Genomic DNA, 72,089 nt, shown 5'->3' with positions numbered 1-72,089 from the left:
GGATAGGTATTATCTCTGCTTTAAAAGTCTGGTAGAACTCCCCTGGGAAGCCATCTGGTCCTGGACTCTTATTTGTTGGGAGATTTTTGATAACCGATTCAATTTCTTTGCTGGTTATAGGTCTCTTCAAGCTTTCTATTTCATCCTGATTGAGTTTTGGAAGAGTGTGGGTGTTCAGGAATTTGTCCATTTCTTCCAGGTTGTCCAATTTGTTGGCATATAATTTTTCATAGTATTCCCTGATAATTGTTTGTATCTCTGAGGGATTGGTTGTAATAATTCCATTTTCATTCATGATTTTATCTATTTGGGTCATCTCCCTTTTCTTTTTGAGAAGCCTGGCTAGAGGTTTGTCAATTTTGTTTATTTTTTCAAAAAACCAACTCTTGGTTTCGTTGATCTGCTCTACAGTTTTTTTTAGATTCTATATTGTTTATTTCTGCTCTGATCTTTATTATTTCTCTTCTTCTGCTGGGTTTAGGCTGCCTTTGCTGTTCTGCTTCTAGTTCCTTTAGGTGTGCTGTTAGATTTTGTATTTGGGATTTTTCTTGTTTCTTGAGATAGGCCTGGCCTGCAATGTATTTTCCTCTCAGGACTGCCTTCGCTGCCTCCCAAAGCGTTTGGATTATTGTATTTTCATTTTCGTTTGTTTCCATATATTTTTTAATTTCTTCTCTAATTGCCTGGTTGACCCACTCATTCGTTAGTAGGGTGTTCTTTAACCTCCATGCTTTTGGAGGTTTTCCACACTTTTTCCTGTGGTTGATTTCAAGCTTCATAGCATTGTGGTCTGAAAGTATGCATGGTATAATTTCAATTCTTGTAAACTTATGAAGGGCTGTTTTGTGACCCAGTATATGATCTATCTTGGAGAATGTTCCATGTGCACTCGAGAAGAAAGTATATTCAACTGAGAAATTTTTCAATATGTGAATGGGTAAACAAAATACAGTGCATACATACAATGAAACAGTAGAAGATATATAAAGGAATGGGCCATCAATGCATTTTGGCAATGCGAGTACCTGAATGAGTCTTAAAATGCATAGTATTTTTAATTTTTTTTCCAACGTTTATTTTTGGGACAGAGAGAGACAGAGCATGAGCGGGGGAGGGGCAGAGAGAGAGGGAGACACAGAATGGGAAACAGGCTCCAGGCTCTGAGCCATCAGCCCAGAGCCCGACGCGGGGCTCGAACTCATGGACAAAATGCATAGTATTAAGTCCGTCTGAAAGGCTGAGATTCCATTCCTGTGACATTGTAGAAAAGGCAAAAGTATAGATTTTAAACAAATTTTAAACAAATTTGAATAGGTGAAGTTCACAGAATTTTTTAGGGCACTGAAACTATTCTGTATGATACTGTAATGGTAGATACATGACAATTTTTTTAAAAACTCAATAGAACTTTATGGCACAAGTGAACCTTAATATATGCATTCTTTAAAGAAATTAGTTGACCAGGATACTCAAGGTGGAATTCAGACTGTGACAAAAGGCTTTACCTTTATTACAAATATGTGAAATTTGGGGTGGGGGTAAAGGGGGCTTTACCTTTATTACAAATTTGTGAAATTTGGGTGGGGGTAAAGGTGCTGATTTATGTGATTTTGAAAGTGAGACTAGAAGACTAAAGGCAAGAGAAATTTTACTTAATCATTGTTCTAAACTTGGTAAAGTTTTTCCCCACAAGATGCAGGTTAACAATTCTAAAACCATTATTTGCATATACAGAAATAGAATGATGGAGTAAATGGATACTGAATGCTGGGAGCTGGGTTAATCACTATTGGTGTGGAAGGCTATAGTCAGGGGAGGATGCTAGAATAAACATGCGATAATGGGTTAGGGTTTTATTAATATAAACTCATATTTAGCTTAATATATATACAGATGTAGAGCCATTTATATTTATAAATATGTGTACATTCATAGGTTAGTATGCACACATGTGCATCCTTGTTCTTCCAGCTGAGAGAGCCTAGAAGCAAAGATATCAGTAGCAAGGAGTACACTTAGTGACCAATCTTAATTTCAAATACCATTCTTCAATAAAAGCAAGCAGAAATCCTCAGAGAAATGGCTGACATTAGGACTTGAACATAGAATACACAGAATGAACCTGGAGCATCTTAGCATTTTGTAGTGCTATGATTTAAAGGCATTGAAAATAAGAATACAAACCCAACAAGTATGTTGGAGTGCACAAATGTCAACGGAAACAGCTCCTAATTGCCCACACCAGTAAGGTTTGGGGAACAAATATGATTGGATTATAACCCAAAGTATAGCATAAATATCTGAGTTCATTCAGATATGAATTATTAAATATGTAACTGGAAAAGAATAGGCAGTCCTCCCAGAGAACTTTACAAATAGTTTACGCAGATACTGCCTCTCCCACAGTAGAGCATACCTCCTCATCATTTCAATTTGAGTTATACAGAGTAACTTCTTTCCAAATAACATTGCACTCCAGTGGGATTGGGGAAAATTACAGTGGAGGAACCTGACAAACCCTCCTCTAGGTAGGGGATCAAGGTAAGCATTAATGATGATATTATGTTAAAAACACGTACCCTTGATATGATGTGATGAAAATGGAACTTAATCTCTGTTGTCTTTTCCTCAAAAAAAAAAATCCCTGTGCAACCCCAAGAAATACAACAAACTAAAGTCGATAAACATTTTATAAAATACCTAATCAGTACTCCTCAAAACTCTCAAGTCATCCAAAACAAATTCTGAGAAACTATCACAGTCTAGAAGAGCCTTAGGAGACATGACAACTAAACGTAATGCACTATACTGGATGGGATCCTTGAATGGGAAAATGACATCCAATTAAAGATTAGACTTTAGTTAATAACGATGTATTGGTGTTTATTAATTGTGAAATGTACCATACTAATAAAAATGTTAATAGAGGAAAAGGTGTGGGATATATGGCAATACTGTATTATTATCATAATTGTTTTGTAAATCTAAAACTATTCTAAAGTCAGACTATGTTTTCCTACCCTGATCATTTATATATAATACACATATACACACACACGATATAGATATATAATTTAGTTAAAAGACACTGAAAGATAATGTACAAGCATTCTTCATTGTATTGTGTCTCATTTTAGTGTACTTAACAGATTTTTTAAAACTAATTTAAGGTCTGTGGCCAATGTTCCTTGAGCAAGTCTATCAGCACCATTTTTCCAACAGCATTTGTTCACTTTGTGTCTGTGTCACATTTTGGTAATTTTCACAATATTTCAATTGTTTTATTATTAATATGTTATGGTGATCTGTGATCTTTGATGTTACTATTACAATTAATTTCAGGGTTACAAACCACACTCGTAAATAATGGTGAACTTAACTGATAAATGATGGTGATTGATAAATGATGGTGAACTAAATTGATAAGTGCTCTGACTACTCCACCATCCATTCCTCTCTCTCTCCCTCTCCTCAGCACCCCCCCATTCCCCAAGATACAACAATATTAAAATTAGGCCAATTATGAACTCTACAATGGTTTCTAAGCAAGTGCTGATGTAAAAGCCCTAACAAGTTATCCAGAAGATCTAGGTAAAATAATTAATGAAGGTGGCTACAAAAACAACAGATTTTCATTGTAAACAAAATACCCACATGATGGAAGAAGATGTCACGTAGGACTTTCATAGAGGGGAGACGTCCATGCATGGCTTCTAAGAATAGCCTCTCTTGTTAGAGGATAAAATGGTGGGTGACTTTAACTTGAAGTCAATGCTCATTTTCATTCTGAAAACCCTTAAGAATTATCCTAAATTTACTCTGCCTGTTCTCTATAAATGGAACAAAGCCTGGATGACAGCACATCTATTTACAACATAGCTTAATGAATATTTTAAGTCCACTATTGAGACCTACTGCTTAGAAAAAAAAATTCCTTTCAAAATAACACCATTCATTGACAATGCACCTGTTCACCCAAAAGCTCTGATGGAGGTGTCCAATGAGATTAAAACATAATGTTTTATTCATGCCCGCTGACACAACATATATTCCTTAGCCCATGGATCAAGGAGTCATTTTGAATTCCAAGTCTTATTATTTCAGAAACATATTTTGTAAGACTACAGCTGCCATAGACAGTGCCTCCTCTGATGGATCTGGGCAAAGTTAATTGAAAACCTTCTGGAAAGGGTTCACCATTCTCGATGCCACTAAAGATATTCATGATTCATGAGATAAGGTCAAAATACTAACATATACAAAAGTGTGGAAGAAACTGATTCCAACCCTCATGGATGACTTTGAGGGGCTCAAGACTTGATGGGAGGAATTAACTGCAAATGCAGTGGAAATAGCAAAATAACTAGATGTGGAGCCTGAAGAGAACACTGAATCACTGCAATCCTATCACAACATTTTAACAGATGAGGACTCGCTTCTTATGGATGGAGGAGCAAAAAAATGGTGTCGTAAGATGGCATGTACTCCTGGTGAAGATGCTGTGAAAATTGTGGATATGTCGACAAAAAAAAAAAAGGATTTAGAATGTAACATGAACTCAGTTGATAAAGCAATGACAGTTTTTGAGAGGAACGGCTCCAACTTTGAAAGTTCTACTATGGGTCAAATGTTATCAAACAGCACTGCATGCTACAGAGAAATTGTTCATGAAAGGAAGAGTCAATAAATGTCTTAATTTTAAAATGTGTCACAGCCACCCCAACCTTCCACAACCACTATCCTGCTCAGCAGCCATCAACATGGAAGGGAGACCCTCCACCAGAAAAGAGATTATGACTCACTGAAAGCTCAGATGATGGTTAGCATTTTTTTAGCAATGAAGTATTTTAAATGTATGTACATTTTTTTGGACATAATGCTGCATACCTACTGCATACACTATAATATAGTGTAAATATAACTTTTGTAAACCCTGGGAAACACAAAAATATTCATTTGATTCACTTTGTTGAAGTGGTCTGAAACCAAACCCACATATCTCTGAGGTATGAGGTATGACCATATATTCTATCATATAATGACATATAGGTCAAAACATGCAATACTGATATCATTCCAGGAAAATGACTACCTATATCTTGTTTTTGGATTCTTAGAATTATTTATTCACTTAGGAATATGGTTTTAAATTGTATAATCTTAAATACTGGAACTTATTTTAAGATGGTTTAGTCTTAATTTTCTATATTTTGTTCCTTGAAATTTTATAAGAAAATTACAATTTATAATATTTTTTTTGCCCAATGAGTCAAACTGTATGATTTTTTCAATTATATTTGGGCTTTATACACTTTATGTTGTACACTTTTTAAACTTTATGTTTATACATTTTATACACTTTATGTTTTATACACTTTTTTAAAAAAAATTTAACGTTTATTTATTTTTTGAGAGACAGAGACAGAGCATGAGCGAGGGAGGGGACAGAGACAGAGGGAGTCACAGATTCCAAAGCAGGCTCCGTGGGGCTCAAACTCACCAACCATGAGCTCATGCATGACCAGAGCCAAAGTCAGACGCCCAACCAACTGAGCCACCCAGGTGCCCCTATGTTTTATACACTTTTTATGTTGATGGCATGTTGGTTAATTTTATGTGTCCACTTGAGGGAGCCACTAGGGGCCAGAATTAAATATTGTTTCTAGGTGAACCTCTGAGGGTGTTTCTGAATGAAATTGGCATTTAATTGGTGGGCCCATTGTCCCCTTTTCAATCCACTGAGGGCCTGAGTAGAATAATGGCAGAAGAAATTTGCCTTTTTTTTTCTTTTTTCTGTCATATTGCTTGAACTAGAACACCTCATCTTATCTACGGCCCTTGGTCTAGAATTTACATCATTGGTTCTCCTATGTCTTATACCTTTGGACTAAGGCTGAATTATATCACTGACTTCCCTATATTTCTAACTTGCAGATGGCAGGTCACGGAACTTAGTTTCCACAATAGCATAATCCAATTCTAAGCACATCTGAATGGTTTTGTTTTTCTGGAGAATCCTGGCTACCAATATACGAGCATTTAAAATCTCTTGTATTGTAATTTTAGTGTCCATACTTAGGGTTGTTTAGTTCTATAAAGCCAATAAAAAGTGAAAGATGTGTCTACAAATTTTACTATGTTTACATCATATACATGTAAAAATTTAAAGACTTCTAATAACTGGCTGAACCTACAAATAAAAGCATTAAAAGTTCAGTAATGAAAATATATAAGAATATTTAAGATTTAAATTAATCCACTTTATATATCCATTTTTTTATAAAGCCTATATTGAACGATAATAAGATGGTACAATTATACATATCACATTACTAGAATATGTTAACTACTCTAAAATCAGTGGAAAATAATTTAAAAATAATAAAACCATATGATATTCCATTTTCATCATTATATATCAACTGAACCAAAACAGGAACCAACTTAAATTAGATGCATAGAATTTATTGTCACTAAAGAATTTTATTTTTATTATTATATTTATGTAATATAACTGGTATAGACAACCATTAATACTTTTCTTTTCTCACTATGAAATGACAAGGGGACCTAGCAATATGTGTGTGGACAAGAGTCTAAGTATCTGCATAAAATCAAAAGTGGGGCATGTTCAATGATACTGCCTTTTTCTTCAGTATTCTATCCTGATTCCATAATGTTTTATTCTTACGCATTTATAGACTATTTCATAAAGCAGGGAGAATAGACATGGTATCAGTTATTCTTTTGTAAGGTTGCATAAGCTGTCAAAGGACATGTATCATGTAGTAGGTAAAAAATTTATCACAATTTCCTTGCATTATGAATTGCAATAACTATAGAACTAGATGCATCTGTATGCAGATGATGTGTCTACATGTATTCTGCATATGTCTCAAAACCTTTAGCCTCAGTTTCCTATTTTTTAATATAAGGGAAATATTGCATCATGAATTCCTGGGAGAATAAGGGAAATAATATATATTAGCAACACCAAGTGCATTATGTATGGAATATGCCTACTGTTTCATAGGTGTTCAATAAACGATAATTATATTATCATTAAAAAATGTATATCACTGGGGCACCTGGGTGGCTCAGTCGGTTGAGCATCTGACTCAGTTTCAGCTCAGGTCATGATCTCATAGTTTGTGAGTTCGAGCCCTGCATCAGGCTCTGCATTGATGAGATTCTCTCTATCTCTCCCTTTCTCTCTGGCCCTTCCCTGCTTATACTGTCTCTCCCTCAAATTTGATAAATAAACTTTAAAAAAAATTTTAATCCAAATTCTTAAAAAAATCTATATAGTTTACATAATTACAAGCTTCTGTAGAGCCATAATTGTGATTCATTTTAGAATCTACCACAGAAGTTAGCAGTGTAGTCTATTTTTATTTTAAATTTTTGAATGTTATGGAATTGAAAGTCATTTTATATTCTAATAATTTTCTTTCTATAATTCAATCCTGAGGACTATCCAATATTTATAGCTTTATTTAAATGAAAATCTACCTTAGTATGCATTGCCACTCACAATTTTGAGGATCATATTTTTGTATCACAAACATAAGAGCTCCTATGTATATTTTATTTATACTTTGAAAATTACCATTTTGATACTCCCAAATAAAAGTCAACTTTGAAAACTGGATTTCTTCACAGTGCATTCCACTGCAAAGATCTCAAATTATAGTTAAACAAGAGAGGAATAATTGCATTATTAAAATTGCATACAATTTAAATATTGGAAATCTCTAGAATATCAGTCAGAAGGTTACTTAATTAAATAATTCTTAATCAGAAAAAGTTAACTTTCTCTGTCAGGCTGATATTTCTTGCAATCCTTTTACTAAAAATGTTTATAATCAGTAATTGTTTATACCATTATCTGAGGAATGCTGATATTTATATTCCTGTTACTTAGTACTGTTTAGTACATAATTTTAAATAACACAGAGGTTTATTGAAAAAAATTTTAGTTCTTTTTACCTATATAATATCTGCATCAGCATTTCATATATTTAAGACATTGATCGAACAAAAGTATAATTAAATGTATCTCTCTGCCTTGCTATTTTATTGACTATAGTTATTTTAGCTATGACTCTCTAGTCTCATTTTTCCATATGTCACTCGAAAACTTAGCTGTTTAATAAGTCCTGGCCATCATATTTTTTTCATATTTTTCTTTTCTTTTCCGTTGTAATTTCAAGTCGACGCTTTATTTGGAAGGAAAATATTTAAGGAGGATAACAAGGTTACTCGTTTATAGTACATATAGTTGACCTGAGAAAACATTCTGATGATATAGGTAACGTTTCAAATGTCATAAAATGTGTTCTAGTTTTTGTTTGTTTTTTGTTTGTTTTTGTTTTGTTTTGTTTTAGCTTTGAGAACTCTATAAATATTGGTGCTATATAACAGCTAGCAAAATGCTGTTTTATAATTCTCCGGGAAACAAAATCTTCATGCTACATACGATGTTAATTAATATCGATATGATTAAGGTTATAGGCTTCTCAGCAATCGGAAAACCAGAGTTTTTCCTTCTCTCTTTTCTAATAGTTATATCAACATATCATGCCTGTGAAATTAGTAGAGACTAAAGATTTAAAAAGTTAATGTTATGGCAATAAATATCGATTCACTTTTTCGTAAATAGCAGAGTGAATCAGCCGTTTTATAGAATAATCTTAAACCTTATACAGGGCAGACATCAACTGATTGGAATCTAATTTTTAAAAATTCTCCTGTGGAGTTGCTGTGCAAAGTGGGATGATGGAATTAGGTATGTGTTTCACCATCACCTCCCAAGTGAAAAGCACAGAATCCTATTGCTCAGGACTATTTTTCTACAGCCGAAAATACCAAAGGAATTTCGTTCAAGGAAGTGCTGATACTTTCAAGTTGGAAGAGAAGAGGATTAAATAAAAACAGTCCTCGTCAACCCCACTTGAGTGTCCAAGGTTTCATTGATTCTAAAGAGGCTTGATTTCACAAGATATGGATCCTAGTAGAGTTCCAACAGGTCTCTAGATCTACATTCTCTGCACCTATAGCCATACTCAAGATATGTTCTGTTGTTTTTAAAGATTGTGTGGCTTTATAGTTATTAACTGTCTATTCTAGCATTTATCATTCTCTAGCTTTATTTAACAGAATAAAGAGATCATCTATATATGTATATATATATATTACATCTATATATGTAATATATATAATAAAAGACATTAAAATGGCATTTGATTGGAAAAGACAATATACTAGTCCCAATCCCCAGTTACAGCCTATGCCACCACCCACATGGCTCATAACAATCTTATGAATTCAGCATCTTCTGCCTCTTAGAGCTTCCCCAACAGCTTTACCACCTGAGCTGATCGAGCATACAAACACCTGCTTTATACCACATGACTGCCTGAAATCTAGACTTAAATTTTCCCAATAGAAAGGTATGAATAAATAAGAATAATTATTCTTTTGTAATGTGTGGACTGGGGAATTTTAAAATATTTTCCCTAAAATATGAAATTCTGCATAAAACAGAGCAAAACATTATTTTTCTAGTCAAGTGCCCAAAATAGAAAAAAGAGTCCTAGATCCTCAACACGAAAACAATATTGCAAAAGAAAAATCTCACGGGGGTAAAATCATGAGTGGTTGTTGTCTCGTATGGATGTGAGTGAGGTAGGGTTTGGATAAGAGATGTGACCTAGTGGCAAGAGTCTTCTTAGCCCCCACAGACATAGAAGTCAAGGCCTTGGGTCTTTATACAGTAAAGGATTGGAACTAACATATCTGCAAAAACTTGGAATTCTCAGGGTCGTGAAGGAGTAGAGTTTTAAAGACACCTAGCAACAAATGAAGATGATAGGAAAATGTGTCTGATTATGAGCCCTGAAAGAAAGAAAATATATATATATATATATATATATATATATATATATATATATATCTCCCATGAGAATTTGAAGCTATAGGTTTAGAATTCATACAAATTTGGGATTCAAATTTATACTACTCAAGTATTCAGGAAACTTCCAAATTTGAAACTGTATTAAAAATTGGTCCAAGACCTAGAGTATATGTTAAGTGTCAAGAAGAAACTGATGCAAAATTGGTTTGGAAATGCAGTTCTATAGCCAAAGCTCAAGGTTTTCTTAAAGATAAAAAAGACCTACAGAATATAAATCCATGATTTAAAAATATAAACAACAAATTACAAAAAAAAACAAGAAATAGATCAAAACAGAAGAAAATAGAATTACAATGTAAAAAATATAAGTCTGCTTAATCCAAACGTTAAGAAAAAAATAACTTTTCACAGAAGGAAGCAAAACTTGTAAAAATAAGAGACCATCAATGAAATGAATTCAACTGACAGATAATACAACAGGATAAAGTAAGTGAAACAAAGTCAAAATACTGGTCTTCAAAACTACATGCAATGAAGAGTTGATTCAATTGAAATGCCCTAATTTTCTGTCTTTGTTTAAGGAGTTTGTAGAAGTATTGATTCAGTTAAGGCTTTGTTAAAACTACCACATGTGTGAAAAACATAAAATTGTTCATTCAAAGAGTAAAATGTAAACCTTAACTGTTAAAGGATTAAAAGATGAAAATTTGATCAAAAGTGACAGGAGAAAATATGCAAGTTTTAAGAGCATGGCAAATATAAAGATAGATCATTTTAGTACATAACACATTATGAATGTTCACAGGTAGGAGAACCATGAAACTATCCATAGTAAAATACAATCTTAATATTCAGTGTGAAGAATAATTCTGGAAAGACAGAACAAAGTGTCGGAATGCAAATTGGTGCCGGAACTGTGGAAAACAGTATGGAGGCTCTTCAACAATTAAAAACAGAATTACCATATGATCTAGGAATTCCACTACTGGGTATTTATCCAAAGAAAAGGCAAACATTAATTTGAAAAGATATGTCCACCTGATGTTTATTGCAACATTATTTAAAATAGCCAAGATTGGAACCAACACAGTGTCCATCCACAAATAAATGGATAAAGAAGATGTGTTGTGTATGCACACACACACACACACACACACACACGCATATTGATCATTCACAAAGAGGAATGAAATATTGCCATTTGCAACATGATGAACGTAGAGCATATAATCCTAAATGAAACAAGTCAGAGAAAGATAAATGCCATATGATTTCACTCCTTATGTGGAATTTAAGAAAACAAATGAAAAAGAAACAAACTAATAGACAAACAAAAGACTCTTAAATATAGAAAATAAACTGTCGGTTGCCAGAAGGGAGTTAGGTGGCCATTTGGATGAAATAGATAAAGGGAATTAAGAGTATACTTACCTTGATGATCAGTAAGAATTGCATAGAATTATTGAATCATTTTGCACACTTGAAACTAATGTAACACTGTAAGTTAATACCTCAAGTAAAAATGCACATATCAAAGAGAGAGAGAGAGAGGAATACCAATGTATAGTAAATAAGATAAAAAGCTAATATTTATTAAAATTTGATAATGAGGGACACCTGGGTGGCTCAGTTGGTTGAGCATCGACTTTGGTTCAGGTCATGATCTCACGGTTTGTGGGTTCAAGTCCTGCATTGGGCTCACTGCTGTCAACACAGAGCTCACTTCAGATCCTCTGTACCATCCTCTTTCTGTCTCTCCCCCACTTATTCTCTTTCTCTCAAAAATAAACAAACATTAAAGATGTGATAATGAATATATAGATCACATTATCTGTTTTTATATATTTAAATAGTTTATAATTTTAGTAAAGTATTATCTATCATAATTCCCAAATATGTTCATTACACAGACACCAAAGCCAGATAAACATATCACTAGTTAAGTAAACTGCATACTAATACCCTTCATAAATATAGGTATAAAACCCCTTCACAATATACTAGCTAATTGCAACAAGTAAAAAATATAGAATATTATGAACCATAACATTGGGATTTGCCTCAGGAAATTAATAAATGTAATACATAATGTTACATGAAATTAACATGAGATTAATAAATGTAATACATAATGTTACTAGAATAAATGATCTAAATCATTAACTCAATTGACACAGAAATAGAATGTGATAAAATTTGATAAAATTTTTACCTCAATTAAAAACAAACAAACCTTCAACTAAGAATGAATAGCAATGTCCTCAAAATAATCCAGGGGGGTTACAAAAACAAACAAACACAACTGATGTCATTGTTAATGGTGAATGATGTAATTCTTGCCTCCTAAATTCAGAAAGGAAACAAGGAAAGACACTTTTGCCACTTATATTCATCATGTACTGGAGATTCTGACCAGGGAAATAAAAAGAAAAAAAAAAAAAAGAAAAAGAAAGAGAGAGAAAGTATTTAGATAATAAATAACTAAATCTATATGATGAACGTAGAGCATATAATCCTAAGTGAAATGACATAATATATACACACATGACATAATATATACACACATATTTCAAATGACATTATACACACATATTTTGAAGAAATAATATAAAAATATCATTTCAGCAAGACTGTGAGATATCACAGCTCAATAATCAAAACTCCACTGAAGACTTCCAGCAGACAACATGATGAGAACCACTTCTCAGTGAAATTGATGAAATTATTAAATAAAAATGAAAAATAATTCAAAAAGTCTAGAACTGGTCCTTTGGGCATATAACAAATGAAGAAATTTCAAGAAAACCTATGAAAATTTAGGAAGAACTCTGAGAGTCTGCTGTCTTAACCAAGATATGAGCCCTCTTTCCTCCCTCCCACCTGTGTGAGGTGAAAGCTCTGTTCAAGGCAGGTACAGTTCTCAGGTACAAGAACATAAGCCTCCTCTCTCCCCAGCTCTTAGGGCAGACCAGCTTCCTAGGAGAGGCAGACCATCAGCATCTGTTATGCCACTCCAGCTATCTGTTAAGTCTAAATTTTGGTGACTCTGGCTAAGAGGTGAGGCTTCCTTATTCCACCATGTTCCCACTGCATATAGGTATAACGCCACTGTGAATTCTTGGTTTTCAGTTGTCTCAGCTTGTGGATGGGGGTTCTACTCCAAGAGAGGAAAGGTAAAGGAATCTAAATCTGCTATCCACCATCCACCAAGCACTTAGCTCCTGAAGTGGGAGTGTCAGTCAGACTGAAGTATGCCATTGACCCACCCAGACAAATAAGCCACAGCCCAAAGATTTTGTCTGGGGTAAAGAAACAGATTTAGAGAGGGGAGGGAGGCGCTCCAAGTCCTATGCAAAGGGCCTTCCTTCATTTGCAATAGAGTGTAGAAAAGGCCAACCCCAAGGAAACTCAAAAAACAATGGAACTTATCATGAAAGAAATTGGATTTATTTGTAGATCTAGGCTAAGCTGTAGGCTACCTATTTTCCCAGTGATAAATGGGAAAATAAATAGGTGGGAACAGTACACCTGGAATCAGAAAAAATAATTTCAAACACTGACTTAGGAAACTATCCATTAAAAAGAGTGCAAATTTCATTAGCCTATGAAGTAATTTATGATTCAAGATATTGTTAAAATGTGTGTGTGTGTGAGAGAGAGAGAGAGAGAGAGAGGGAAATTAGCTGGCAATTAATGGAAGTTAACACATTTTCAGGGAAAGAGAATGCTGAGACCTATCAAAACTACTGTTATCCCAGAGTGACACAGGCCTGCCTTGCCCTGGGGAACAACAGCACAGTTCAAACTGCACTGGGTGCCTAGTAGTCTTCGTTATAAAGAAGCCAGCCAGTCTGGAACAGTAAGCAAAGAGCAGCCATGAGCTCTGGGAGAGGTACCCATATCCAGAGTTGTAATAATCTATTATGTAACATGTCCAGGGGCCAACAGCAACACGAAAAATATGAAAATATGTGTTTCAGAGTAATAGGAAAGGGTGACCCATATAGTGCCCAAAAGCAACCAATAAAAATCAGCTGTGAGTGTGACCAGATGGGGGATTTAAAGAAGACTTGAAAGTAGCCATTACAAATACGTTTGTAGGACTCATGGAAAACATGATTAAAGAAGAAAGGTATGATAACAATATCAAAGTAAATAAAGAATATCAATAAAGAAAAATTACAAAAACGAACCAACTATAAATCTTAGAGTTCAAAAGAATAATAAGTATAATAAAAATTCACAAGAGGTCAACAGGAGATTTGAACTTGTGAAAATTAGCAAACGTGTAGACTGATAATCGATTTGCAATCCAAAAGTCAGAGAGGAGGCAGAAGAAAAACGCACAATGTATCAGAGAAACGTGGGACATTAAATGACCCAAATGTGCATAATAAGAAAGCCAGAAGGAAAAGAGAAAAAGTAGATGGAAACATAGGAAGAAATAACGGCTAAAACATCATACATTTATAGACAAATATGAACATATCTATCCAGGAAGCTCCACACACTCGAATTCACATAAACTAAAAGAGATCCACAAACCTAACAGTAAAAAATGCTGAAATCCAAAGACAAAAAGAAAATCTTGAAAGCAGCAAGAGAAAAAGTTATCATTTACAAAGAAACCCCAGTAACAGCTGACTTTTTCTCAGAAACGGAAGCCAGAAGGCAGTCTTACATAGTAAAGTCAGAAATAAAACAGATGGCATTTCTACTGATCTAACTGGCATTTTCAAAAAGCACATAAGAAGGAATACCATAAACAATTGGATGCAAAAAAATTTAGATAACTTACATGAACTAGACCAATGCCTAGAAAGACACAGACTACCAAAATTGACAAAAGAAGAAATATGACACCTTAATGGACCACTAACAAGTCAAGAGATTGAATTATTAATTAAAATCCCCCTTCACACACAGAAAAGCATAGGTCCAGATGGCTGCAGTCACGTACATTTGGTGCTCTAATGTTTGATAATTTTAAGAGTTATCAAAATTATTACAATAAATTTTACAAAAGTATGGAAATGTATACATTGAAAACTGTAAAATATTGTCAAAATAAATTAAGAAAGATGCAAATTAGGAAGACGATGGAGTAGAAGGATCTGAGGTTCACTTCATCCCAGGGATACACCTAGGTAACACCCACATCAGTAAATAACTCAGAAGACGACCAAAGACTGGCAGAACAGACTCCCCACAGATAAATTTAGAGAGGAGGCCACATCAAAGAGGATAAGAAGAGTGGAGTCATGGTCAGGAACCAAACAAACCTGCTAAATTGTCCAAGGGAGGGAAGGAGGGATCCCACAGGCACAGAGAGTTCAGAGGAATGGACTCTACACAGGGCACCCCAGGCATGGAGGACCCACACTGAGAAGATGAATCATCTTAATAGTTGGCTTTGAAAACCAGGAGGTCGTAACTTCATGAGTTCCTACAACCAGTGGGGCTTAACACTTGGAAATTTAAAAATCAGCAGGCTCTGCCCTAGGAGTCACCCAGAATAGGAGGAAACTAAGTTCTTGCTCTTAAAGAGAAAGCACAACCAATAGCCCTGCTGAGATACAGCATAGGAGCAGCAGTTTGAAAAATATTTAGGTTATATTGGAGGGAGATTTGTCTACTAGTCTCAGAGCATGTGCTGGAGGGCCAGGGATGTTTGGGAAACTTCTCCAAGAACAAATGCGTACTAATTCCCTCCCCCAACCCCCAACCAAGATAAAGGGACACTTGGGGGAACCAGCATAGTGCTAACACTCTTCATCTAGCTTGCTAACAGCCTACCCCACCCCAGTGCTCTTCTTCAGACCCACCCCCTCTAGCCCTGTCGCTGCAGAAGTGTTTACGGTGCTTCAGGTGTCCTCCTGCAGTGGACCAGAGCAGACCTTGCTGGCACAACACACGTGCAGTCCACTTCCCCTGTGGAACCAACCCATCTAACACAACCATGGCAAGAGTCCGTCCAAAGTGGTGCCGCAAGGACAGCAGTGTGTAAGCATCTCCCCACAGGGACCATCACCACCCAAAAGTGACTCCTGTCCTGAGGAGAGGGAAAGAAAACTATACAACCAGTTCAACTCAGACCCACCAGTGAACCGGGGGCAGGTATCTAGTCTGAGTGCAAGCCTTGCCCCCTTCTCAGAGGATAACTACCCTGCAGTTTGGTGCTACCAGAGCTCTGACAAATACCTGATCCAAGTCAACTCAAGCCTGAGGCAGCCCCACACTAGTTCATTACCAACATAGGGACCAAACCCTGCCCATAATAGGCAAAGAGAGCCATTAGAGACAACTGGACTGAAGGAAAATGTGACACAGCCAGAATTCTAGGGTGCATGCGACACACAGAGGAGACATCTCTGAAGTGCCAAATTGTGATGAAGAGGGCACATTACACTATAAGGCACTAACGTGACCTCTTCTTCAGAAGGCCACTGCATTCAAGAGGAGAGGACATAGCTGATTTTACTAACACATAAAAATAAACAGAGAGTTAGACAAAAGGAGGCACCAGAAGAGTGTGTCCCAAATGAAAGAACAGGTGAAAATTACACCAAGAGAGCTAAATGAAATAGAGATAAGTAATATGCCTGACAGAAAATTTAAAGTAATGTTCATAAAGATACTCATTGGACTTAGAGAAGAGAAAAGGACCAGGGTGAGACTCTCAACAAAGAGACAGAAAACATAAAAAGAACCAAAGACGAAGAACCCAGTAACTGAAATTAAATATGTACTAGAGGGAATAAATAGACTAGAGGGAGCAGAAGAATAGATCAGTGACCTGGAGGACAGACTAACAGAAAGCAATCAAGTTAAACAGGAGAAGGGATAAAAAAAATAACAAAAAATAAAAATAGCTAAGGGACCTCAGCAACACCATCAAGCAAACAATATGTATTACAGGCATCCCAGTAGGAGGAAAGGGAGAAAATTTACTTAAAGAAATAAAGCTGAAAACTTATTGAATCTGGAGAAGGAAAACAGAAATCCAGATCCAGGAGGCACACACACACACACACACACACACACACACACACCATAATCAACCCAAGGAGGTCCGCACCAAGACATATAGTAATTAAAATAAAATGTAGTGATAAAAAGAGAATTTTAAAAGCAGCAAGAGGAAAAAAGAAAAAAAATAGTTACATACAAGGGAAATGCCATTAGGCGATCAGCTGAGTTTTAGGAGAAACTTAGGAGGCCAGAAGGGAGTGGCATGATATATTCAAAGTACTGAAAGAAACAACAACAACAACAACAACCCCTGCAATGCAGAATACTCTATCCAGCAAGGCTATCGTTCAGAATAGATCAAAAGATAGTTACCTAGAAAAACAAAAGTTAAAGGAATTCACCACTAAAGTAGCCCTATAAGATATGATTTCTTAACTTTATCTTAAGTTTACTTATTTATTTTAAGAGAGAGAAAAAGCATGAGCGGAGGAGGGGAAGAGAAAGGGAAAGAGAGAGGGAATCCCAAACAGGTTCCACACTGTCATCACAAAGCCCAAAGCAGGGCTCGAACTCATGAACTTGTGAGATCATGACCTGAGCCAAAATCGAGTCAGACATTAAACTAATTGAGTCACACAGGTGCCCCAAGCCCTACAAGAAATATTAAATGAGTTTATTTGAATGGAAAGGAAATATCATAAGCAGAAGTAAGAAAAGTAGGATACACAAAAGCAGTAAAATTAAGTATATCTATAAAACTCACTCGAGATTCACAAAATAAAAGGATTTAAAGTATGACACCATATATTTAAAAGGTGCCAGGAAGGGGACTAAAAATTTAATACTTGTAGAAAGGGCTCAAAACTTAAACAACCATCACTGTACAAGAGACTACTATATTCATAAATTGTTATATATAAAACTAATGGTAAACACAAACCAATAATCGGTATAGATGTGCAAAAATATAAAGGAATCCAAGTACATCACTAAAGAAAGCCAGAAAACTGTGAGAGAAAGAGAAAAAAGGAGAACTACAAAAACAACGATAAAACAAGTAAAAGCAAATGGCAGTAGGTACATGCCTATCAATAAGTACTTGAATGTAAACGGACTAAATGCTCCAGTCAAAAGACATAGGGTGATGGAATGGTCAAAAAAGCAAGACACATTTATATACTGCCAAAAGAGATTTAGTTCAGACCTAAAGACACATGCAAATTGAAAGTAAAGGAATGGAAAAGCGTTTATCATGGAAGTGGAAGTGAAAAGAAATCCAGGGAGCAATATTTATATCAGACAAAATAGTTTTATTTTAATTTTTCAAAAGATTTATTTTTATTTTAGAGAGCATGAGTGGGGGAGGGGCAGGGAGAGAGGGGGACAGAGGATCTGAAGCGGGCTCTGTGCTGACAGCAGGGAGCCCAAAGCAGTGCTCAAACTCACAAACCACGAGATCATGACCTGAGCCAAGGTCAGACGCTCAACTGACTGAGCCACCCAGGAGCCCTTCAGACAAAATAAATATTAAATCAAAGATGGGGTGCCTGGGTGGCTCAGTCAGTTGAGCATCTGTCTGAATTTGGCTCAGGTCATGGTCTGGTGGTTTGTGAGCTCGAGTTCCACATCAGGCTCTGTGCTAACAGCTCAAAGCCTGGAGCCTGCTTCAGGTTCTGTGTCTCCCCCTCTCTCTGCCCCTCTCATGCTTATGCTCTCTTTCTAACTCTCAGTAATAAATAAATGTTAAAAAAGAAATTTAAAGCAAAGGCTGTACGAAGATATAAAGAAGGACACTAGATAATCATAAAGGGAACAATCCAACAAGATACTTACAATTATAATTATTTATGCACCTAATGTGGGGATACCCAAATACACAGAGCAGCTAATACCAAACATAATGGAAGCCCTCAATAGTAACACAATAATAGTAGGAGACTTTTACACCTCACTTTCATCAAGGAGAGTGCATCCAAACAGAAATTCAACAAAGAAGCAGTAGTTTTGAATGACACATTGGATCAGAGGGATCTAACTAATATATTTAGAACATTCCATCGTAAAACAGTGGAATGCACGTTCTTTTCAAGTGCACATGGAACATTTTCCAGAATAGATCACATATTATTCTACAACACAATCTCAATGAATTAAAAAATGCTGAAGTCATACCATGCCTCTTTTTCCAGCCACAATGCCATAAAGCTAGAAATCAACCACAAGAACAAATCTGGAAAGAACACAAATACACTGAGGTTGAATAACAGGCAACTAAACAATGAATGGGTCAACCAAGTAATCAAAGAGGAAATTTAAAAAATGCATGGAGACATACAGAAATTAAAACAAATCCAGAATCTAAATGAAATTAAAACAATCCCAAAATCTATAGGATTCAGCAAAGCTGTTCTAAGAGGGAATATTATAGCAATAGAGGTCTACCTCAAGAAGAAAGAAAAATCTCAAACAATGTAAACTTATACCTAAAAGAGCTAGGAAAAAAAAAAGAACAAAACTGAAAACCACTATAAGGAAAAAAATAAACATTACAACAGAAATAAATGTAGTAGAAACAAACAAACAATATAACAGATGAATGAAACAATGCACTGGTTTGAAAAGATCACCAAAATTGAAAAACTGATAAATCTTTAGCCAGACTAATGAGAGAGAGAGAGAGAGAGAGAGAGAGAGAACTGAAATAAACAAATTCAGAAATGAAAAATGAGATATAACAACTGATATCACAGAAATATAAAGGATTATAAACATATAAAAATATTATATGCCAACAAATTGGATAATCTAGAAGAAATGGATACATTCCCAGAAAATTATTAAAAAATTCAATCAGGAAGAAATAGGAAATTTGAACAGACCAATTACTAGGGAAGAAATTAAATCAGCAATCAAAAAATTCCCAACCAACAAAAGTCCAGTATCAGATGGCTTTGCAGGTAAATTCTACCAAACATTTAAAGAAGACTTAATATCTATTATTCTCAAACTGTTGCAAAAAATAGAAGGGGAAGGAAAGCTTCCAAATTCATTCTATGAGGTCAGTATTACCCTGGTATCAAAACCTGATTAATACACTACACTTTAAGAGAAGTACAGGCAACTATCTCTGATAAACATGCATGCAAAAATTCTCAACAAAATAGTAGCAAGCTGTATCCAATATACATTAAAAAACCATTCACCATGATCAAGTGGAATTTATTCCTGCAATGCAAGTGCATTCAATATTTACAAATCAATCACCATGACACATACATCAACATGAGAAAGGATAAAAAGGATATCATCATTTCAATACATGCAGAAAAAGCATTTGACCAAAGTACAGCATCCATTCATGGTAAAAACTTTTAAGTAGCTTTAGAGGGAACACACCTCAACATAATAAGGCCATATATGAAAAATCCACAGCTCACATCACCCTCACTGGTGAAAAACAGAGAACATTTTCTCTAAGACCAGGAAAAAGACACGCATATCCACTCTCACCAATTTTATTCAACATAGTATTGGAAGTCTTAGCCACAGCAATCAAAAAATAAAAATATATAAAAGGCAGCCAAATTGTTAAAAAAGTAAAACTTCCACTATCTGCAAGTAACATGATACTGTATATAGAAAACCCAAGACTCCACCAAAAATCTAAAACTGATAAATGAATTTGGTAAGGTCACAGGATACAAAATAAGTATCCAAAAATCTGTTGCATTCCTATATACTAATAAAGAACCAGTAAAAAAGAGGAATTAAGAAATCTTTCTTATTTACAACTGTGCAAAAAGAAAAAAAATACTTAGGAATAAACTTAACTAAGGAGGTGAAAGAATTGTTATCTCAAAATTATAAAACATTGATGAAAGAAATTGAAAATAACACAAATAGAATGATATTTCAAGCTCATGGGTTGGGGGAACAAATATTTTTAAAATGTAATACTACCCAAAGCAATCTACAAATTTAATTAATCCCTATGAAAATATCAATGACAATTTTTACAGAAATAGAAAAATAATCCTAAAATTTACATGGAACCACAAAAGATCTTAACTAACCACAGCAATCTTGAAAAGGAAGAATAAAACTGGAGATACCACGGGATGCATGGGTGGCTAAGTCGGTTGAGTGTCCGACTTCAGCTCAGATCTTGATTTGTGAGTTCGGGCCCTGAGTCAGGCTCTGTGCTGGCAGCTCAGAACCTGAAGCCTACTTAGGATTCTGTGTCTCCCTTTCTCTCTGCCCCTCCCCTGCTTGTGCTGTCTCTCTCTCTCTCTCTCTCTCTCTCTCTCTCTCTCTCAAAAATGAATACACATTAATTTTTTTAATTAAAAAATATGCCTACTCAAAAACTTGTTCATAGCAGCATTATTTCTAACAGTCAAATGGAAAGAACCTAAATGTCTGTCAACTTTTAAGCAGATAAATACATATGGTATATCTATTCAATTAATATTATTTAGCAATTAAGAGAATAATTAGCATATGCTCAGCATGGATGAACCTTGAAAACATCATGCTAAGTGAAAGAAGCCAATCACAGAAGATTACATATTGTGAAACTCTCCATTCAAAAAAATGTACAGAATAGGTTAATCTATAGAGCAAGGAGATTGATTAGCTGAATGGGGCTAACTGGCAGAGAGGGAAGTGGAGAGTTATGGCTAATTAACATAGGGTTTCCTTTTAGATGATGAAATCTAGACTTAGAGCACAGTGGTGGTTTGTACAACCCTGTGAATATATTAAAAACCATTGAATTGAACACATTAAATGGATGAATTTTGGGATGAATATATCATCCGTTAATAAAGCGGTTAAGGGTCGCCTGGGTGGCTCAGTTGGTTAAGCGTCCATCTTTGGCTCAGGTCATGATCTCATGGCCCATGGATTTGAGCTCTGGATCAGGCTCTGTGCTGACAGCTCAGAGCCTGGAGCCTGCTTCGAATTCTGTGTCTCCCTCTCTCTCTGCCCCTCCCCATTTTCACTCTGTCTCTCTCTCTCTCTCTCTCTTAAAAATAAATCAACATTATTTTTTTTAAAAAATTAAAAAATACAGCTGTTAAAAATACAACATGGAATAAAGGGCCAATATATATGGTGGCAAATTATCAATTGTATGTTTCTACATTATGTATTTAATTAATCACTAAACTATAATACCTGGATCAAAATTGAAAATAATACCTGGATCACAATTGAAAATAAGTGAAGTTGGGGCCACTGAGTGGCTCAATCAGTTGAGCATCTGACTTCAGCTCAGGTCATGATCTCACAGTTTGTGAGTTTGAGCCCTGCTTCAGGCTCTGCACAGAGCCCACTTTGGATGCTCTGTTCCCCAGTCTCTCTGCCCCTCCCCTGCTCACACTCTCTCTAAAAAATAAATCTTAAAATATATATATATATATATATATATATACATATATATGTGTGTGTGTGTGTGTATATATATATATATATATATATATATATATATATGCTGAAGCCAATTACACAGGAAAAGGTTTTTTGAGAGCTATTGAATATGAAGAGGCAGGGATATTTGAACCAATTATCAATCCATTTTACTCTAACAATGTTGTCTTTTTGTGTATGTTTGCATTTCAGAAGCCAGAATGAATTTATTTTACTAGTGGTTGTGTTTATATATTGAGATATTTATTTTTTTTGCACTTTCTTTGTTAAAGAAGGTAATCATGTGGTATAAATTGCTTTTGGCAAAGTATTATTGATTGTCAATATATCTCGTAATGATTTTTTATTTAAAAAAACTCAATTGCATTAGGATATCCTGACAATACACTTGATGACTAATGATTGATAAATTATGCAAAGTGTTAAATAGTAAAAATATGACACCCAAAAGCTTTCCACTTAAAGGAGCTATACACTCTATACCAAGAAATATATTCATATTTCATTGATTCTATTTACTGATAAAAGCCAAGGTTTTGTCATATAAAGGTCCAAATTAAAATAACGGAGATAGTCTTGCTGTATTAGTTCTGCTCATATTCATCATCTCGAAGTTTTATACAGATTGAAAATTTATTATTCAATGTTAGGATAATGAGAAACACCATCTCCTTCACTGAACATTAAGAAATAAATAATAAGTTAAAAAATCATACAGGAGAGCAAAAATGTGTATGTGTGTTTGTATGTATAATATAAAAGTACTTATAGTGTATATGCCAGAATTATAAAAATGTTTACTTGAATACAATTTGTTAATATTAAGCTTATTAACTTGCATAACAACAACAAAAAAATCCACTGTATTTTTTCAATGTATTCTAGCCTAAAACAAAAGAGACTGTAAGCATTCTGTTAGCTTAACTTCACTGGAATAAATATGATTTTTATTCATGTGTTTGATTTGCTCATTTAGTCCATCAGTAGGTCATTTCTTTCTCCCCACCTTCCTTCCTCTCTTTCTCTCTCTCTAATCTATTATCTATTATCTAATATGTATTGAATACCTACTGAGCGCCTGGATATCAATTTGCACAAGATGCTCAATAAATATTTGGAAGTTACAGTAATTTCATTTTAGCATTAATCACAGACTATACGTGCTGCCTTTATTCATTTATTCTTTGAGCGTATGATTTCTTCTATGACTGTGACTTCCCAGAAGAATAGTAGCTTTTGTGCTGACTCAGGTACAACCTTGCCACTATCTCCGTCTGGGAATAAGTTTTATAGAGGCATATTTCTCTTCCATTATTTGCTCTGTTCCAGAAGACTGAGTGAACTGTCATGTATTACAAATTACTTCTAACTTTGCTGCATTCTACATGGAGTTACCTTTGTGGAGGGTAGACATCCACCAAAACTAACAAATTAACTAAATAGATGGTAACAGAGATGTTAAAACTACAGATATCATTAAAAAAAGTGAATATTCATTGTATGCCTACTATGTGTCAGCCACCATTTTTAACTTTTTACATAGATTGAATTATTATTTGATCATTTCCATAATTTTATGAAATCAATAATAATATCCAAATTTATAGATGAAGAAGAATTCACCTCTATTTCTTTTTTATAACTCTCATCCAACATTACACACCAGATTTTGTCATAAACTGGGACTACATACATGCTGAAATTTAATATTTTATGCCCTCGTATCTTGGTATCTTGTTACAACGTCCTGTGTTTCCTCCTTTCCCACTGCCTTATTTTTCAAAAATTAAAGCATTAATACCCAGTAGGAGCAACTAACTTACTCTTCTACCTGCATCTGTATACATCCAAGATTCCATGGCATCGACTGTTAGCTATTACTCTCAACACTCCTGTTTTCTTTTTTATTCCAAACAAGCCTTACCAAACACTAATTCTAAAATAATGAAAATGAGGAACGATAGAGAAAATAACAGTGATAAAAACTCAATACCAGAGAGGTAATACAGACCCATGGTCTTCAAACACAGTTAAATCTTCACGTGACTTTTGTATATTCAGCAATCTCCTCAGGGTACTCTACTCATTTTCTGTCCTATTTCCTCAGTAATTATCCTAAATTCTTAATTTATAATAGGATATACCTTCATACATCACAATCATAAATAACTTTCTGTCTGCCTTCATGGTGGACATTAAGGCCATCTGACATGACATTCCTCTATTTAGCTCCACATCTCCTGCCAGCACTTTCTATCTCAATAGTGCTATGGCATTCTTATTCATGCTTACATTCCTGGAAATGCAATTCACTTCACTTCTACTCTGTGTTTTCTATTTCCTGGCCATCTCTCCCAAATTAAAAACAAATAAATACAGTAATTGAATAATATATTTCTCTAATTACCTACATTTCTATTTCCATCCGTCTCTAATTGTCACATACTATTTATTTCTTGTAATCATGACATGTCAACAATCATCCTGAAAAACCTTTTCTAAGATCATCATGACCTGCCTTCAGCTCAAGGGAATGGAAACTTAACTGATAAATCTTCTGCATTATTAAATTGATCACTCTGTCATCTGAAAAAATCTCACTTTTCTAATTCACTGTACTTATTCTTTGGTTTTCTTTTTGTCTTTTTGACTATATCGTCAAGTCTTATTTATGCATGCATTTTTAATAATGCCTTAAGTATCCTCAAGGGCTAATATTTTAGCTGTTGTCTTTTGCAAATGATATATTCTCTGAGGTATTTCCTCCAAATATGTTGTTCTACCACAGTAAATTAGTTTGACTTAATATGGATATTCTAGTTCTTAGTACACAGTCTAGATTTCTAACAAGTGGTTTTGTTTTGTTTTTGTTTTTTCGTGGTTACGGGACTTCTGAGTCTAGAATTCTCACTCGGGTGCAGATAATTAAATTCAATTTTCCAGACAATTTTTCTTCTTGGATATATCACAGCTACTTCTAGTAATTATATTCAAAATTTCACTTTTCCTCAATTCTAACCTCTCCCCACACACTTGTATCTTCATTGCTTTTCACTGGTACCATCACCTGTACAGACATTCTACCCTTGGGTTTTGCCACCCCTCTACATCCGCAATGTGATTTCTTCTTCCTGATGTGGATATATACTCTCCATCAAACTTCAATTGGCTACGTCCTATGTACTAAATAATACATCTCTCTTTAAAAACCTTAGCTGAGGGGCACCTGGGTGACTCAGTCGGTTAAGCGTCCAACTTTGGCTCAGGTCATGATCTCGTGGTTTGTGAGTTCAAGCCCCACTTTGGGCTCTGTGCTGACGGCTGGGAGCCTGGAACCTGCTTGGGATTCTGTGTCTCCTTCTCTCTCTGCCCCTCCTCCACTTGTGCTCTGTCTCTCAAAAATAAATAAAAATGAAAACAATAAATAATAAAAACAAAAATAAAAACCAACTAATTGAACCCCGACATTAGACTCTTCTTCTGTATACTCTGCCTCCACTTACCACTTTATATTGTAAGAGCTCTACAATTTATTTTTCTTTACAATACCACTTTGACAATAGATTCCCAAAATGTTTGAGGAGCCCAAAAGCCGTCAGAAATACTAATTTGTCTTCTTTATGGATTTTTGACTTTGTGAGAAATTGCTTGAATTTCAGTCAAAAAATTTACTTCACTACAAATTTTTTTCCATGTAGCATTTAATTGTACTGCTATAGAAGAAACTCATAAAGTTAGATAGATGATCAACTTTATGCATTCATGACACAGGATAAGTAATCAAGAAATTTGATAGCAATGACTAATTTAATGTGTTACAATGTTAATAATTTAAGTTTGGTAGTAATAATGTACTCATTTAAAAAAACGAATGTGGGGGCGCCTGGGTGGCGCAGTCGGTTAAGCGTCCGACTTCAGCCAGGTCACGATCTCGCGGTCCCTGAGTTCGAGCCCCGCGTCGGGCTCTGGGCTGATGGCTCAGAGCCTGGAACCTGTTCCGATTCTGTGTCTCCCTCTCTCTCTGCCCCTCCCCCGTTCATGCTCTGTCTCTCCCTGTCCCAAAAATAAATAAACGTTGAAAAAAAAAAGTAAATAAAAAAATAAAAAAACGAATGTGAAGTATATAGCATAATGCTTGACATATTCATGTTTTATTTTAAAAGTTATCTAATATATATTCCATTATGATAAAGAAATTAATTTTGTTTACTGATAATAGACTAGTCTTTCTAAATCTGTATTATGTTATTTTTCTATGTGGTATTTAAATGTTATATAATTTTGTAAAATCTTTACCCATTATAGTTTCGACATTTCAATTATCTTAGTTATTTTTTTTTATGAATGGGAAAGATTGAGAAAAAATATTTCTATGAAACAAAAGATTTGTCAATGAAGTATATTTAATACAGATAGATAGGGTACATATAAAGGTTTTATTTCTTCAACACTAAAAAAGGCAAAATGTTCTGAAGCAATTGAAAATACGATTTAATAGTCTTGATATAAAACTGTACTAATAAACCTTTCTGGTTTTCCATAGAAAGAAAACATTTTCCTCCAGATTACAACTTAAATTTTTACCTTGCACTCTGCAATGCGCTTCAAGATTTACAGCTTCTGACATTCTCCTTACAATACCTATTATATCCAGCCAGTGAGCACTTAATTGATAATGATGAAAATCATCTCTCTATCTGTGGCATATGTTGAACATCTGTTTCAGGCTATAATTTTAAATTTATGCCTTCTGTTTAAAACTGAAGCATTGAGAAAATAAGTTTTCACTTTTCCGGTCTTGTTTTTAATTGTTGGCTGACCAATGTGACTAAAACTATAGTAGAGATTTTCACTTTGAAACTGTCTATCAGGTGAATATGGAAGAATCAGAAGCATAATCCATTATAAACATTGATCTACAAAACATTTCTGTGACTCTAATTACTATGTATTCTATAAATACTCCTCTTTGCAGTCATGTGGACATACATATGTAATTTGCTAAGTTTCAGACCTTTAACCAGAGTTTACTGTTAAATAAAAGTTCAGTTGAAACCTATCTGCTAATCTTTGTCGTATAAATAAACATGGTGTACAGGAAAGGAGTAAGTTTGGAAAACTTCTATTTACAAGCTGGTTTCCCTTGGCCAAAATTAATGTTCTTTATCTCTCTGAAACCATTAAGACTTATCCATACACTGGATATTTTCTTCTTTCTTCCATAGTTTCCTTTTCCCCTGCTTTTAGTAAAATTACCCGATACTTCCTAAAGGAATTTTTCATGCTTCATTCTATATTATTCTGAGGAAGATTCTTTTCAGGGAAACTTTCCTCATACCTACTATTCCCTACCGTCAGGGGATGGGCAGATGATTCAATCAAGGCATCCAGCTTTAGCTCCTAGTAAGTGAAATTTGAGTGCAGTGTCATCTTGAGATAATGAAAGATAATGAAAGTGAAGACCCACCAATACACATTCCATGTGTCCCTGTTTGAATTTTCTAGAGCTGTGAAATTCCTGTCCTTTATTAGAAATAGTCATTAGTTTTTTCTTCCTTTCTCTCTCTTTTATTAATGGTTATTTCTTTATTTTGAGAGAGAGAGAGAGAGACAGAGACAGAGACAGAGAAAGAAAGAGAGAGAGAGAATGCACACAAGCGAGGGAGGGACAGAGAAAGAGAAAGAATCCCAAGCAGGCTCCTTGCTGTCAACACAGAGCCTGATGAAAGGCTCAATCTCATGAACTGTGAGATCATGATGTGAGCTGAAATCAAGAGTCAGACGCTTAACAGAATGAGCCACCCAGGTGCCCCCATCTCTCTCTTTTTAAGTTATAATTTTTTGCTAGCATAATTCCCTTTCTAAAAATTACATTAGCTAGAGTGAATTGAGACAAAAGAATTCTTAACAATTCAGTACTCCACAGTTATTGTGATAATTAAATTTTATTAATTGAAATAACATGTGAAATTGCCTATGTGATAGGTAGATTCTAACAGAACAGGCTGAATAATTATTTTCTGACACCTTTGCTACCCTGACATCTTCCCTATTTCCTATTAACTGTTTTTATGATATCTGTAAGCACTTTATGAGTTTTTACTACTTGGGAGTCATGGAATGTCAAGCCTCAAACTTTGCCTGGTCTGAATTAAAGTGTATCCAAACCAGTATTCTCGTCTTATAGAAATGAAAAATTAATTAAGGATTAAACACCTATCCTCGTATTTGTAGAAGTTGGCCATGACTGTGATTTCTGCAAGTGCCTTTTTGAGGAGAAAAATATGAGCCACTAAATTCATAGATTATAGCAGAGATTGGTTCATGACTGCACCCTGCAAATCCTGAAGCATTGTTCTAGTATCTTAAATAACGTGTGCCACACAATAGATGTACGGTAGATCTCTGTTGAGGGAATTATCATCTTCAAATGTTTTTCTGCTCTTTGTGATTCTATTCCTTAGGTTTACAGCCATCACAATTCCTTTGTTTTATTTTTTTTATTTTTTTAATGTTTATTCATTTATTTTGGGATAAAGGCAGGGAAGGGCAGAGGGAGAGGGAGAAAGAATCCCAGGCAGGCTCTGTGTTGTGAGTGCAGATCCTGATGTGGGGCCTGATCTCACTAACCATGAGATCATGAACTGAGCAGAAATCAAGAGTAAGACACTTAACTGACTAAGCCACCCAGGCATCCCACAATGCCTTTAATTTTTTTTTTTTTTTTTACAATTCCTTTATTTTAAATGATCCACGGGTTTCTTCTCTAACTACTTCAAAATAAACAAATTAAAAAAAAGAATAACATGTAAATAAATATGGCATATATGTGTGTACACACACACACACACACACACATACATACAGAGAGTCAGAGAGAGAGATCTATTCCATCCATGTGGTTCATGATGAAAGATCTGCTCACCATGTCTCTGGAGATAAATTATATTTATCAATTCTCCATTCTAAGTGGCATCTCAATGTAAAATTTAAAGTACTTTTCCTAAAACATAATATTAAAATGAAATTACGCCTTCAAATTAGCTATTAGGAAACTGTAATTACAGAAATAACATTTTTCTTTAATATGTACTACATAACAAGAGTAATATATATATGTAAATATTGTAAGATGGAATAACATTAATATTGTAAATGAGTATAAACACATATATCATCATAATTATGCATCTTAATTTTAAGCAATGTATCAAGGTATACAAGCTTGCTTAAAATTAATACAATTTACCATAAAATATATGCTTATATCACAGAAATCTGCTAATGTGTCAATACAGCAGTCTTATAAATAAACTGAGGAGTGAGGAAGAAAGAGTAAGTAAAACTAACACCTAAAGTAGAAGCTGAATCTGTTAGTTTTCCTTTCAAATACAACACTCAGATTTACTGAATGATTACCTGCTTCAAAGTACAAGACAAAATTGCAAAAGTGGTTACATCAAATGCAATTTTGCTGAGAGTTTAGCCAAGCAACTCCATGGTTTGCTACCAAGTTAACCATTTTATTTGGCAAAGCAGTTGGCAGTGACTTTAAACACTTGCACCCCTATGCAAGTGCATGCCATCGATAGCAGCCCTCAAGGTCACAAGCATGCCTCCCACATCCTCCCGCTTAACCAAAAGCCTGCTTGTTTGTTTTCAAACCACCAATCCAGCCTCAGCCCAGGACCTCAAAAACATTCCACTCACAGACCTTAATAAAGTCATATGCCCAGCTCCTGGTGCTCTCTCCCTGCACTCTGTCTTGACTTCCCTGTGTGGCCCCTCCAGGCATGCCCTTACTTCCTCCAGGATCTGTAAGTAACCAACTTCTCTATTTTTTTAAGTTTATTTATTTTGAGAGAGACAGAGATAGCATAAGTGGGAGAGGGGCAGAGAGGGGAGAGAGGGAATCCCAAGCAGGCTCCCAAGCTGCCACTGCAGAGCCCCATGTGGAGCTCAAACCCACAAAGTCATGAGATTATGACCTGAGCCGAAACCAAGGGTCTGGATGCTTGACTGACTGAGTCACCCAAGGACCCCCAAACTTGTCTATTTCAATTTCTCTTGTGGTCTGTGGTGGAATGACAGCTCAGCATCCAGCACCCTGTGCTCTAATCAACAAATGCAAAAGCAATGTAAAGAAGATTGTCGAACATTAAGAAACATGAAGATTGTTGGCAGTGAAATAATGTCTGTGGACATCTAGCCCAACTCACTATAGATAAAGGAAATTGGGGTCTGGAGTAATCAATGGATTTGCTTAAATTTACACAGTTGGTTTTTTGAAGGATTAGGGCGTCTGTCCCTTCCTCCTGGCTTTGTCTGTTTCTGGGTTTCCCCCTGGTCATCCCTTTTCTTGAACAATTCCCTTCACAGATCAGCACATTCATACATCTGGTTGAATATCAAATCTTTAAAAGAGAGCTTAGCCAATTAAAAATAACACCGACTTCCCCTCACACCTGCCACTTGCTTGTTCTGAAGCAATTATTTTGTTTATAACACTTGATGTCTAAACTTGTTTTCCTCTGGCTCTATCTCTGTCTTTCAAATTCTTGGAGACAGCGGTCTCAGCTGCCTTGTTTTTAGGGCCATATAACTTAGAACAGTCACACATAGGGAAGGATTTGATAAATACTTGTGTGATAAATTATTACGTACTGTTCACATCTAAAATATCGCCTCATCAGAGGTTTTTTCTCACCATTCTGTCTGAGGTAGTAGCCCCCAGTCTGTCACCAAACCTTGCCAGATGCTACTGTAACTGAGCAGTCTATTAATAGAAAAAATACTAAATTATGTAGCACATCATATATTCACTATGTGCTGCACACAGTTTGACAATTTTAATCAAATCAGTATGTGCAAACTAATAACTTTTGCTATTAATTATATATGCTTACTCTCTATTGATCAAATTAGTTAAACAAGTTCTGTTCTATGTAGAAATACTTCAAATAAAAACTGGAGAAACAGCTCATCAGACATATTGCTAATATTGAGATATATTCTCTATGCCTCTATTTCCTTATCATTGAAATTATAATAATAGCACTGTTCTTGTAAAGCTGTTAAACACTGAATGAGTGACTAAAAATAAAATACTTTGTAGACCTGCATATAAAAAAATCTAAGCATTAGTAATTATTTTTTGTTGAAATGTAATCTCCATTTATATTTCTAATAATGCTTTAAAATTTAGATGTTGATTATACTCAGGCAATAAACACTTTTACTATTACTTGTGTTTAATAGATTTTGGGTCATGAATACCTCTAATAATGAAGTCAATTAATTTTTTACCAATGATCAAGGATTTTACTTTTATAATATTTGATATGTTAAATGTATTTTCCCTATTACCCATTACGCTGTATATCAGTGTTGCTACTCAATAAACAACTCCAGCAGAAAAGATAATACCACCATAAGTGGCAAACATACTGTTTTTCTAAAACTCATTTGATGAAATCATTTTATCTTCACTATTGTTTTATTGGCTAAATCATTATTTCTTTGGTTGTGCTCTAGAGCATGGGGCAGAAAAATGAATATTTGACATAGACTATGGCCTACAAATTCTAAAATATTTTCATCTGGCTTTTGTCAGGAAAAAATAAAAAAAAAAATTGGCAGACCCTGAAGAACTACATATGATCACATACTTGTATTCTTCCTTCTCTTCTCTTTTTTTGCCTCTACCTCTGACTCTTTTTGCTTTTTTATCTTTTACTTTTTTTCTACTGCTAGATGGTAGATAGACAGACAGACGGACAGATATAGATGTAGATCTTAAAAAATCAAAGCAACATTCCTAGAAACTAAGGCTGGGCCAGACTTGCTCCCCACCGCAGGCCATAGTTTGCTAATCCTTAGTCTAGATTTTATTATATATATGTATGTACATATACATAATAAATTATCTATCTCTAAATAAAACTATAACATTTATGCAAATAGTTTACTAATATTAGTATAGTTCCACCCTCCTTCATATTTTATACATTCAAAAGTATATGGTTACCTTGTTATTACTTTTGTTTTGGATGGTTAAATGCAGTTTAAAGAGATTTAAATTAAGAAAAATATTTTAGTTTACTCAGAATTCACCATTTCTGGCCTTCTCCATTCTTTTCACCTAAAGCCATATTTCTGTCCACTTGCTTCATTTTCCAATTTGCCTGAAGAACTTCCTTTCCCATTGCCTACAGTGCAATTGCTCTATGAATACTTTCAGCTTTGGCTTGTCTGAAAAGTGTTTATTTTGTGTTAAATTTTGAAAAATATTATCTTGGTGTATAAAATTTCAGTTGACTGCTTTTTGCTTGTTCCTTTTGGCACTTAAAATATGCTGTTCCATTGCCTTCCAGATTGCATAATTTTATTATTTTGTATCCATATAATGTATAAATATGCTACTTTTTAAAAAAGTTATTTATTTATAAGAGAGAGAGAGAGAGAGAGAGAGAGAGAGAGAGAGAGAGAAAGAGAGAGCAAGCATAAGAGGTGGGTGGGGGGAAGGGCAGAGAGAGAGGGAGAGAAAATCCCAAGGAGGCTCTGCACTGCCAGTGCAGAGTCCAACGTGGAACTTGATCTCACAAACTATCAGATCATGACCTGAGCCAAAGTCATGACCCAGATGTTTAATCGACTGAGCCACCCAGATGCCCTAAATTTGCTACTTTTAATACATTTATGGTTTTCAGTAAATCAGTTATCATACATCTTGTGTTTCTCTTTATGTCTATTGCTCTTGAGTTTACTGGATCTGTGGTTTATAATTTGTTTCATATTTTGAAAACTCTGGGAGAATCATTTCATTAAAATTTTTTCTCTCTTAACTCCACTTGGAATCCTAATTGCCCATTTATTATATATCTTGATATTTTATTACATGTTAATAATGCTCTAATCAATTTTAATATTTTTCTCTCCATTTTATATAGCTTCTTTATCAATGTTTTCATGTTAATTGTTCTTTTTCCCCTACTGCTCAATATGCTGTTAAATCCACCAGTTGTATTTTGCATTTCGTATATTCCATTTTTCATCTCTAGCTGATGTACATGGAGCTCTTTATATTTTCCATTTTTTTTCCATTATGTTTTGCCTCTCCCTTTCGTCTCTGAACATATTTGTAGTAAACATCCTAAAAGCTGTATTAAAATGTTTTCTTGCTAACCCATCATCTCTGGCACATCTAGTTCTACTTTTATTAAATGTTTTTTTCTGTTATTGGTTCTAAGTTCCTGTTCTTGCATGCCTAATTTTTAATTGATGTGTGAAATTGTGAATTTTGTGTTGTAGTTACTAGGATTTATAACCTTTGCACAAATTTTAAGGTTTTATTTTGGCATGCAGTGAACCTACAAATCAGTTTGATCCTTTATATTTTTAAGCTTTGTTAGGACACAGAAGAGACTTGAGGGTTTTTCAGTGAATGCATGAATCTTCTGAGGATTCTATTTAATTCCCTTTTCGTATAAGGACTTTTGATTCTGATGCTTGAGGGCATGGATAATTTTAGTTTTACATCAGCCTAGGCAATTGTTTGGCCTGTTGCTTTTCAGTTGTTCTTTATCAGCATCAAAAAGTATCACCATGCACAAAGGAAGATCAATGCAAAGTCAAAGAGCTTAGGAGATCCCTCTTTACATGTCTAAATTTTCTGTTGCAGATGTCTAAGCACTAGTGTTTTGCCCCAGGACTTATAACTGCCTTGGCCTCCCTCCATCTGCCCAAATCATTGAGTCATGGGACCCTGTTTGTATTTCCTTTCCATTCATTGCAGACTTGAAACTGCCTCCAGGCAGTATGCTGGGTAAAATTTAGACCTCATCTTCTTGGTTTCTCTTCCCAAGGGATCAAAGTCCTGTGTTGACTCTAGTTCAATGTGTGAAAACTGTTCTTTCATATTTTTTTTCTGGTTTTCTAATTGTGAAGGGAGGAAAATCTCTCTAACAGTAAGTCCTTCATAATTTGAAGCAAATGTCTTGATACAATTTTTCATTTAGTATCTTGGCCTGTACAAGGGACAATTTTATAGGTTTATTCTGGATTTTTCCCACTATAGTATCTATTACATAACAGGCCATGAAAACAACATGTGGGTTCAGTCGAGTGTTTTAGACCAGGCACATTAACACTGATTTGCACATCGACTATTTCCACTCTGAATTGCACCTCGTCCAGGACTCAATTTATCACCTGTCTCTTGTATGCTCCATTCTAACAGAAGGCAATAGCGATGTCCAAGTCCTTGGATATTAAAGCTAAACTAGACTGAGTATTCAAAATTCTAAAAAAAAATCACCATTTTCTTGTCCCTATTACTCATGTTAATGAACATAGTCTGAGGAAGAATGTGGAGCAAAGTTATTATATGCCTTCATTATGGTGATACGGGATCCTCTTTCTTAGGGACTCAGACTCTCTATCTGATAACAGGTTCTGGAGTTGAATGTGTACTCAAGACTAGAAATTAGGCAAGGTACTGTGAGTTTTTACTGCTGCCACTGTTCTAAGTTTCATGATTATAAAGCAAGTAATCTTTATTTTCAGTATGTAGATTACAAAACTTCTTTGTTGCTACCCATCTGTCTTTTCCCTAGAGACACCATGTTCTAGTAGCCATCTTGATAGCTCTGTATTAGACAAGATCTCAGGCTGCCACCCTGTCCTTGCTACTTATTAAGATAACTGTCTCCACCTTGTTTCTGATGATTAAAGGCCATTACATGAATGCTATTATATTGGAATCATATGTTCACCTTTACTATTAAGGAACCAGTTCTTAACCTCTCCTAGTCTCAGCCTACAAAAAAGAAGGTACCAGTGATTCTTAGGAAGGTACTAGGATTCCTGGAGTAACCCTGTCTCCAATACACTTCTATCACTGCAGTAATAGAGTGAATTCTGTAACATCACATAGGCTACAGGTGGCTTGTATGTTTTCAGTCTTCTTAGAGACCCTGACCATTTTACTGAACTTTTTGTTTTATTTACTTATTTTTTTTACTGGCTTCTATAGAAGGTATGGCGTTTATACCTCAATTACTGTAAGGCCTTTACTATTTCCAAGTATTTAAAAATCAAAATGGCTGTTTGTGAACAGATTTCTCTCCTGGTCCTACTCCCATCTTGACAAAGTCTTAAATCTTATATCCAAGGAGAGGGCTCTCATAATGATAATCAGTCTTTTATCAAACTTTACTTACAGGCCCAGAACATGCAAGGGGATCTGTGATTCAAGAGTCTCAAGTGCTTTAATTCAGGGATCACCATGCCATATTACAAATTTAAATTCTACCCAAACGGTGCTGTGACATTGGCATAGTCGACTTAAATTAATACAATGTCAATCTTTTTTTGTAGCTCTGCTTCTTTTCCAATTGAGTCTTAGGCTCAATTCACAGCTTTTAGTACCCTATAGTTGAGGTGTGAATTTTTTTATATGGTACTAAAGAGGCCCTCTGGCTGTTACACTTCACCTAAATTGGTGATTAATCACACCCTCAGCCTTTCATTGTCTTTCTCCAATGCACTTATTGTCCCCATAACAACTATCAAATGCCATACTCCTTGTAATTACTACTTTCCTGTACACCTCAAAGTCCTGATACCTTGTACCCATTACTGAATTAACCTCTACTGGCATCACATTTTAGTTTAACCACTTTATCATTCATGAAATTTAACAATGACATTGCTACAGAATACCAGTACCTGTCCTTATTCACCATGTTACCAGTAATGCGGACTTCATTGCCAGCTGGTGTTGGGAACTCCAACGGCACAATTATGTATCAGGGTTGCATTCCTAGGACCCTGAAGAATGAAATGCCTTAGGTATATTTCCTTGAAAACACTCAATGTTATATGCAGGCGGTTTTATGGGAAGGACTCACAGGAATAAGAGTTTTGACAGAGTAATTAAAGCAGAGCTGGTTAGAAAGATATGTGGAACTGTGATTCAGTTGCTATAGTGGCCTCAATCAGCCTCAAAGAGAGTGGTGAAGTTAGAATGGCCCTTTAGAACTGTCCTCCATAGAGGCAAGGGGAACAAGTTATATATTCCCTTTTTGAGCCGATCGAAACTTGTGAGAGCTAGCCACCTTCAGCACACGAATGCAAGCACACGTCATCAATACTCAGTATTTCTAGCAACTGGGGTATTTAACAGAGGATCAAGATGGTACACCATTCTAGGTGCTATAAGGATACGAATTAAAGAAACACCTATAATAAGTTGTTATAATGTTTATGAAGAAGAGTTAGAATATGTTATGACTGCACAATTTGTCTCTTCAATCAAATCTGGGGGCAAGGGAATTTCTTTTATAGAAAAACTTACGTTTATGTTGGAGGTCTACACACAGTGTTTCCTAAGACATGGAGAAAACATTGTATGTTACAGATTCAAAGAAATGGTTTAAAACACTGATTGGGTTAGAGAATACTCAGGAAATAATTCCATTATTTTGCAACTGTTAATATAACACAGCCACACACACACAAAATATTGCAGGCATTTTGATTTCCAATAATATGCACTTAAATATAGGACTATAGGGACACCTGAGTGGCTCAGTCGGTTGAGCTTCCAACTTTGGCTCAGATCAAGATCTCACCGTCTGTGAGTTTGAGCCCCGTGTCGGGCTCTGTGCTGACAGCTCAGAGCCTGGAGCCTGCTTCAGATTCTGTGTCTCCCTCTCTCTCTGACCTTCCCTATTCATGCTCTGTCTCAAAAATACGTAAGCATTAAAAAAATTAAAAAGAAAGAAAGAAAGAAAAAAAAAGGAAGAAAGAAAGAAAGGACTATAATTTATATAAGTTTAATATATCCAAACTAGTGTTGCCATAAGAATCAGTCAGCATTGTTAGGGAGCCCCATATATATTGAGCAACATTGGTGTCGATTAATACAACTCTTTTGGTATTGGTTTATGAAATATAATCCCATTAGTTTAAAGTACATCTCAAATTTCATCATAGACTGTATACTTTGATTATTGGGTAGGAATCTGAAGGGTATAAGTTACAAGTTAAAAAGATGAAGACACTGGCCATTAGTGAGGATAATCAAAAGAATGTGACATGGGATCCAAATAAAATTCTTAAAACTTACATATCTTTACAATAAAGAAAGTAATCCCAATGTTAGTAGTTTGATACTCTAGCATTCTGGATGGTATATTTAGTAATAATACATATTCATCTCCTTGAAGTAACAGCTTACTATATTTTCTCTATTCACATACTACCAAAACATCCTCTCAGTTTTTCTGTCAAGATTCTCTATATTTCTTATTTTTTTATTAATGGATTTATGGCAGACTATTCTAAGAACCGGTTAAGTGTTACAGCAGGTATTAGAGCATAAGAATGAAACAAATTACATAGCACTTATAGGAGACTCTATATTTATATAAATAGTAAGATACATTATTAAATAAGTGAACATACAAAGTAAGGGGATTTGGCAAAGGTAGATTAGGTTTACTTAAATTCTCCTTATAGTCTGTAGTCAATGGGAATAAATGAGTAAGAGTAAGAGGCCCATCCTTATTTTAATCAGAGATCTTTAGTTATTTTCCACAACCTGCCCTACCCATCCGCACAGTTTCTTAAAAATAAAACAAAAAATTAAAAAAAAGAGAATTTCAGTGATTAAAAGGGTAGAGGAAGGGTAGGTAACAAAAAGTGTCTCCATAGGGAATGAGTATAAATCTACCACTAACATCGAATAACTAATCCAATGGATCAGTGGCACTGTCTTTCTATGTGTAAAACAACATATTTCCCCTGACACCGTCTTCTGACACTTTAGAAGCGGTCAGCAGGTTATGGTGGCTATGCTGCCACCAATAAGTAAATTATGGGATCAAGCTGTTAGGAGTGGCTATCATCATTCACTTTTTTCTTCTAATGTCACGTTTTTCATTATGTCTCAGGTACACTGCAAAGATGTATTCCACCTCTAACCTTCATGGCACCGAGTAAAAATAAATGTGGACTTCAGTAAGTGAAGAGCAATATTTCATTGGCAAAAACAGCCTTTCAATTTTAATGATGACTAAACTGCTTTGACCGGTTTTTGCTTTATTCTTCTACACTGGTAAATAAGAAAGGCTATATTACTTGAAGTTACGGATACTAACGTTTAAATCATCTCTCTAAAATACCAGCCCATGTGTAATACACACCTATGCGTGTTACTTTTTCTTGAAAGCTATTTTCAAAGTAATTGTTGCATTATGTGACCTTTTTTCACTTGGTGACATTTGAAATGGTTCAAGATAATTGGTGGGAAAGTCCCTGGTACCTTAATATGCACAGTGGTAATTATTCCAAAATGTTCTAGTGGTCACTGTACTTTCCACTACTGCACACAGTTCAACAATGTTGCGGTGGGGCAGCAAGGAGACAGCTAGTTCCAACTAAAAGATACCTTTGTTTAAACAGTAAACGTTGCTTTTATTAAATTGTGGCATTTGATTATGTAGCTTACTATTCCGTGTGTCAAAATGGAGGTTTGATTAAAGCATATAGAAATCCCATGGTGTTCATGAGGAAAAACCCTTGGGAAATGGAGTTGCGAGCTGAACTAGCCACTTTTTTTCATTGAATAGAGTTTTCACTGAAAGTCACAATATGATTATTCCAGCATGGGTATTTGGCAAATATAATTTTGAACTATGCATAGTTCATTAATGCCGAATACAATGTCATTGCTCTGGTGGGATTTATTTCTCTAGTTGAGAATGCATTCTCTGTTTTTCCTCATCTTATTTACTTAATGTATTTTTGGTACTCCATTTCAATTTACCTATTTGTATTTTATAATTCGACCTCATCTCTGTTACATACACACTCTCTCTTCACCCCTCCCTTTATGTACACACACATAATATCTGTACACATAATATATACCTATATGCATATGTACATGCTTTATACATAGATTATATACATACATAGTATAGATGCATTAGAATTTTTTATTAACTCTTTTATATTTTACTCCTCCTGTATCCTTTATGTTATTATCATAGACTACAGGTTGTAAACACAAGACAATAATAATTTTTCTTCAAAGGGTCATGTGTACACTAAAAATTTTAGGAAGAAAAATAATCCCTTATATTTATTGACATATTATTGACACCTTTTTTGGTGTTCTTCACTTTTTCTGGCTGATTTGAATTTTGATTCAGCATCCTTTCCTTTCAGCTTGAACATTTTCCTTTAATATTATTTATAGTGCCAGTGGCTGGTTTCAAATTCTATCTTCTTTGACCTGCAATGTCTTCATTATTCCTTCATTCTTAAATGACAGTTTTACAAATACAGAATTCTGGATTGACAGATTATAAAAATTATTATTTTTAGCAGTCTTTAAAAAGACTGAACTTCCTAGTGAGAATTCAGTGGTTATGTTTATCGCTGTTGCTCTGTGTTCTCTGTTCCTTTTCTCTGGCTTCTTTGAAAGATTTGTCTTTACTTTTGATTTTTAACAGTTTGACTGTTTGTCCTAATTGGGATTATCTGGGATTCTGATCATATAAATTTGTCTTGGCCTATTTTGGATTTTTTTCTTTTTACTTTATTTTTAAAAATATTTTTGGCTGCCTATTATGTCTATCCTCTCCTTTTGTAGTTCCAGGTACATGCATATCAGACATGATATATTTTACAGACCCCTTAGGTTCTTGTCTGTTTTTGTTTTTGTTTTTTTCTGCACTGTTCTTCAGATTAATTTCTCTCATTGTATGTTCAAGTTCATGGACTTTTTCCCATTATCTGTGTTACACTGTTAAGTCCATGTTCCAATAATAAGTCCACTCAGTATTTATTTTTCTTTTAATTCAGTTTTTTAGATTCTTTTTTAAAAATGTACTTCTATAATGCTTTTAATATATTTTAAAAATATTTTTAGTTCTCTATTGAGATTTTCTGTTTTCTCATTCATTACAAGCACAATTACATTTCTGCTCTTTGAGCATAGTTTAAATAGATTACTTAAAATTGTATTTGGCTAAGGCCAACATCAAAGTATTTTGCCTTTCTTTTTTCTTTTATTATGGCTCACATTTACTTATATTTTTGTATGTGTTATAATTTTAGGTTGTTCCTTTTACATTGTGAAAAATGTTTTAGAGATTCTGAATTCTGTTCCATTCATTTTAAAGTATTTAAATTTAGTATTAATTTAGTATTAATTTATTAATATAAATTAATTTAATTTAATTAATTTAAAGTATTTAATTTATTGTTATTTATTTTAAAAATCTTTATTTTTAATTTTTTTCTTGAAGTACATTTGACACACAATGTTACATTAGTTTGAGGTATATACAACACAGTGACTCAAACCTCCATACATTATGCTATACTCACAAGGGTAGCTACCATCCACCATCACACAATGCTATCACAAAACCATGGACTATATTCCCTATGATGTACCTTTCGTCTCTGTGACCTATTGATCCCATAACTCAAACTCAAAGTCTGTACTTTGCTGATGATATCATACTATACATAGAAAACCCTGAAGACTCCACCAAAAAACTATTAGAATAAATCAATTCAGCAAAATTACCAAATACAAAATTGATATACAAAACTCTGTTGCATTTCTATACACTCATAAAAAAAAGTAGCAGAAAGAGGAGCTAAGAAAACAATTTCATTACAATTTAACCAAAAATAAATAAATAAAATACCTAGGAATAAACTTAATCAAGGCTATGAAAGACATGTACTCTAAAGCATTGATGAAACAAATTAAAGATGACACAAATAGAAAATATTCCATGCTCATTGATTAGAAAAACTGATATTAAAATGTTCATGCTACCCAAAGCTATCTAGAGATTAAATACCAAGAGCATTTTTCACAAAACTAGGACAATCCTAAAAATTTTTATAGTACCACAAAGGTTCCAAATAGCCAAAGCCATCTTCAGAAGAATAAAGCTAATGGTATTAAAATCCCAGACCTCAAGATATACTACAAAAGTATAATAATCAAAAAGATATGGTACTGGTGCAAGAATGGGCATACAGATCAATGGAAAATAAACAGATACCCTAGAAATAAACCCATGCTTACGTGGTCAATTAATCTATGATGAAGAAGGCAAGAATATACAGTGGCAAAACAGTCTCTCAATGATGCTAGAAAACGGGACAGCCGAATGCAAAAGAATGAAACTAAGGTATTTAAAAAATCTATTTCAATATACAATTATTGTGGATGAGCTAAAATTCCTAGTATAGTCTACTGCAGTATATGACAAAAGAAATCTCTATTTGGCTATTTTATCTATGGCTAGGCTGACTGGAAGTCTCTTTTGCACATGTATGGTTTTGAAACCATATATTTGGGTAGAGAGTATGTTTAAATATAAGCCCCATGTGCCATTCTGGACTTTCATCCTACGTACCTTTCTAGGATTTTCTATCTAGCTAATGTGGTTTCTCTAAGTTCTGTTTTAGTTTTTCAATTCAGTAAGGCTGTAGGTTTTTTATCAAGCAAAAAACTGTTTAATACAGGAAATACATAATAAAGGAAAAAATGTCTAACGCCACTCTGTTTTCCTAAGTGTAGACTAACCTTTAATTTCTGCCTGCTCTGGGTTATTCTCTAATGACTTCAGGTAGTTGATTATTTATTTGCCTGTTTATTAATTTAGTTACAGAAATGAGACATGTTACATGCATATGATTGATCTGATAAGTACTACTTGGAAATTACTGGAGGTGCAGCCATCTAAACGTAATTTCATGGTGTATTATTAGGAGAAATCAAGACTTAAGATAATTCTGTTCAATTTAGAATATACAAAAAATCTATGGCAAAATTGTATAGTAAACAGTGATGAACTCTAGAACACTGAAAATAACAAGAAGGATATAGTATTTGTCCTTGGATTTTTTCTTTTTCTTTTTTTTTATGAATGGAAAAATCACTTCAGCTTGATGCATATAGAACTGAACTTATGTCTAGTTTTAGAACAGGGTATTCATTCTCACCTAACATCAGTTTTATACAGGGTACATATTAGTGTCCTTTTTTTTTTTTTTGAGATAAACTGAATTGATTCGCAAAATAATGTCATTTTATTTGATAATTTTGAATGTTTGAAATAAGTATCTTAAAAATGTAAATAACCTGAAAATAAGACATGTCAACAATGTTTCATAGATTAGAATTAGAACCCATAGACTTCACATGCTTTATGGAAGCATCAATATCCAAATTGAAACCAAAAAAAAAAAAAAAGAAAAAAACCAAAAAGAAACCAAAAAAAAAAAAAAAAGAAAAAGGAAATAAAATGATTAAAGTAAAGAGGGGATTTGTAATTAAGGGAATAATTGTGTGTCTCATCTTACAGATGTACATATCATGGCTATCCCCACTACCTTTAGGAAAATTTTTCAGAAAGTCAGAAATCATTAGTGTTTTTATTACAACGTCCTATCTTTAGCAACATAAGTTAAATTGAAAATCACAACTGAGTTATTGCAGTATGTGAAAGTAGGGTTCTGAAGTGTGAAATGTGTAATGAGATAAGAGACAGAAGTACATGTAGAAAAAAAGGAGGGAGGAGTTTGCATGAAAAATAGGTCATCAACATGGCAGCACTTCCTTTATATCTAAACGCATGTTTAGTGATAAAGAGGGATACGAAAGAAAATGTTTTAAGTAATTATTATGTGTCAAAGTCCACATGTATTTTTCCATTTAATTTTACAACAAAATTTAGAGATAAGTTTCATTGTGCGTATGCAGAAGAAGAAAGAGATAATTTGTAAATATTTCCCGAGAAAGTGAAGGTACTGATATTCAAAGACACGTGCTCTATCTCTTTGCACATTAGTCTCCAAATATTTAATTCTAAGTCTACATCAGACAAATGATTTAAACTATTGGGCTCATTAAATAGTCAATTAAAAGTAATTACTTGCTTAACTGATTTTTCACCAAATTGATTGACTCTTTTGCAGAAAATTCTGCAATGACAATTATGTTTAGTGTGATTTACATAATAGGTGCAGATTTTATGTGTTGAACTCTTGTTTATAAAATCCTGATTATAAATAACACATAATTAAGATATACTGTAATCATCTTAAACAAGAATCCTGAGTAACAAATGATAATACTATGCATGTACTATTTTTTTGCAAAACAATACAAACTGATAATGCAGCAGAATTACACTGAATGTGATCTAATCTTTTTGATTATGCCAAAAGCACTTCATGATGTTGCAATAATTCAAAGTCTTTAATATGAATACCAATTACATTATGATGGTAGAACAAGAAAATGACAACTAATTGTCTCCTGTTAATAAAATGATAGATAAACTAAGATAATTTTCTATTTTCCCCAAATAGGTTCTAGTTAAGTTCAAAGCTCTCCACAACATAGGTTCTCAAAACATATTTATTAATGTGACTTAGATACATTAGCTCTTACCCTCTCTCCCTCCAACTTCCTTTACAGAGTAAGCTTAGTATAAACAGAAGTTAAGGGAAAATCTTTCATCATCTGGCCTACCGGGGGATCTACTCAAAATTTGCTTTGCAGCCTAGTGTGCCCATCTCTGTCAATTCCAGCTATGCTAAAGGAGTATTCCTCTTGTCCCACCTAGAACTCTATAGTATTACTTCAGAAGGTTGAAAACTTTAAATAAATCTTTTACTTTGAGACTGTTAAAAATTAACACACATAAAAATTAAACATAAACATAACATAACAAACAAAAATTAAACATAAGAGGGAGTCACTCCAAATTAAAAGCTTCCAAATGGAGGTCTTTTGTGAAAAGATCATTAATCCCCAAGCTATTTCTAATGTCTGGAAATGTGAGGCTATCCTACACATATTTATGAAAAGCTATAGTAAGTTCCAGGACAATCCTTATTGCTTTCGTGCTAGGAATATTCATATTTTCCATATATATGAGTAGCAGTTCTTGGGACATTTAAGGCCACTTCTCCCATATTTTCACCATTAAATATACCACCTGCAATAGACATAAATATGCATCCTGTGAGCCAACATTTTTAACCATAGAAATCAAAGGAATTGGTTAAGTATTTAGCCAATGGGTCTCAATTTTATTATTTTCTTTATGGGGAAATGGGAGGAGGTAGGTACTATATTCTTTCAAACACATCACATTTTCTCATCTATTGAGTAAGTGTTATTATGTATTGGATTCCATCACTCTGATGTTTTTCCGGTATTTCCCCAAGCCTCTATAATACTAATGGATTCCCATTTTTTGTTATAAATAAACCACAATACATGTTTATGTTCACATGTTATGTTATGACTGTCTTTGGTTCATCACCAAATGCTTCAGTTGTTTATTTCTTCCTTTTTGCCCAATTAAAATCTATAGTAAGAGATGTGATACATGTACACTCAAATAAAAATAAATACATTAATTAATTAATAAAAAGACCTCACACAATATCACTAATGATTTTAAAGTATAGAGCTAATCATAGAAATTGTCTAAAGCTAAAACCATGTAGCAAAGCTCAACTGCCTTACAGGGATGATATTCTCTACCTAGTTTATTCTGATACAAAATGTATCATGGCATAGCTTTATAAACATTGCATTTCCAATTTTGAGTACAAATAGGTTATGGAACAAAAATTTCAGTGGAAGCATACATTTAAAGATTCATCATATCAATATCAGGTATTCACATAGTACGAAGGGTACAAATTAACAAACTGTCATAAATGTTCTTTATTAATTCCATTGGACAATGTAGGGGGAAGATGTATGCATTTAACAAAAAATACTTTACAGGAAGAAAGATAGAAGAGATGTTCATATTGATTATCTAGTAGCAAATTTCAGAGACAAAAATATCACGATATATATCAATAACAAATTAATTTCAATGAGGAATTTAACTACAAACACATAATAAATTTAGAATAATTGAACTGTCAGTAGGTATAAATCCAAAAGCAAAAGAGTCACCAATGTACTTTCACTTTTCAGCTTTCCCCTCCATATTTATATGGAAAGGATTCTGTTAGAAAATATATTTTACCACTCAAATTTAACTTATTTCATAGTGATATATATACATGTGGCTCCCAGAAAACCCAAGGCTCCCTGTGTCCATGTCATAAATTTTCTAATCATTCCAGGCAGATATTTGTTTTGAAAAATGTTAAAACAAGTTCCCTGTCTTTAGATATTTCTATCCAATCTGTTTCAATGAATGTATTGATTCTTGATCAATCAAAAATATATGGATTAGGAACTTTCAATATGCCAAATATTTGGGAGAATATTTCTCCCCACCTACCATTCCCAGGTATTAATATATGTACAATTTTTTAAATTATTAGTTTATGTAATTACTGTGCTCTTACTTGCAACATAGAATTTTTTAAAAGTACAAAAATAAAAATTTGCACATACATTTGCATAGTTTTACTCCTTGGTAGTTTTGATACAGTCAAAAGATGCTTTGCTAACTTTTCTTAGTGCCCTCAAAATTTTACTTTACCTACAAATATTTATTTTACTTAAATTTTTAAAAGAAGTATGAAAGAAACAGGATGCACTAATTTATTATTTGTAAGACTTTCATTATTGTTGGTGATTGTTTTCATTTTAGTTGTCCAAATACTTTGACTTGCAACCTGTAAAACTAAGTACAAATCTCACTGCATTTCCTCTCATAACCTCACTTGTCTTCCATAATAGCAATCATTCTTCTACAAGTTCCAACTTTCTCTAACGGATATTTCTCATCATCTTTCAAATATGAATTAAAACATCTTAAAAGGTCCATGGAGGGAGGAGTTAAGATAGCAGAGCAACATGGAGATGCTGAAGTTGTCTTGTCCCTGAAACACAGCCAGATCAGCACCAAACCATTTTGAAAACATAGTAAATAGATCTGAGGATTAACACAATAGTCTGTATAACTTGAGCCACAGAATTTGGCAGGTATATGGCGTGGAGAGGTGAACGGGGGAAGGAAAAGCCGCAGAGGGTAGAGAACTGTTTTTACAGAGAGAGGACAGAGAAAGTAACAGGGGGAGAGTATGGAACACTGGGATCATGCAAGAAAAGCACTCCCATGAAAGTAGCTGGAGACAAAGAGAGAAAGAGTGAAAACATTCTGAGGGGACTGACAAAGAGATCTGACCCTCAAAACCATTGACACAAAGAAAGAAAAGGGTTTTAATACCACCAGGATCCTATAAAGAGTGGGAAACGGAGCCTGAAGGTTTGGAGCGCAGTACCTGGTGGTGTTCTGGTAAGGAAGTAGGGTGAATCCCCCAGGAGCAGGCAGTGGAGTCTGAGGGGTTCTATGTGCCACACAGATAGAAACAGTTTCCCTGCTGGAGTGCATTTGGTAGAGGCTATACAGCCTCACTGTGGGCAAAGGTCCTAGGGGGTCTTAGGGCGCAACCATGTTTGCTGGTATTGAGACAAAGACACCAGAGCGCTGTGAAACTTGGCGTCAGCTGTGCGTTGTGATTTGCCATAATCACTGGACTTTGCCATTGTGCAATCACATGAATGTTTTCTGGGGCAAACTGGCACCTAGCCATTGATGAGGGAGACCCTCCCGTAGAGATTTGGTGGAAGTCCAAGCTGTGGGAGTCTCTGAAGTTTAGGGTTTTGAAACACAACCCCAACTGAGATAAAGTTCTGGAGGGAGGTGACACATGGGAGGCAGACAGCTTGGACACAGACAGAATAGAGGCAGGGAGTAGACAGAGGCCTGGGAACAAAGGAGGGGTGCTTGATCACAGGTTGGTGAGAGTGCAAGCTCCTGTGCCAGAGAAGAGAGCTGGGTGCTATTTCCATCTCTCCCATGTACTGATCTACACCAGTAAGTTAAGCAGCACGAGAATGGAGCCATAACACCAAGCCCCATCTGACAGCGCCTTTGAAGCACATCCCCTAGAAGTTTAGCACAAGTCACTCCACCTGCTTAGTGTACAGACTATAGAAGGATTCATAGTTGGAGTTCTAGGAGAACCTGGATGCAACTTCATTCAGGTTTCATTCTGTTTGCTAGTTCATTTATTCATTTTGTTTGCTTCTGTTTTGCTTAAATTGTTTTCTTTTTTTTATTTTTATTTTTATTTTCTTTCTTCCTCATTTTGGATACAGAAAGAGAAAAGTTTATTTTTATTTTTATTTTTTTAGTTTATTTTTATTTTTTAAATTTTTATTCTATTTCATTTTCCTTATTTTATTTAATTCTATTTATTATATAATTTTTTAATTTAAAATTATTTCTTATCTTTTCTCTTTCCTTACTTTTTTTCTCTATTCTGTCAAGCTCCTTTCAACAAGCAGACCAAAACATACATAGGATCCAGCTTCAATTATTTGATTTTTTGTTTTGTATTGCTTTTAATTTTATAATTTTTATTTTTTACCGTATTAAATTTTTCTTCCTCCAAAATGACAAAATGAAGGAATTTACCCCAAAAGAAAGAAAAAGAAATGCCAGCCAGGAGCTTAATCAGCACAGATATAAAAAAAAAAGCTGTCTGAACTAGAATTTAGAACCACAATAATAGGAATACTAGCTGAGGTTGAAAAAAAACATAGAATCCCTTTCTATGGTGATACAAGAAATCAAATCTAGTCTGGACAAAATTAAAAATGCTATAACCAAGTGCAATCTTGAAAGGTTGCCATGATGGCAAGGATGGATAAAACATAGCAGCAAATCAACAGTTCAAAGATAAAATAATGGAGAATAATGACTCGGAAAAAAAGAGGGAAACAAAGGCAAAATATCACAATACAAGACTTAGAGAACTCAGTGACTTATTAAAAAGGAATAACATCCAAATCATAAGAGTCCCGGTAGATAGAAAAGGGGTAGAAAGTTTATGTGAGCAAATTATAGCAGGAAACTTTCTAATCTGGGGAAGGACATAAACATCAAAATCCAAGAAGTAGAGAGAACTCCCATTAGATTCAACAAAAACCGATCATCACCAATTCATATCATAGTCAAATTCACAAAATACACAGACAAGGAAAGAATTATGAAAGCAGCACAGGAAAAAAAAAAAAGTCCTTAACCTATAGGGGAAGACAGATCAGGTTTGCAGCAGACCTATCCACAGAAACTTGGCAGGCCAGAAAGGAGTGGCAGGATATATTGAATGTGCTGAATTGGAAAAATATGCAGCCAAGAATTCTGTATCCAGCAAGGGTGTCATTCAAAATAGAATCAGAGGTAAAGGGTTTCCCAGACAAACAAAAACTAAAGGAGTTTATGACTACTAAACCAGTCCTTCAAGAAATTTTAAGGGGGACTCTTTGAGTGGAAAAAAGACAAAAGGAAACACAAAAAGACCAAAAGCAACAAAGACTAGAAAGGACCAAAGAAGATCACCAGAAACACCAACAATGGTTAAATTCATATATTTCAGTACTCACTCTAAAATTCAATGGTCTAGATGCTCCAATCAAAAGACATACGGTATGAGGTATGAGTCTGAATAAGAAAACAAGACCCATCTATATACTGCTTACAGAGACTCGTTTTAGATGTAAAGAAACCTGCAGATTGAAATTAAGGGGATGGAGAACCATCTATCATGCTATGGTCAAAAAAGAAAGTCAGTGTAGCCATACTTATATCAGACATACTAGATTTTAAAATAAAGACTGTACGGGCACCTGGGTGGCTCAGTCGGTTAAGCACCTGAATTCGGCGCAGGTCATAATCTCACAGTTTGTGAGTTTGAGCCTCACTTCAGGCTCTGTGCTGACAGCTCAGAGCCTGGAGACTGCTTCAGATTCTGTGCCTCCCTCTCTCTCTTTGTTCCTCCCCCTCTCACAATCTATCAGTCTCTCTCTCAAAAATAAATAAAGATTAAAAAAAATAAAAAAAAATAAAAAAAAACTGTAACAAGAGATGAAGAAGGGCATTATATCATAATTAAGGGGTTTATACACCAAGAAGATCTAACAACTATAAATATTTATATTTGTATTATGTATATATTGCTATAGGTGTATTATGCTAAGCGAAATAAGTCAGAGAAAGACAAATATCATATGGTTTCACTCATATGTGGAACTTAAGGGGAAGAGGGAAGGAGGAAGATGATTACAGGGGAAGAAAAACAAAAATAACATAAAAACATAGAGGGAGACAAACCATAAGAGACTCTTAAATACAGAGAACAAACTGAGGGTTGCTGAAGTTGTGATGGGTGGGCAGAGTTGCTAAAGGGGTGAGGCACACTAAGGAGGACACTTGGGATGATCACTGGCTGTCATATATAAGTGATGAATCATTAAATTCTATTCCTGAGATTATTATTACACTATATATGTTAGCTATCCTGGGCTCAAATTACAAACAAACAAACAAATAAATAAGCATACATACATACATACATACATAAAAATAAAACATCTTAAAAGACACTTTAAAAGACACTACCAAATCATGGCTTCTATATTCTGTACTCTTTCCATTGTGGTAGGCACTACCTTTGCCACAGCCATCATTAACTCCTAAAAATTTAATGTCTTATATATAATTTATCTTATTATAATTTTTCTAACACACCTCCACTTTATTTCTTTCACACTGGAACATTTCATTTTAAAGATGATGTTTAAAAAATTCCAAGTGGGATAACAAATCAAATCTTGAGTTTAACACTACTAATGCACATTTTTTGAGTCACTGTCCCACAGTATCCATCCAATGGTTGGACAATGAGGAAAAACTCTTAATTTCAAGGAAGAATATAATGAAAACACAAAATATGTCAAATGTGCAAAAAGAAAAAGACAAGAAAAACGTTATGTGAGAAACAGGAGATAATACTATAACTGAATGTGGTATTCAAAGTGAAATTTTTGAGCAAGAAAGTTCTTTGAAATAGGAAAATAATGATGAAAAAAGGAAAGGATTATATTAAGTTTAAAATTATTGACTTGTTATTTTTCACAGCAAAATAGTGTAGAACATAAAACTTCAAAATAATGAGAAATGACAAACACAGAAAATAGAAAAAGATTCAATACATTAACTAATGTCTAAATAAGATAAAACACATAGAAGATAAATGCTTTCAAAATTAATTTAATAAGACTACATTAAGAATTTGAGTCTAAAGTTTGAAAGGATAAAATTTATAAGAGAAAAAAGTAGTAATGACTAATGGTAGCTGAACAGAGACAATTCAAACGTCAACAATTATAAAGGTTTCAACAGTCAATAATTATACAGGTTTCTGGGATCTCTAGCCCACCTAGCCTCCCCTACCAAAAGTCACCTAAAAGGAGTGAAGTAATTGAATTTGTTTAAACCAGTGTTGTATAAAACAACATTTATATTGTATAAAACTTTCATAAGGCAATTTTTAACATATGGACATTTGGCAGTGTATAAATCTTTGGGGGGAAATGGGATCCAAATATTGAAATAATCTCAATCATCATCCATATATAAAAGGATAAAGGCATGTTTTCAAGCATGCAGATACTCACCAAGAACAGTCACCATAACCCCGTCTTCACAGACAATAATAGTAATAATAATATTGGATCGGCTTCATCAACCCATGAAGTGCAAGAACTGATTAAAAGCCTGAGTTTTAAATTCATGTAAATCTAGAACTAATGTTCCAACACATAATATAATTATTATAAGCTATCATAATATAAAAACTTATTAATAATCTGAACAAGAACAGGGAGGAGGAGATAGGAGAAAAATGGGTAAGAAGCGTATAGATTGCCTCCTCTATCATAGATGAAATAAATCAGCACTACATAAAAATAAAGAATTGATTAGATTATTGAATGATAAGGATTAGATATAGGAATATAATTAAAAAAACAAAATACAAATTTGGTTTTTGGAGGAAAAGACTTAGAATAGGGGAGAACAAATTACAAATATTCAAAAAATTGGAAAGGAGAGCTCGATGGAATGAGTATATAAAGCTATCCACACATTCCTGGTTCCTTTAAAAGCTATACGCATGCGTATAGAAGACCTGAAGGAACCTGCCATAGAGTGAAATCCATGTCGGTCTTGAGAACTGGCTGAACTTTGAGCACCAAACCCACATTTTGGTTCTTCCAGTTGTACCATAAAGAAAATGAAAAGTCAAGCTATAGACTGAAAGGGTATATTTGCTAATCATATGCATGAAAAATCATATTTATCCACAATATATAAAAATCTCTTACAACTCAATTGTAAGGCAACTAAAAAAACCCAAAAAGGAAATGGGCAAAACATTTGCAATGAAATTCCCCAATGAAGATACACAAATATCTAATAAGCACATGAAAAGGAGTTCTATATCTTTAGTCACTCAGGAAATGTAAATTAAACCACCACGAAATACCTAGAACACACACTAGAATGGTGGTAATCTGAAAGACTGACAATACTAAGTATCTTCAACAATTTGGTAGGGAACTCAAGCCTAAGGAGAATTACTGAATCATATGAAAAGTCAAAACCTACATACAAAGACTCACATGCATAAATTCATATAAATATTATTCATAATGCCCCAAAATCATTATATCCAGTCCAAACTCCATTGATTACTTAGTTGATAATACAAAGTTGCATATCCATATAATGGTATACCACTCAGCAATAACAAGAAATAAACCAGGTGAAAGAAACCAGACCCAAAAGAACACAAAATTTATGATTCCATTTACAGGAATTTTGAGAAGAAAATCTATAGCTATTGGTGGTTGTCTAGTCAAGGAAAGAAATGGGAATTTATTGCAAAGGAGGCTAAGGAACATTTTGAGGAATGATTTTAAAGTTCTAGAGCTGGAATATATTTATGGCTGCAAAATCATAGAAGTTTATTAAAAGTGTCTGAATTGGACACTTAGAATGAGTGAGTTTTGTATACATTTGTGTAAATAAAGCTATTAAAATATAATTAAGGTTAAATTGAGTTGTAGTTTAACTAGCTTTACCTTTTCAATGTGAAATGTTAGAATTATTTTACTATCAAACCACGGTCTTCTGAAGCACAGACGTTTTCTGCAAACCTTGCTATACTAGAGCTCAGTGCAATACCTCTTCCACTGTAGACCAAAATGAAAATGTGTTCAAGTACACATTGAAGGAGAATTAATTAGCTCAAGTATGAACAGTGTGCAGGTGGTGCTACTCCTTTCTGTGTCCAGAGAAAATAAATTATATAGACAGGAGCAATAACTTAAAATGTCAAGTAGAAGAACATCAGATAACGGAATAGACAAAGAGACAAACTTGCCATCAAAGACGTGAGTCCTGTTTAGCACATGCTGTGAAGGTTATTGATATAATGATATTTTTTTCATGAAATTTTATTTTTATGACAATATTTAGAAAAAATTCTTACAATATTTCCATGAACTATAACACATGTTTTGATGAAATTAGATGAATAATTCTAAGTAGTCAAAACTATACTGGTATAAGCAAAGCAAAATATAATTGTTGATAAAAATGTAGACATGCTCTCCATTCTAATATGTTGTCTTGCTCCAAACATTGTTCCAGGTTTTACATTTGGCCATAGATACATAAATTAGGTGCACATACATAAAGGAATGACACCATAGAAACCATACCTCTTTCTTTCTGGAATTTATTAAAATATACTGACAATGACATTAATAACAAATAATTTTATTTTATATATTAAATATATGTTATATAAATTATGTATTAGACTCAATTATATACTGAACATATATACCATACTTCATATTATGCTATATTATAAAATATTTTTAATGTTTATTATTTTTGAAAGAGATCACATGTGTGTGCATGAGTGGGGGAGAGTCAGAGAGAGAGGGACAGAGTATCTGAAATGGGCTCCATTTCATTTATGTCATTACTGTATAAATTAGATGTAGTTAGAATCTGTATCACATGATCTTGTAAATATGTATAATTCTATATAAACATTAGAAATGTGACAATTATTTGATAAAATAACTTATTCAAGTCGTATAGTTACAAGTCTGCAATTTACTCTTTTTTTTCCTATTCTTTACTTCAAATGTTGATCTCAGTAACAGCTATTTATCATCAGCTCTTTTCATTAAACAATTTTGTTACCTAGGTTCCTTCAGTGATTTCAACCTGTGTTTTTTGTAGTCAGGATGGTCAATATTTATATGATTATACTATTCAAAAATGCTTATTTTCCATATTACATGGACTATGCTTTCTAGCATGGGAGTTGACAGTTTGCTTTGATACTTTCTTATATTAAATTCACTGTCAAGAATAGAAAAGAGGAAATAGTATTAAGGAAAACATCTGAGAATATCTTATCACTGTTATTGACACTTAAAAATTTTATGTATTTTTCTGACAAGCAATTTTCACTAGATATTTTTAGTAATACACTATAAATTAACTGATGGTTAGTGTTCAAACTCTTGAACAACAATCAATGATTATTTTCTATCACTGAGTTACTACTAGAAAATTTGGCAGTTGAGGCAATTTTGTGAAACCCTGACACACATATAGAATATTATTACTGCTACCTTTTTTGTATATGGTTGGCTATGTTTTCCATGTCAAAGAACTTCAAATATTAAGATGTAATTAAAACCATTGAATGGGGCGCCTGGGTGGCGCAGTCGGTTGGGCGTCCGACTTCAGCCAGGTCACGATCTCGCGGTCCGTGAGTTCGAGCCCCGCGTCAGGCTCTGGGCTGACGGCTCAGAGCCTGGAGCCTGTTTCCGATTCTGTGTCTCCCTCTCTCTCTGCCCCTCCCCCGTTCATGCTCTGTCTCTCTCTGTCCCAAAAATAAATAAAAGTTGAAAAAAAAAATTAAAAAAAAAAAAAAAACCATTGAAGTGGCCGACACTGTTACATCTTTGATGTGGGGATGGTAAAGTTATATTTGTTTAATAATTAAAATGTTCATAAAGAATTAGAAATCTTGAGTATTATTTTGCATTTTATGCGCTAAATGAGAAATGGTTAATCATGAGACACGTATCTATCTAGTATCTAACAAAAATATTACAACTAACTATATTGCTTTACTTTAATAGTATAATTGTTTTTATTTTGGCAAAATTTTTATTACACACTGAGTTTTTTTATTTGTTCCTTTAACATGTGTAATTTAACATGTTTAAATATTTAACATGTATAAAAAACTCTTAAAATATTATATTCCCAGATCAGGCATTTGTTAACAATCCTTAAGAAGATGCACTATAAATTGAATCACGCTTGGGGCTCCTGGGTGACTCAGTCAGTTGAGTGTCCTACTTTGGCTCAGGTCATGATCTCACAGTCTGAGGGTTCAAGCCCTGTGTTGGGCTCTGTGCTGACAGCTCAGAGCCTGGAGGTACTTCAGATTCTGTGTCTCCCTCTCTTTCTGCCCTTCCTCTGCTCATGTTGTCTGTCTGTCTGTCTCTCTCTCTCAAAAATAAACGTTAAAAATTGTGGGTTTTTTTAATAAATTGAATCATGCTTACCAAAAGTAGACCAAGATGGCACAGATCTAGCCCAGTTAATTTAAAGTCAAAGGACATACATTGTCAGTATCACTTATCAACAAATCAAATATTTGGGAGAATTACTGTAGGAAAGAAAATGATGGCTATATGTGACTGATGGAAAAACAATTGTAGAGTAAACTCTCCCCTAATGCACTACTGTAAAATTATTTTTCTGATAAGAGATTTAATATGGACTCTGCAGATATCAGATTACAGATTTAAAATTTCTTAGATAGCAATTAGAATATTTGGGACATTTGAAAAAAATCCTACAATGTCTCCTTAACTTCTCCTGTTGGCAGGCAAAACTGGTAATTTATCACTGCCATAACAAAGCACTATGTGTGGATATTATGATCAGAAAATTAATGTGGGGCCGTAATACCTGGGAACCCTCATAATTGTAGTTTTCCTAAATCCCACAATAAGTACTGAATCACAGTAGTCAACCAACAGTATATTCAGAACCTTTAACAAGGTTACCTGTCTCTTCAACAAATGATGTTGGGAAAGCTGGACAGCAACATGCAGAAGAATTAAATTGGACAACTTTCTTATACCACACACAAAACTAAATTCAAAATGGATGAAAGACCCAAATGTGAGACAGGAAACGATCAAAATCCTAGAGGAAAACACAGGCAGCAACCTCTTTGACCTTGGCTACAGCAACTTCTTCTTCTTCTTCTTTTTTTTTTTAATGTTTATTTATTTTAAACAGAGAGAGAGAGACAGAGCATGAGTGGGTGAGGGGCAGAGACAGAGGGAGACACAGAATCTGAAGCAGGCTCTAGGCTCTGAGCTGTCAGCACAGAGCCCGACATGGGGCTCGAACTCACAGACCGCGAGATCATGACCTGAGCAGAAGTCGGATGCTCAACTGACTGAGCCACCCAGGCGCCCCTCTGCAGCAACTTCTAACTAGACACATCTCCAGAGACAAGGAAATCAAAAGCAAAAATGAACTGTTGGGACTTCATCAAGATAAAAAGCTTCTGCACAGAACAGGAAACCATCAACAAAATCAAAAGGCAACTTTGGGAATAGGAAAAGATATGTGCAAATATCATGTTTCATAAAGGGTTAATATCCAAAATTTGTAAAGAACTTACCAAACTCAATACCCAAACAATAAATAATCCACTTAAGAAATGGGAAGAAGACATGAATAATTTTTCCAAAGAAGAACTACAGATATCTAACACATGAATCATGAGAAGGTGCTCAACATCACTCATCATAAGGAAAATACAAATCAAAACTACACTGAGATATCACCTCACACCTGTCGGAATGGTTAAAATTAACTACACAGGAAATAACAGATATTAGTTGAGAATGTTGAGAAAGGTGAACCCTCTTACCCTATCGGTGAGAATACAAACTGGTGTAGCCACTGTGAAAAACAGTACGGATGTCGCTCAAGAAGTAAAAAATAGAACTACCCTATGACCCAGCAATTGCAATCCTAGGTACAGTAAAACCTTGGTTTGCAAGCATATTTTGTTCTGGAACATGCTTGTAATTCAAAGCACTCGTATATCAAAGTGATTTTCAAAAACCATTGGCTCAGTTGTGATTGCATGACATTAGGCATTGCATGCTACCCGTATTGCAAGACATTACTTGTTTATCAAGTTAAAATTTATAAAATGTTTGCTTGCAAAACACTCACAGAACAAGTTACTCAAATTCCAAGGTCTTACTGTATTTACCCAAAGGATACAGAAATACTGATTCGAAGGGGCACATGCACCTCAACGGTTATAGCAGAATTATCAACAATAACCAAATTATGGAAGGAGCCCAAATGCCATCAACTAATGAACTGATAAAGAATATGTGGTATATTTACACAATGGAATCTTACTCAGCCATCAAAAAGAATGAAAGCTTGCCATTTGCAAGGACGTGGATGGAGCTAAAGTATATTATGTTAAATGAAACAAGTCAGTCAAAGAAAAATATGGCTTCGCACATATGTAGAATTTAAGAAAAAAAAACAGATGAACACAGGGAAAGGGGGAAAAAAGAGAGGGAACAGATCATAAGAGACTCTTAACTATAGAAAACACACTGAGGGTTGCTGAAGGGAGGTGTGTAGGGGGATGGGCTAACTGTATGATGGGCATTTAGGAGGGCAGTAGTTGTGATGAACAGTGGGTATTATATGTAGGCGATGACTCACCAAATTCTACTCCCGAAGCCAATGTTACACTATATGCTTACTAACTATAATTTTAAATAAAAACTTAAAAAATGAAAAAAAAATATATAAGCTGCAAAAAAAAAAATCACTAGATGTTTGAGAATTCTGCTGCTGAGGGTCAGTTCAAAACTAAGAATTAACAGTGTTTGAAGACAAATGAGAAATTCCACAAATAGAGGAACTTATAGTTTCACTGAAATAGTTAAAAGACCTATTTTAAAAGGCCATTAAATATGTCTGCTCTGTTTAATGAGATAGCATTTGAAATTGTAACAGGAAGAGATAATATATTAAGTTGTCTTAAATTTCAGTAGAGCAAACTGAAACCCTTAACCAGAAATTTCCACCAAAATATTTGAGTAATAAAAATGTATCATGGATAAAATAAAATATAAAGGCATAAAATATAGAGGTAAGTGTTTCAATCTCTAATAGAACATCTAAGAAAGAAAACAGACAAATAGATGAGATACCTTAAGGAATAATGTCAGAACTAAAATCCTCAAAACTTAAGAATTCACTGAGAATTAGAAGGATTAAAACTCAAACACAATTTTTTTTTAAATGAGGAAAAAAAGGAAAGAGCAAAGAAGGGAAAAAGTACAATCTCTACACATCAGGTTTGATAAAAAACACTCAAAGGGAATTACAGAAGAAACAATCCATTGTCTGTAAAAAGTTGATTGACAGTATATTACTCATTAGCTACATGGATATTGATAATAATTGAACCTCTCCAATTACCAAGGGAAAAATAGAAAACTAAAATACAATAGCAAAATAATAATTAGCCCTTATGAACATTTGTGAGTTTCTAAGGATAAGCAGACTAAACTCAAGTTTCTTTCCGAAAGCACACTAAAGAGTATGTATTAATTAAAAGGAAAGATTAAGTTAGAAGGTCACTTATGCTTATAGACAAAATAGAATACCAAGTACTAGATTTATTCTCCTGCCTGAACAACAACCCAAAACTGTGATACAGCAACTTTGAGATACTGCACTTTGGCAACAAAGTAGAATAATCATTCTAAGATGGGCAAACAAGTGAAAGGAATTTCACTAACTTATTGTCTTGATGCAGCAGAGTTCCCTGCTCACGTTGCCAGTAGAGAAACTGGAGAATTCATCTGAGGAAAAGACAGAACTGAGTCTCTGATAGTAGTAAGGTAGAGTTCACAAGACAAAATAACGGAGAGGGGAGAGCTTCACAGCAGTCCTGGAGCCTGCAATTAAGTATTCATCAGAAATTTTGATATGAGGAAACCACTCAAGGTAAGGGAAGATCCACATTAAAAAATTAGTGCCTGTTACCACCACCTAGACTGGAACAATTCCTAGCTCATGAGGGATTTAAAAGACTCCAGGGGAGCCCGGGTGGCTCAGTCGGTTATGCGTCCGACTTGGCTCAGGTCATGATCTCAGGGTTCCTGAGTTTGAGCCCCTCATGGAGCTCTGTGCTGACAGCTCAGAGCCTGGAGCCTGCTTCCAATTTGATGTCTCCCTCTCTCTCTGTCTCTGCCCTGCTCACACTGTCTCTGTCTCTCAAAGAGTGAATAAGCATATATATAGACTCATAAAGACCTGCGTCGACAATGGGTCATAATTAGCCTTACACTTGCCACTGCTCTAGGTCTACCGAGCAAATCACATGAGTCCTGAAAGGATCAAACTGTTTCCATAGGAGAGAAAAGCTTAAGAGAAATTACGGTTATCCAACGATATTCCAGAACTCAACCAAGTAAACTCACACTGTATGGCATGCAATTCAACACCATCAGGTATCCAAAGAAGCAGAAAAGCAGAACTTAAAGTAAAGAGAATTATCTCAATTGAAACCAACTCAAATGGTACAGATGCTTAAAATTAGCAAGAAAGGACGGTAAAATAGTTTTTACATTGGTATTGGTATTCTGTATGTAAAAGGATCAGTGGAGATTTGGAATATGTAAAAAAGAAAAAAAAAGACACAAAGCAAGCTTAAAGAAATAAAATCTATAATTTCTAAGATGAAAAAATACTCTGTATGGAATTAATAGCAGATAAGGTATTGAAGGAAAAAAAGAAGTTACCTACAAGACAAAGGAGTAGAAAATATCCATATATGTAATATATATATATATGTATATATATATGTCATTGTCATTTATATATATACATAATATTATATGTATTATAATATAATATAATACATATAATATAATATAATATATATAATATATATAATTACTACTTAAAGGAGAGGAAAGAGAGGAAGGGACAAAATATGAAGGAAATAAGAAATATTGGCCAGAAGTTTCCAAATTTGATAAGTATTATCAATCCACAGTTCCAAAATGCTCAATGCTTATATTGAGAAAACGTATACTACGTTTTCTGACCACTGTGTAACTTAACTAAAAATGAGTAACTGTAAGATATCTGAAGTCTCAAATATCTGAAACTAAATAGCACACTTCTAAATAATCATGTATCAAAGAAACAAATCAAAAAGAGAATTAGAAACTATTTTGAACTGAATGAATTTAAAAACACAAACACAACATATCAGAATTTTGTGGGATGCTCTACTAAAGCAAGACTTGGAAATTGGAAGATCAGATTCCTGTTTGGAAAAGAAAAAGGATCTGAAATCAGTGACCTTATCTCTAGTATAAGAACAAGAAAAAGAGAGGTAAGAAAACCAAAATAAGCAGAAGAAAGGAGATAATAAAGATCAGAGTGGAAAGCAGTAGAAAATAATAAAACAATAGAATAAATCAATGGAACCAGAAACTGAGTTTTTTGTTTTGTTTTTTAGATAAATTTGATAAGTCTCTAAAAAAATGATAATCTAATCATACTGAATAGGTAGAAAAAAAGACAAATTATTGATGCCCACATGTATTCACTGGGGAATTATACTAAAGCTTTTTTTTTTCTTTCAACGTTTCTTTTTTTTTTTTTTTTTTTAATTTTTGGGACAGAGAGAGACAGAGCATGAACGGGGGAGGGGCAGAGAGAGAGGAAGACACAGAATCAGAAACAGGCTCCAGGCTCTGAGCCAACAGCCCAGAGCCCGATGCGGGGCTCGAACCCACGGACCGTGAGATCGTGACTTGGCTGAAGTTGGATGCTTAACCGACTGCGCCACTCAGGCACCCCATATACTAAAGCTTTAAGAAAGAAATAGTATCTATCATGCTCAAAATATTCTAGAAAACTAAAGAGAAGGGAATAGTTCCCAATGAATTCTATTAGTCATATTTTATTCTAATACAGAAACACCCCCAAATTTTTCAATAAAAAATAACTAGTAAATGATGTCTTTCATGTGCATAGATGTAAAAATTCTTAATAAATATTTATCACATCGAATCCAGCAACATATTAAAGTAATAGCATATTATACACAATGGAGTTTGTCCCAGGAACATAATTTTGATGTAACATTAAGTTAAAAAAAAGTCAGTCAATGCTAAATTCTACATGATGTCTATATTTTCCTCAAAGAGTGAAAAAAAAAATAATGGAAGGACTAGACAAATTTGCAACAGACCTTGAGAAAGGTCTGGAGTTTAGGTAATTATTACATATCAAAGATAATTTCTTAGTATTTACAAATATACAATGGCTGTATAACATGCTAACATTAGGGATACTGGTGACTGGTATGCTAGAACTCTCTACTATCTTTGCAACTTTTATATATTTTTATTCTTAAATAGTTTATTTAAAATCAGTCAATGCAATTCACAATATTAACATACTGCATTTGGGAAAAAACCATGATCATTTTTAAACATTTTTTAATATTTATTTTTTAGAGTGAGACGGACACAGAGAGAAGAGAGAGAGTATTTGTGTGAGCGGGGGAGGGACAGAAAGACACAGAATCCAAAGCAAGCTCCAGGTTTTGACCTGTCAGCATAGAGACAGCCACAGGGATCAAACTCACGAACCAGGAGATCATGACCTGAGACAAAATAGATGCTTAACCGACTGAGTCACCCAGGCACCCCATTTTGTTTTTTTTAAGGTATCTTACAAAATCCCTGATGAAATCTTTTAGCAAACTTGGCACAAACGTGAACTTTCCTAAGCTGTTACAGAGAATCTATGAAAAACTTTCAATCTTTTCAGTAAATGGTGTAGGAATAATTTGATGTCCACATGCAAAAAAGTGAATCTAGATACAGACTGTATACTCTTCACGAACATTAACTCAAAATGGATCACATACCTCAAATATAAAACACCAACTATAAAACTCCTAGAGGGTCACATAGAAAATCTAAAAGACCTTAGGTTTGGCGATTACTTCTTAGATACAAACCAAAGGCATGATACATGAAATAAATGATAAGCTAGCCTTAATCAAATTAAAATGTTCTGTTCTGCAAAAACCAATGTCAAGTGAATGAGGAGACAAGTCACAGATTGGGAGAAAATATTTGTAAAAGACACATCTGATAAAAGTACAGCCATGTAAAATATGCACAGAAGTCTTAAAACTCTGCAATAAGCTACCCAATAAAAAAAATGAATAAAAAAACCCCAGAAACCTTACCAAAGAAGATATACAGATGGCCAATAAGCATGTAAAATGATGTTCCACATCACATGTCATAAAAATATGCATATTAATAAGCTACCTCTCCACACCTATTAGAATAGCCCAAATCTGGTACAGTTACAACACCAAATGCTGGTGAGGATGGGGAAAAACAGGAATTCTCATTCATTGCTGGTGGGAATGTAGAATGGTACAGCCACTTTGATAGATGGCTTGTTATTTTATTTAAAAAAATGAAATATTCTCTTACTATACAATCCAGAAGTTGTGCTTTTTGGTGTTTTTCCAAAGGAGTTAAAACTCATGTCCACACAAAAACCTGCATACAGATGCTTATAGTAGCTTTATTCATAATTTCTGAAACTTTGAAGCAACCCAGAGGTCCTTCAATAGGTGAATGAATAAACAAACTGTGTTATATCCAGACAGTAGAGTATTATTCAGCAAAAGAAATTAACTACCTAGCTATGAAAAGACATTAAGGAAACTTAGATGCATATTACCAAGTGAAAAAAGCCAATGTGAAAAGGCTCCATACTGTGTGATTCAGCTATATGGTGTGCTAGAAAGGAAAAAACTATGGAAATGATAAAAAGCTAGTGGTTTTCAGGAGTTAGTGGTGAGGACAGATGAATAGGTGAAGCACAGAAGATTCTTAGGGCAGTGGTATGATCCTATAATAGTGGTTATATATGATTACATATTTTCCCAAATCCATAAAATGTACAACACCAAGAGTGAATTATTTTTTTTGGAGAGACAGAGACAGAGTCCTAGTGGGGGAGAGGCAGAGAGAGAGAGAGGTTGACACAGAATCCGAAGCAGGCTCCATACTTTAAGCTGTCAGCACAGAGCCCAACAAGGGTTCAAATGCAGGAGTTGCAATATCTGTTGAAGTTGGATGCTCAACTGACTGAGTCACCCAGCACCCCAACCAAGAGTGAATTCTAATGTCAACTATGGATTCTAGATGATAATGATGTGTCAATGTAGATTGTAACATTAAGTCAATCATATGGATGTACTATTTTGGTGGGGGATAATGATAATAGTGGAGGTTATGCATGTGTGGGGTCAGAGGGTAGCAATTACATTAATAGGAATTTATCAAAAGGATATAAAAATGCTGATTTGAAGAGCAGTGCTGTTAACAATAGCCAAATTATGGAAAGAGTCCAAATGTCCATAGACTAATGAATGGATAAAGAAGATGTGGTATATACATATAATGGAATGCTACTTGGCAATGAAAAAGAATGAAAGTAACATCCCCAGCAATATGGATGGAACCAGATTGTATTATGCTAAGTAAGTCAGAGAAAGATATTATATGATTTCACTCGTATGTGGAATTTGAGAAACAAAACACATGAACAGAGAGGAAGGGAAGGAAAAATAAAAACAGAGGGAGGCAAGCCATAAAAGACTCTTAATTACAGAGAATGAACTGAGGGTTGCTGAAGGGGAGATGGGTTAAATGGGTAATGGACATTAGGGAGGACACTTTTTAGGATGAGCACTGGGTGCCATATCTAAGAAATAAATCACTGGGTTCTACACTGTATGTTAATTAACTTGAATTTGAATTAAAAAAAAACCTCTTAACTTTTCCTTAATTTTTTGTAAACCTAAAACTGCTCTATAAATAAAATCTATGAAAAACAGAATACATGTTAAAAATTCTCATTGAAAGATTTCTTGTAACTATGTCTGGTGATAGGTACAAGTAGACATAACTAGAGTTATTGTGATCATTTAGCAATATATACAAATACCTAATTGTTATGTTGTATACCTGATCTTAAACTGTTTTATACCAATTATATCTCAATAAAAATATGAAAAACAGATATCAAAATATATAACTCAAAAACAAATAAAAAATATTCTTTTAACATCACATTTAGTGGTGAAAGACTAAATTGTTCTAAGACCAGAAACAAGAAAAGGATACCTATTTTCACTTCTTTTATTCGACATTGTCTTGGATATCTAGCCAATATAACAATGCAAAAAATACACACATTTTAAGGGACAAATTAAGTATGGTCTTTACTGATAGACAATAGGTGCTTTTACAAAGATAATTTAACGAAATCTACAAAAAAGCTACTAGAACTTATAAATGAGTTCACCAGGGTTTCACAATGCAATATCAACATACAAAAATCAACAATATTTCAATTATTAAAAGCCACTAATTGGAAATTAAAATTTTTAAAAATACTATTAATATCATCATTTACAATAGCACCAAAATTATGATCAACTTAGGAATAAATCTGATACATGATATGAAAGACCTCTGTCCTGAAAACTACAAAACATTGATGAGAGAAAATAAATATTACCTCAGAAAATGGACAAGTTTTTTCTGTCTTTCTGGGTTGTAAAATTAAATTTCTGGAGTGAATTCCCCTGAAATTTACTTTTAACAGTCTTACATTCTACTGACTAAGCTAGCTGGGCATCCCTGTGAAATTTACTTTTAAATTCAACATATTCCAATTTGATTTTTAATTTTTTTTTTTTTTAGAAACTGAAAAACTAATTCTAAAATTCATCTGAAAATTCAAAGGACCTAGAATAATGAAAACAACATTCAAAAAGAAAAATAAATGTCAAGGACTTTTATGTCCTGACTTCAAGAATAATTATAAGGCTATATTGATCAATATAATCTATGAGTCAAGAGAGAAAAATATGTCAATTGAATAGAAGAGAGTGCAGAAGGAAAATACATTTATGGTCAATTGTTTTTCAACAAAGGTGTAAGGTAAATTTGAAGAAAAAAAAAAGACACTGTCTTCCATAAATTTAATATCTATATGCAGAAAAATAACCTTAGTCCATAAATCACAATATATACAGAAATTAACTTAAAATGTTCATTGATTTAGATGTAAAATTTAAAAATATAAATCTAGAATAGATTATGAGGGAAGTTATTTTTGACTTTAGGTTAGGAAAGGAGGTCTTAGATATAAACTTATAGAGGGTATCTAAAAGAAGAGTATTATGAATTTGACTTTATCCAAATTAAAAAATATCTTCTCTTTTAAGACACAGTTAAGTGAATAAGGAACAAGCCAGAGACTGGAATTAACTACTTGTAATTCACTTTTTTCCCTACACAGGACTAGGGAGTTACTTTTGAAATTTGGTGGGAAGAACCATGAATACTGAACATCCTACGGCTTTAGATCAGTCCTTCTCAGAGGAGAATCGTCCAACTCAAACTGCCAATGCTGCCTTGGTGAGAAACTTTATTGTCTAAACCCTTCCTCCACCGTTCATTAGCCTATGGACTTCGACAACTACTAACCACTGTATCCACATTTATAGATTGAGAAATGGTATGTCTGCCTATTTTACAGTGTTGATGCATTATTACATTAATTAAATTATATAAAATATTTGAAATCCCATGAAACTATTCCCAAGGGTAAGTTACGTTCTAGAATTAAGCAGAACGAAATATAAGTTAGGTCTCTTAAATGTCTCTCAAAATATTCCTTTAGTAGCAAAACTATAATTTAAAATTAATTTTGAAAAATCCACCAGAGCTTCATCAATAGTAATTTTAAAGATATGATATCTTACATAATAAACAGAGTCTACCAGCTTCTCTTCCACATATTTAAAAAGCTAATTTTCTTTTAAAATCATAGCAAAAAATAATTGATTTAAAATAATTTCTGGTTATTGGATTAAAATACTGTCTAGCTAATATTGCTTATTTTATATCTCATATCTATACCTAAGAAAGACCAAAAAACATAAAGAAGAAAAGAAATCATGAAAATCTGTGAAATAAAACGTTTTCAATAGATTGCAAGAAATTGAAAATATCCATTAAGTATAAAACCTCTACTGTTTAAAACAGTCTACATAATGATTCAATGATAGTTTCCTTTGGATCATAGGTATCATGAAGAAATAATTTCTGAGTTAACTAAGGCCCTCTTATTCTAACTTTCCTAACTAATTCTAAACTTCTAACCTTATAATTTTAAACTTTACAAAGTGGCATTCTGTCTCACTTGGCTAGGCCTGCAGTCTGGCCCTAGGCTTAAGACAGTGAACTACTAAGCCATTCAGATTTAGTAATAAAGAAGGGTGTGCCTATTTAGTGTGAGTAACAGATCTGAAGGGAGAAATAGACAGCAATACAATAAAAGTAGAGGACCTCAATATCTCACTGTCCACAATGGATAGATCATTGAGACAGAAAATCAATAAGGAAATAATGGACTTAAACTATATTTTAGACCAGATAGACCTAAAAGACATATACAGCATGTTCCATCCAACAGCAGCAAAATGTATATTCTTCTGTAACACACATGACACATTCTCAGGATAAATCATATGTGAAGGCACAAAACAAGTCAATAAATTTAAGAAGGCTGAAATCCTATCAATCATCTTTTCAAAAGACAATGGTATGAAACTTGAAGTCAATTATAAGAAAAAAAAAAGGAAAATCACAACAATAAGGAGATTAAACAACATGCTCTTGAACAGTTAGTGGATCAAAGAAAATAATTAAAATGCAAAATCAAAATATATTGAGACAAACAGAAAGAAAGGGAAACAAACATGCAGAATATGTTATAGAGCAAAAGCAGCTGCAGCGGGAAAGCATATAGTGATAACTACTAAGGAAGAAAACAAAGATCTCAAATAACCTAACTTCATATCTCAAGGAAATATAAGAAATAACAAGCAAAGCCCAAAGGTAGAAGGAAATAAATAAAGCTCAGAGAATATATAAATGAAATAGAGACTAAAATGACAATAGAAAAGATCAATGAAATCAAAAGCTGCCTTTTTGAAAAGATATAATTGACAAAACTTTGGGTAAGTTTACCAAGTACAAAAAAGGGCTCAGACATGTCAAATTAGAAATGAAAGAGAAAACATTACAACTGATGTCACAGAAATACAGTGATTAAAAAACTATCATGTACAAGTATACACCAACAACTTAGATAACCTAGAAGAAATAAATTTCTACCTACTTAAACCTATAAAGTCTCAATTATGAAGAAATAGATAATCTAAACAGATTAATAATGAATGAAAACACTGAATCAGTAATCAAAAACCTCCCAAAAAAGAAAAGTTCAAGACCAAATGGCTTTCTGGTGAATTCTACCAAATATTTAAAGAAGAATTAATTTCAGTCCTGCTGAAAATTGTCTAAAAGTTGAAGAGAACAGAATACTTCCAAACTCATTTTATGAGGCCAGCATTACTGTAATACCAAAGTCAAACAAGGACACTAGAAGAAAAGAAAATTATAGGCCAATATCCCTGTTGAATATAGATGCAAATATCCTTACCAAAATACTTGCAGACTGCAGAAAAGAATTATACACCATGCTTATGTGGGATTTATCCCTAGGATGCAAGGGTGATCAAAATATGGAAATCCATAAATGTGATATACTACATTAAAAATAAAGAGTTAAATCATGGGGCGCCTGGGTGGCTCGGTCGGTTAAGCGTCCGACTTCAGCTCAGGTCACCATCTCATGGTCCGTGACTTTGAGCCCCGCGTCGGGCTCTGGGTTGATGGCCCAGAGCCTGGAGCCTGCTTCAGATTCTGTGTCTCCCTCTCTCTCTGACCCTCCCCCGTTCATGCTCTGTCTCTCTCTCTGTCTCAAAAATAAATAAACGTTAAAAAAAATATAAAAAAAAAAGAGTTAAATCATATGATTATCTCAGTAGACTCAGGAGAAGCACTAGGCAAAACTGAACACTCTTTCATAATGAAAACTCTCAACAACCTGGATATATAAGGCACATACCTCAAAACAATAAAGGCCATACATGACAAGTCACAGCCAATACCAAGTTAAATGGTTAAAAGCTGAAAGAGTTTCCTATAAGAATCAGAACAAGAGAGGGATAATCTCACAACTTTTGTTCAACATAGCACCGGAAGTGTAAGCGGAGCAATTAGGCAAGGAAAAGAAATAAATTGCTGAAAAATATTTAGAACAGTATTAAGTGTTTCTTTTCTTGCTTAGTATGTACAAAAGCAAAATACCAGAGACAGTGATATCCGGTAATACATATCTTAACATTCAAAAGAGAGGCATTCAACACTTCTCTACATGTCTTGCTAGCATATCCCCAAACCCGTCTTTGGGCTGTCAAATAGTTTGTTTGTCTTAGACTGCTTCTGTTTTACACCTGTGATGCTGATGTAACCTCTAATTCCACAGGTTAGTGTAAGTTATCCTAATTCAATAAAAGTAGTAGAAGAATAAAAAGATACAGAAAGTATTTAACAAAGAGGTAGGACTAAGCAAAAGACTGAGTATATATATACATATATGCAAATACACATATGCCTATACATACACACACACACATATATGTATACTATATTAATATATGCATATAAGAGAGGCACAGGAGGAAAAAGTGGAGGGAATCAGACAAAACTAATAGTATAGAGAATGGCTTACTCTTTCTGAAAACAGATCTCAACCCACAGAAGTAAGGAGATCGGAGTAAGGAGATCCTGTTTAAGAACAGGATCAAGAAAAGGAAAAATCAGACACATCATAATCAAACCGCAGATCACTGAAGCTCAAATAAAAAAGATATGACAATCCAAGAAAATAGACTTTGTTTTCATAAGATCAAGAATAAGACCTTTCTCTGATAGCTTTAAGATATTATGAAAGAAAATAATTGAATGCTCTATTTAAAGTGCTTACAGAAAAGATCAAACAAATGTTCTGAATTCACTATAAATGTGCCTCAAAACGGGGAGAAAATTGCAGGTATATTTAGAGAAGTAAAACTGAGTTAATTCTGCAGCAGCAGACTTGCACTATGACAAAGAGTACTGAGAGAAGTTATAATGCAAAAACAAACAACACAGGAAAAAAAATACACAAAATTGCATTGAAGAGTACAGAGGAAAGGAAAATAAAAAAAATACTAGGTAAATATAAAATAAAACTGATTGTTGACCCTACAAAACATTATGTATGCCGTGTAGATCTTAAAAGACAGAAAAATAATGTTCAACCAAAACAATACTTTACATTCAGCTGTAATAAGTATCCTATTTGTAATGCCAAAGGCAGCAGATTTATAAAAATCAAAGGTAAGACATTAATTGAACTATAAATAATAGTATAAATAAAAGTACAAATTATACATTCACTTATGCACATGCTCATATATACAGTCCAAAGGAAGGTAGAATTGTTTTTTTTTGAATAAGAGGTACCTCCCCAAGGAACTGAAACTAAGGAAGTTCACGGGTATTAACATCTGATGATAATTAAAAGATCAGAGGTTTGAGGCTGAATGGTGTAATTGGGTGAAACTTTAGGGGTTCTTGGATGAGGGTAAGCATTTTCTGCATGTAGGAATAATGTAAATGATTTTGGCCAGAAGTTAGGCTGAGGAAGAAAGAAAAGTTATGGCCCAAATCTTCCCAGACCTTCTGCAATGTGATTTCATCAAGAAGTGAAATCTACCTCTCCATCCCTTGAATTTAGACTTAGGTAACTTAATTTGGTTAGAACATTAATAAATGAATACTGTAAGGAGAATCATGTAAAGCGTGTTCTCATCTAAGCTGCTGTTGGAACCAGATTGCCAGGTAAAGAAGGTCAGGCTAGCCCATTAGATGAAGAGATATCTAATCCCCCATTGTTCCCATTATCTTAAACTACTGCCAGACATGTGAGGGAACCCAAAGGGATGAGCCAGTCTCCATCTAACCTGCCATGTGACTGCAATCATGCAGGTTAGATCAGCCAACACGAAAGGGAATAGACGTAGTACATCTTCATTGAAACCTGCCTGAAGTTCCATCTCAGAGAATCATGAGCAAGTAAAAAGTTAGTGTTTTAAAACACTATGGTTTGTGGTGATTTGGTATGCAGCAAGACTGTATTGAAACAAGCGCTAACTGAAAATCACCCAAAAGTTGTCACAGAAACTGAGTTAACTGGGTTTTATTTATATGATGCATGCTACGTTGCAATGTAAATAAAGAATCTACAATTACAGAAAAACATGGAGGAATCTTACATTACAAAATACAATACAGAAGACAGGCAAACAAAAGGTATTTACTATAAGATTACATAAGGTTAAAAATAAAACTAAAAAAAAAATAGATAAAACTAATCTTTATAATAAGAACAGCCATTGCTTATCAAGGGCAAACTAGCCAGAATGGTCATAAGAAACTATTTAGGATTGAGAAACATATTTCTTATTAGGAGTCTGCAAACTTTTCTGTCAAAAACCAGATAGTAAATATGTTAGACTCAAGGCTCAATTACAGGGATCAGCAAACACCAATAGGCCAGATGCTGGCTTTAGAAGCCACATACTAATTTTGATTCACGTTCCCACTTTATTTTATTATTGTTTTTCTGTTTTATATTTTCTTCTATATATGTAAAGTTGATTTCTTGAGATCCAAAATTATTTATTATGTACAAGTTACCTAATCATTCATGTTACCCGTTATAGAAGTCAATCCTTTCATTTCTAAAACAAACCACTTTTTGTTGTCTATCATTGTCGAGAACCTCCAGGACAGCATGGAATACCCCTGCTTTTGCAGAGAGCTTTGTATTTTTCTTGTATTTTTTAGGGATAATTTTTAGATTTTTGCCTGTATGTTTGCTGGATATTTCTTAGTCAAATTAAACAAAATGTTTTGAAATTGGTAATGTCTACTTTAAGTCATATAGAATATAAGAGTTTGGCCCTAATAAACAGTATTTGTATATGTGTTTCTGAATACACATGTATGTAAGGGAAAGAGTATTAATGTTTACAGGTCTCATCAAGAGGAAAAAGTCAGGGGGATGAACTTTCAATTCAAATAAAAACTCAAAGAAAAAAAGAGTAAGTGAAAGGCAATAAATATACTCCAAAGTTCCATATTATTCATGCAAATTGTCAAAAATTACAAAATTTTAGAACTTAAAAATAATTTTTATATAGTCCATTTTCATAAGCCCATTAATTGCCACAAAGACTCAGGTCTGAGTGCTTTATGTGATTTTCATCGTGTGTGTGTGTGTATATATGCACATTTTGTATTTATATATATTTACACGTACATTGTTCTCAGAGATTTGTGCATATATTTTCTTTTTTTTTTTAAACACAGGTTTGTGTTCTGTCTTTAAAAGGCTGCTTTTGGGGGCGCCTGGGTGGCGCAGTCGGTTAAGCGTCCGACTTCAGCCAGGTCACGATCTCACGGTCCGTGAGTTCGAGCCCCGCGTCAGGCTCTGGGCTGATGGCTCGGAGCCTGGAGCCTGTTTCTGATTCTGTGTCTCCCTCTCTCTCTGCCCCTCCCCCATTCATGCTCTGTCTCTCTCTGTCCCAAAAATAAATAAACGCTGAAAAAAAAAATTTATTTTCTTAATGGTATTTTTCATGAAGGTATTTCTTGAAGTATCCATATTCTAGACTTGTAAAAGTTTATGATTATCTGTCAACCTTGTGTCTAATAAGAAATTAGCCTAGTCTTGGGGCAACATCATTAAAGTAAGCACTCTCTTTGGGGCACCTGAGTGGCTCAGTCAGTTAAGTAATCCACTTAGGCTCAGGTCATGATCGCATCATTTGTGAGTTTGAGCCCCGTGTGGGGCTCTGTGCTGATACCTCAGAGCCTGGAGCCTGCTTCAGATTCTATGTTCCCCCTCACTCTCTGCCCCTCCCCCACTCGCACTTCCTCTCTCTCTCTCTCAAAAAATAAAATGAAAAAAATAAAAAATAAAAATAAACACTCTCTTAAAAAAAGAAATAAAGCCTCCAGAAAGTGTCCTTTACAAATTCCGTTTCTGTATTTCTTTTTTTTTTTAATGTTTTTTTCAACGTTTATTTTTTTCTTTTTGGGATAGAGAGAGACTGAGCATGAACGGGGAAGGGGCAGAGAGAGAGGGAGACACAGAATCTCCGACCGTGAGATCTTGACCTGGCTGAAGTCGGACGCTTAACCGACTGCGCCACCCAGGCGCCCCATGTATTTCTAAAGATACTGTTTGATACTATGTAAGTGCCTTGTGTGTTTAAGCTTCACTACTAGCCATTGGACCAACTGATCATAATTATGTAGTATGTGTTCTATAAACTTGGAAGAGTTCTTTCCAATGAAAGATGACAATTCCTGTTATTTTATAAAGGACAAACGGGATAACAGATAATTGTGGAGCTTTTGCATGGAAATAATGCAGACAAGTTATTCAGTTCTGGTTCTTCCTCATACATATTGTTTGGGGTATAGACATTATACGTTCATAATTACCACAGCCACTTATGTCTGGAAACTAAGACCAGAAACTCAGTTTTTGAGGATAAAGCCAGAGTATTTTCCTTTTTCACCACATTGCCAATGAATGCAAAATTTACACTGAAAGGAAATGGTGTTTTGAAATAG

At 34.2% G+C, this 72,089-nt stretch overlaps 1 long non-coding RNA gene across 1 annotated transcript; it reads left to right on the top strand.

Annotated features, from left to right (window-relative positions):
- Positions 1-30,049: 30,049 nt before the first annotated feature.
- Positions 30,050-71,597, top strand: LOC125173336 (uncharacterized). The gene is made up of 4 exons (XR_007154997.1): positions 30,050-30,135; positions 38,275-38,341; positions 64,786-64,904; positions 71,554-71,597. It is a non-coding gene; the product is annotated as an uncharacterized LOC125173336 (long non-coding RNA).
- The last annotated feature ends 492 nt before the right edge of the window (positions 71,598-72,089 follow it).

Source organism: Prionailurus viverrinus, chromosome C1 (genome assembly GCF_022837055.1).
Source record: "Prionailurus viverrinus isolate Anna chromosome C1, UM_Priviv_1.0, whole genome shotgun sequence".
In the NCBI taxonomy this organism is placed as follows: Eukaryota; Metazoa; Chordata; class Mammalia; order Carnivora; family Felidae; genus Prionailurus; species Prionailurus viverrinus.
This window is presented reverse-complemented; position numbering and strand designations above follow the sequence as displayed.